Source organism: Geotrypetes seraphini, chromosome 8 (assembly GCF_902459505.1).
Source record: "Geotrypetes seraphini chromosome 8, aGeoSer1.1, whole genome shotgun sequence".
In the NCBI taxonomy this organism is placed as follows: domain Eukaryota; kingdom Metazoa; phylum Chordata; class Amphibia; order Gymnophiona; family Dermophiidae; genus Geotrypetes; species Geotrypetes seraphini.
The window spans coordinates 16,219,865-16,291,953 of record NC_047091.1 but is presented as its reverse complement, the minus strand read 5'-3'; the positions used below and the strand labels follow the sequence as shown (position 1 = coordinate 16,291,953).

At 44.0% G+C, this 72,089-nt stretch overlaps 2 protein-coding genes across 3 annotated transcripts in view; one reads left to right on the top strand and one right to left on the bottom strand.

The window, feature by feature from the left end:
• The window catches only part of LOC117365355 (galectin-4-like), a 38,593-nt gene extending 17,640 nt beyond the window's left edge, over positions 1-20,953 (top strand). The window contains exons 3-9 of one of the 2 annotated variants that reach the window (XM_033955706.1): positions 5,768-5,972; positions 6,383-6,532; positions 6,626-6,643; positions 12,602-12,634; positions 17,081-17,169; positions 18,476-18,641; positions 20,605-20,953. In XM_033955706.1, coding sequence (XP_033811597.1) covers positions 5,768-5,972; positions 6,383-6,532; positions 6,626-6,643; positions 12,602-12,634; positions 17,081-17,169; positions 18,476-18,641; positions 20,605-20,751 — 808 coding nt within the window. In that variant the 3' untranslated portion in view covers positions 20,752-20,953. The remainder of the gene's footprint in view (positions 1-5,767; positions 5,973-6,382; positions 6,533-6,625; positions 6,644-12,601; positions 12,635-17,080; positions 17,170-18,475; positions 18,642-20,604) is intronic. The other variant, XM_033955707.1, reaches the window with a different exon arrangement.
• A 9,337-nt stretch (positions 20,954-30,290) lies between these two features.
• LGALS4 (galectin 4) lies at positions 30,291-67,565 on the bottom strand. Its single transcript, XM_033953608.1, has 11 exons — positions 67,336-67,565; positions 64,310-64,398; positions 59,499-59,703; positions 55,445-55,588; positions 53,975-54,010; positions 50,947-50,988; positions 47,986-48,027; positions 42,482-42,511; positions 37,105-37,193; positions 32,022-32,187; positions 30,291-31,146 (listed from the first exon to the last, which is right to left on the bottom strand). The coding sequence occupies exons 1-11, from the start codon at positions 67,378-67,380 to the stop codon at positions 31,000-31,002; spliced, it is 1,035 nt and encodes a 344-aa protein (XP_033809499.1). The 5' UTR covers positions 67,381-67,565; the 3' UTR covers positions 30,291-30,999.
• Positions 67,566-72,089: the final 4,524 nt, after the last annotated feature.

Below are 72,089 nucleotides of genomic sequence, written 5' to 3'. Positions count from 1 at the left end.
TCTCTCTCTCTCAACGACCACCTCAACTCCTTGACAAAATCATGCTTTTTCAGCCTCCACATGCTAAGGAAAGCAAGACCCTTCTTCTGCCAAAAACATTTTGCCGTCCTTGTCCAATCCATCATCCTCTCCAAACTTGACTATTGTAATGCCATTTACCTATGCTTAACAACAAAAAAGCCTCCAAAGACTCCAGCTTATTCAGAACACGGCAGCCAAGCTGATTTTTGCAAAACGTAAATCTGACCACGTCTCCCCCACTCCTGGCCAATCTTCACTGGCTCCCAGTGATTTCCAGAGTCCAATTCAAATGCTCTTGCCTGGCTTTTAAGATTATTCACGGCATCCTTCCTTCCCTAATCCCACTTTCCTTTAACTCCTCGCGCCCTGACTCCACCAGGACCGCCCATAAATTAAAACTATCCTTCCCCTCCCTACATGGTATTCTCCACGCAGGTAAACTGGGAAAATCACTTCTTTTCAAAATCACAGGTCTCTGGAATGGCCTTACCATCCCGCTGCGGAACCTGAGCTCCCTCCATTTATTCCGCAAGCAACTAAAAACCTGGCTCTTCTCTAACATGTAATTTCTTTTCCCTTACTTTCCCACTCGATTTATAAACTTATGTAAACCTTTTCCTACCCTTTCTCATTTTTAAGTTCTTGTAAACCGTGCTGAGCTCTACTTCCGTGGAGATGATGCGGTATATAAACTTAAGGTTTAGTTTAGTTTAGCCCAATCCAGGGATATGGAGTGCATATATTATGTTATAGGCATCCTCGTTAATTAGAGTTCTAGGTGGGTTACAAGCAACATTGATACATGGAATTCTGTATAGAGGTTTTTGTGTTTTTTTTTAATTCTTTATTGATTTTTAATCAAAAACAGTGTCATACAAATGAAAGAACAGTAGGTATTACATTCATTACATTAATATCTGTACAGGTAACATAAATATCATTCAATAATTTCATTTTCTTGCATATAATAATAGCACAATATAACCTAATATATAATACAAATGAAGAATAAAGTTACCCAAATATCTCTATCAATATTTACTCCCCTCCCTCCACCCCCCCTGGATGTGTAAAGATAAATAAATCAAAGGAAAGATCTGATGAAAATATATTATTATATTTTTACAAATTTAGTCAATGGGCTCCAAATTTTACTGAATACCTCACTAAATCCCCTGCACTCTGCGTTAATTCGTTCATATCTGTATGTAGTGCACACATTCACCCACCAAGTGGGGGAGTAGCCTATGGTGAAGGGACAAAAGCGCGCAAGACAATTGAGCGCCAACAATACGAAGCAGACAATTGCGCGCCGGACTTAAACTCAATTTTAAAGTGCTCTGAGGGTGTGCATGTGTGGGTGGGGAACCCCCGCAGTTAAGTTAGTACTGATGCCGCTGCCGTTGGGGGGGCGTGGGGGAACCCCCCCCATTACAGAGGAAATTGATGTTTTTCCCTAAAAAAATGGAAAAACGCCTCTTCCCTCTTCCCCCAACACCCCCACCCAACGGCAGCGCAAACAGTACTAACTTAACAAACCCCCACTCGGAGCACTTTAGAATGAAGTTTAAGTCCGGCACGCTGATGTCCTGCGCGCGATTGTCTACTCTGTATTGTCAGCGCTCGATTGTCCTGCGCATTTTCGACTATGAACCATAGCCTATATCTTAGGACCGAAAAATAAGTCTCAGTTAAAGGCTCATTACTTTAAAATGGCATTTGACACCACTCTTATAATTTTTTTTTCTTGCTAATAAAAACTTTTCTATTTCCCTTTACTTTTTGTGGTTCCCCATTATTTATTTATTTGATTTAGAACTAAACCAAAATCGTCATAAGCTAGGCATACAAATAACTCTCAGAAATCATATCTACAAACCAAAACCATGTTAATAAAGGTTGTGAATAGTTCGTCAGCTTTGCCAGGGAGGGCAATTATTGACTAGAAAAAGGCGTCTGCAAATAGCTGCGTCTTGAGTACGTAGTTTCCTAAACGTTCCCTTTTCACAAACGTTTCGTATTTGGCCCACAAGGGAGTTCCATATTTTAACTCCTGTGTAGCAGAAAGTTGTTTTACCAGTCTCAACATGCTTTGGGGTCACATTCGTCTTCAGTAAAACTAGATTTTCGGAACGTAATGATCTGTTTGGCGTATAACTGCCATCCAAATGATACACTTTATTTCTTTCTTTTTTCACCAGACCAATAACACACAAACTTCCACAGGAGGTAGTATTAACTGTATATGTATCTAAGCACTTTCATGCTCAATGCTCAGGCATTATAGGGATTTTCAGACATCCACCTCAGTAATATAACTTGTGGTGGCAGAGATCCTCATCACTCCCAACCTGGCATTATATCGTTTTGCCGGGGGGTTTTGTTTTCTTTTTCTCAACTTATGTTTTTTTCTTGTTTTCAACTTATGATTATTTCAATAAATAAATATATTTTCCAGCAACATTAATTAATATGAAGCGGAACTTAGCTTTTGATTTGTGGTTCTTATTCCCTTGCCGACGTGTTTCGCAAATACTTCATCAGGACGGGGAAACCTACAAAAGAACATTAAACAATGTAGCATGACCTCCCATTTTTTAAATTCATACCATAAAAACAGGAGAAACCTCTCACTCTCAAAGAATCATACCTTAATTTATCATTCCTGCTTACTTCTCATAGCCGCTAGCATGTCAAAATGGCCGCGGTGTTCACTACCTCCCTGAAGTACAGAACCTCCCAATGACGCCAACCCAAAAGGAACCAATCACAGCTAACACAACTATTTCCCGCCCCCCCAACCAGCGCTAACTCATACCTAGGGCTGAAAATCAAACAGACCTAAAGTTCAACCTTATCAAAAGGGATTTAATGAGCGGGACTCCTGCAAGAACCCCTCCCCCAATTTTTCATTTTCAATTAAGATCTACCTGGGCCATCCAGTCTGACGTCTCATGTAACCCTGATGGAATCATGGAATTTAAGTAGTACATCCATCTCAATTCATTAATGTTCAAGATCCTCTCTATGTTACCTCCCTCCCACCCGGCGGCAAGGGGAGAAGAACTACAAATCAAAAGCTAAGTTCCACTTCATATTAATTAATGTTGCTGGAAAATATATTTATTATGAACTATTTATTTATTGAGATAATCATAAGTTGAAAAAGAAAACAAGAGAAATATAAGTTGAAAAAAAAGAAAACAAAAAACCCGCCAAAACGATAAAATGCCAGATTGGGAGTAATGAGGATCTTCCATACAAGAATTGATGACGGATCGTTACAGTTTTATATAGGATTCTGAAGGCGACTGGTAGCCAATGCAATTGCTGTAGATATGGCGAAATAATAATAATAATAATTTATTTCTTATATACCGCTATACCATGAAGTTCGAAGCGGTTTACAATAAATGTGATTATCTATTGTAAATCTTTCCTTCCCGTTGTAGCCAAATTATATTTGTTTTGTCATAGTTGATTTACCCTGTTTGTCCTTATTGATTTTATAATTTTTAACCCTTTTTATTGCAGACTGCTGTGGCTTAACAATCGTGTTAACAATGGCGGTATATCAAATACAGTAACTGTAGCTTAATGGATAATGCAGCTCCCTGTGACCCTGGGCAAGTCGCCCAACCCTCCACTGCCCTGGGTACAAAAAAATCTTAGCTTGTGAGTCCACTAGTAATAGAGAAAGGACCTGCGTATGATGTGTACAGTGCTGGGTGCGTCTGGTAGCACTAGATACAGGGGAAAGTCAAATTTTAAAAATAGCATCAGGACAGTAGAAATTTTTCTCCCCTCCCATTGACATTCATCTCATGGAGATCAGTAGCTTTAAAGCTACTGACAGCTGAGTGCGGAATATAATTTTAATATTCAATGCTACGCCATGTATGAGCGTATGTGTTGAATTTCTGGGTCAGCTGCGGACCTGGAAATTATTTGAGCACCATTTAATATTCAATGCTGGCACTTGTGTAGATAAGCAGGCAAAGATCAGACGACCATTTGTGTAGGTCCAACTTTACAAATTAACAAATAAAAATAAAACAAAAGATGGAAAATATGATAACACCATTTTATTGGACTAGTACATTTTTCAATTAGCTTTCAGATGCCAAAACCACCTTCCATAAACTGTCTACCACTTCCATCCAGCCTGTGCTCCCTCTCTTTTTACATGATTCATTCCATTTTTCTCTCTCCTTTCTCTGTAGTCCCCCTCTTCCCATGCTCTGGCATATTGCTCCTCTCCTCTCCTTTCTTTTCTTCCTTCCTCACCCCACCCTACCCTATGGTCTACCATTTCTGTCTCCTTGATCTTCCACTGCAGGTAATTGAGGCCAGCAGCGTGCCAGATTTTAAGAAAAAATGGGATTGGCACGTGGAAGAGGAAGGTAAGGGGTGGGTCATTGGTGTGGGCAGACTAGATGGGCCGTGGCCCTTTTCTGCCGACAGTTTCTATGTTTCTATCTCTCCCTTTTTCATTCTTCCCCCCCCAATGGTTTGGCATCTCTCTCCTCTCCTTTCCTCCCCCCCCCTGAGGTCTGGTATCATAATCTTCCCTTCCATCTTTGTCTCCCACTCTACCATATGGTCTGGTATCTCTTTCCCTCCTCATCCCCCCATGGTTGCATCTTTGTCTCCTTCCCTTCCATATTTCAATGCGAGCACCAGCACTAATCTGCCAGATCGTCCTGATTCTGCCATCAACTGGTCTGGCACTAGATCAGTGTATCGCAAACTGTGTGCCTCCTCAGATTTCAGGTGTGCCGCAGCACACTGAGGAGGAGAGGCGCCAGTGCCAGCTGACTGCCTACAGGATGTGTCTCTCGCGGTGAGAGGCATGTCCTGTAGGCAATCAGCCGGCACTAGCACCTCTCCTTCTCTCCGTCCCTATTCTCTGCCAGCACCCCCTCCCCACACACACACTGGAATCTCAGGGCCCGTCTGAAAGGCCTTTGCACATGAGTGGATGTTGATATGATGATGTCATCACGGTGACGCCCACACACTTCCGCGTACCTCGAGCCGCGGCTCAAGAAAGTTTGTGGGACACTGCCCTAGATGAGTAATGTCTTGACGGTCAGTGGGGATATTCAGACGTACTCTATCAAGTTAAGTGCACTGAAATCCAGGAATGGCCCACTGATCAGGGTTCAAGCCTCTCCTGATCACGATTATGGAACCCAGAATCTCCAAGTGAACCTCCAGATATGTAAGCCACTTCTCACAGCTAAAGCTTCTAATGACTAATCATATCTTAGGGGCGTGCATTCATTTTGTAACGAAAGAGGCTCATTTAGGGCTCCTTTTACTAAAGTGCAGAAGAGCTTTTTACTGCGGGCCGGCAAGGTAGATGCTCTGACGCACATTCAATACCTTTCAGCGTCGGAACATTTATCTCACTGGCCTGTGGTAAGAAGCTCTTCCGTGGTTTAGTAAAACCCAGTGTTAATTTCAAAAGGAACTTTCAATAACATTTCTGGGGTAGAGGTTCATTTTATTTAGGTTTTTTAAAAAAATTATTATTATTGTTGATTAACACATGCTATAAATGAAAATTGAATGAAATGGAAAGAAGGGAATGAAACCAAATGAGATGAAACGCAACCATTGTGCTGATCCCTTTCAAATGCTTTTGTAATTCTGATAATGTCTCCTTTTTGGAAATGTTTTACTAAGAGTTCCTGTTGTAAGTTTGATGTAAAATTGTCCCTCCCTCCTCCGATTTTCACAGATTTTGTGTGGAGTTTGCCACTGGACAGTATGATGGCTCGGACGTTGCCTTTCACATGAACCCTCGCTATGATGGGCTCGATCGGACCATCTTCAACTCTTTCAAGGACAACGAATGGGGTGAAGAAGAGAAGAAGAAGGGAACACCCTTTAAGAGCGGGAGGCAATTTGAGTTGGTTTTTCAGATCACCAAGAACAATTATCAGGTACATAAGGATACAAGAATAGTCTTACTGGGTCAGACCAAAAGTCCATCAATCCCAGTAGCCTGTTCTCACGGTGGTCAATCCAGGTCACTAGTACCTGGCCAAAACCCAAAGAGCCAACTTTTGCATTGGAACACCCCCCCCCCTCCTCTATCCCTACAATCTGGTATCTCTCCTTCCTCACACCCCCAGCTGTAATTTGGTATCTCCCTCTCTTAAGTCTTTCCATCCTGCTTAGGGTTGCCAGCCCAGCTCTCTTCTGTTTCACCAGTTTCCTGTTCACTTGCCTCTGTGCTTGAGTCCCTCCTTTCTATCTGGGCCACAGAGGATGCACAAGTTGTTGCAAACTGGAGTGATTGCGGATTTGGCTCATGAGAGAGGATTTCAGATCTCCCTCTTTACTTTTCTAGGTGATTGTGGACGGTCACCCCTACTATGAATACACTCATCATATACCCATGGAGCGTGTCGCTTGGCTTCGTGTGAAAGGAGACATCAGCCTGCAGGCTGTCAGCATTATGGGTTATGACGCAGGATTGGCTAGCAAAGGTGGATTAGTGGTAAGTTACGTAAGCACTATCGGGTGGTAATGATGATACAAGACACAAACTATATATGTATTTATTTATTTTTTTAAATTTTTATATTTTCAGGGTTTGACATCCCTCCTTGTAAGTATCAAATGAGAGAAGTAAAAAAAAAAAAATAAAGCATGGACAGAAGAAAAATGGGATCTAGATAGGGCAGTAGAGACCTAATATAAGCACATAAGCACATAAGCATTGCCTCTGCAGGGTCAGACCAGCAGTCCGCACCCGCGGCGGCCCCCCAGGTCCGTGACCTGTCATTGGACCTTACCTAAGTCTTTCATCCCCTATTCATTTAATACCTGTACCTATACCCTTCAATCCCCTTATCCTTCAGGAAGTCATCCAATCCCTTTTTGGCAAAAGATTGGAGGCCCGAGGGAAGAGAAGCAAAAAGAAAAATGTACAGGCAGTCCCCGAGTTACAGTCGCCTGACTTAAGTACAACACGTACTTAAGAACGCGATGGTGGCTTCATTTGATTTCACTGAGCGGTATTTCCAGTGGCATGGAGTGGACTCCTACACTTCTGCAACAGATTCAGGAATGATGCCTGGCCACATTAAGATGCACACCTTCTGGCAAATCATATTGAGGGATACAGGTAATCCCGGTCTCCAAAAAGGAGTACCTAAATGGGCCACCACGTGCGCGGATCACCGGACAAGATGGACCTCGGTCTGATCCGGTGAAGGCATTTCTTATGTTCTTAAGAACAGTGTGTGGTTGTGCGTGCTGTACCTTAGAGGGAACACTGATAGGGACAGTTGGCCCTTTTGTCAGCTGGGAGCAGAGATAAGCAGTGTGAATCTTAAAATCTACAGGTTCTGAGTTACCGTATTTTCACGCGTATAACGCGCATACGTGTATAACACGCATACGCGTATAGCACGTGGGAACAAAGCATTGCTGTAAAAAAAAATCTATATAGCACGCACACGCGTATACCGCGCATGCTGCTATAACCTCCTCCCGCCACCCCCGCTTACTCCCTCTTCTGGCCTGCGAACCGGCATCCTTCCCCCCCATGCTCTCATCACCCCCCTCCCCCACAATCCTACATCCCCCCCAGCAAAGACATCGCTTACCCAATTGGGCACCGGCACCAGCACCAATGCACAGGATGTGCCAGTGCCAGTGCCCGAAGATCCTCCCTCGCCTGGGCTGGGCTGGGCTGGGTGATGCTAGGGAGATCCTCCCTCTTCCCTGTGCTGTGCTGGGCTGGGCTTTGAGCATTTGCGCATGCTCAAAGCCTTCTGCTCTCGCTCTCTCCGAGATTCTGAATCTGAGAATCTCGGAGAGAGCGAGACCAGAAGGCTTTGAGCATGCGCAAATGCTCAAAGCCCAGACCAGCCCAGCACAGGGAAGAGGGAGGATCTCCCTCGCACCGCCCAGCCCAGCCCAGGCGAGGGAGGATCTTCGGGCACTGGCACTGGCACATCCTGTGCATTGGTGCTGGTGCCGGTGCCCAATCGGGTAAGCGATGTCTTTGCGGTGCGGGGGGGATATAAGATCGCGGGGGAGGGGAGTGACGCGAGCGGGGGGGAGGATGCCGGTTCGCAGGGGGGATGCCGGATCGCAATGAGAAAAAAAAAAAATTGTATAACGCACTCACACATATAACATGCATGGTTATACTCGGTTTGTAAAATCGTGTATAACGCGCGCGTTATATGCGTGAAAATACGGTACATACAAATCCAACTTAAGAACAGCTTTAAAAAAGGTAACTCGTTCTTAACCCGGGAACTGCCTGTATATGGAATAGTAAGAGTTCAAATAACTGGATTCCATTGTATAAAGCAATTTTTATGTCAGCAGGATTGTTGCTTTGGCTCCACCTCCTGTTTGATTCATTCGTTTATTGGCTGCTGGCATGACTATTTTATTAATAAATCCAGCAGGTTCATCAGATAGCAAATTGGCCAGTTGTTTGGCTGGCTGCCTACTAACTGTTTTCAAAAACAGAAATGTAAAATATGACAGCAGATCCTTTTCATTTTTCATTGCCTTTATTTTTTGTACATGACGTAAATCTAATGGTCCTATGAGGCTTATGATAAAACACAAATAAAACAGAATGACATAACAAATGCATAAATCATTATATAGTAAAACCCACAATTATTTTAAACTAGTTTTTAAGCCCCGTTACGTTAACGAGTGCTAGAATAGATGTATGTGTCTTTCTTTCTTTCTTTCTCTCTCTCTCCTTGGCCGCTTTCTGTTTGTCTGTCTCTCTCTTTCCGCGGCTGTCCACCACCACCCCTTGCCTGCTCCCCCTGTCCAGCAGTAGCTCTTCTCCCTTCCTCTTACCTCTCCTGTGTCCAGCGGCACCCCTTCCCTGCTCCCCCTGTCCAGCAGCAGCCCTTCTCCCTTTATTTTACCTCCTCCCTGTCCAGCAGCACCTCTTCCTTGCTCCCTCTGTCTAGCAGTAGGCCTCCCTTCCTGTTACCTAACCCCCTGTCCAGCAGCACCTCTTCCTTGCTCCCCCTGTCCAGCAGTAGGCCTCCCTTCCTGTTACCTACCCCCCTGTCCAGCAGCACCTCTTCCCTGCTCCCCCTGTCCAGCATCCGGTTCCTGGTCGTTTGCGTCTGCCCTCCTCTTCAAAGCAGCCTGCTGAGATTTGCGACCGGCTGTAGCGAACCTCACATTCCACTCTGCACGTCGGTAGCACGTTCCCTGTGACGCGATCCCGTGCATCAAAGGGAACGTGCTACCGAGGTGCAAAGCGGCCTGCGAGGTTCGCTACAGCCGGCCGCGAACCTCAGCAGACTGCTTTGAAGAGGAGCTGCGGTGACGGCAGCGGTTTGTGAGTGAGGGCGGGGGGGGGGGGGAGAGTCTCCAGCGTGTTCCCTGCCTCTGTGTTCGAAAATGGAATTCGGCATAGACCCAGAGAACATGGTGGCAGGGATCACGCCGTCCTAAGTGCGCATGCGCTCTTAGAGTTTTATTATAGAGGATGACAGATAATGGTAAATCATCAAAATGACTTCAAAGTCACTACTTAAGCATAGCAAAGGTTTGAGAAAACTTTAGGCGGACTTTATAGACTCGGGGCCAAAAGGCTTCTCAGCTGCTTTCTAAATTTGGGGTAGTTGAGTTCCATTAAAATAGCATCTGCTATGCTAAACCGTATGTTATGTTAATCAGGTTTTCTATTCCGCCTTTACCTATTTAGTTCAAGGTTGGATTACATTACAAGAGGTTGGGTCAGTAGCCCAGAAAGTTACAATTGACAGTTTAACATGGACATTCAATAGAGTTGCTAGTACAGGTAGATCAATACATTTACTAATAACAAGTTAGGTATTAGTTACAAATACATAGTTACAAGTTCAAGTAAGTCATCGTTGGCTCATCGTTTTGTCCCAGGAGTTGCATTAGACAGTTTAGAAATGGGCTTTTACAATTACCCTCTCAGTTACTTCAGGGCTGGCTCCCTGTCTTGGTACAGAAATGCTTTCAAAAGCTTTCTGAATCCGAGATAGTGGTCACAAGATCGTAATGTAAGTGGTAGTTGGTTTCAGCATTTTGCTAATTGATATTAGATGGATAAGGTAATTTGCCTGATAACTTTTATATTGTTGCATGCTGGGAATTTTAAGTGGTGGACTATCTGTTAGAGGCACCCTGGAGTAGGATGGCCAACTCTGTTAGGTAGTTTGGGGGCATTGCCCGTCAGGATCTTAAAGGCAGTGATGCTTGCAGTTATCGGCAGCCAAAGTAGTTTCATATAGTTTCAAGTTTATTAGGTTTCTTGATTAATCGCTTAATCATACTTCTAAACGATGTACAGTTTAAAATTTACATTTGTTAGGTGACAATACAATAAATAAAAATATTTTAAAAAAGACAGAATTACACTCAATTTAACATATTCATAACATTAGGTACGGAGGAATGAAATACAAATCTTTAAAGTAAAGAGAGAACATTAAGGGTAAAATACAGAGGGTTAACAAAATAACAAAATATGATAAAAATAGAATGGGGTTGTAGGATAATAAAATTAGTTTGCAAAGGCATCCTTGAAGAGGAATGTTTTTAAGTTACTTTTAAATTTTCCAAATTCCTTCTCTTCCCTTAAAAATATAGGGAGGGCATTCCAAGTCTGTGGTGCAGTAACTGAAAAAATAAATTGTCATCTTGTATTTATAATTTTCAACGAAGAGATAGACAATAGGTTTTGTTCATTAGATCTTAAGATTCTCTTTGCAGAATATGGAATTAATAGTTTAAATAAGAAAGCGGGAGTCTTATTGTAAAGGGTTTTGAAGGTAATTATACAAAGTTTATACGTTATTCTGTGAATAGCTGGAAGCCAGTAAACCTATAGGTGTTCTGATTTCCATAGTGTGTATATGAGTCTTACTGTTGCATTTTGGACTAGTATAAGCATGCTTTACTGGATTTAACTTTGAATTCAGGAGGGACAGTTAATTGATTAGTACCATTAGATCATAAATTCAGTTTAGATTCCCTCACCCTGAGCAAGTGAGGCAGGTAAGCTGGATACCCTTCAAAATGTAAATGGTAGATTATATATCCCATTTTAAACCAGATCCTCTGTTTTAAAGGCAGCTGATGCTTTTGCTCCAAAAACAGAGAATCAGGTTCATTTAAGGGGCATCTTCCAAGTAATCTCAACACCATGTTCTGAAGGGCCTGAAGAGATCTTAACACATTCTTGCATAAACCCAAGTATAAGCTATTACAGTAGTCCATTTTACTTAATACGAATGATTGTAGAATCAAATGGAGATTATCAGAGAGTAGATCTCAAAGCTTGTACAAGAATCACAATTTGATAAAATGATGAGCAAATGGTTGAATCAACCTACTTAAGACCTGAAAGCATACTATTGACCTTAACACCTAAACCAGTGGTCCCTAACCCTGCCCTGGAGGACTACCAGGTATTCAGGATATCCCTAATGAATATGCATGGGGCAGATTTCCATGCTTGTCACCTCCATTACATGCAAATATCTCTCATGCATATTCATTTTGGCTATCCTGAAAACCCGACTGGCTGGTGGGCCTCTAGGATAGGGTTGGAGACCACTGATCTAAACTACAAACTGATCCAGAAATAGGAGTCTCTAACTGATTTCACAGTGGGTGGTACTCTATTTAACCATTCAATGTCAGTCTTTTGTAGATGTAGCACCAGAGGATTTGCTTTCCAGCTTTACTGTACATGCTCACAACTCATTCTTTCATGCTTATCTTACATTATCTTGGGTCTCCTTCCTCTTCCAACTTCACTGGGAAGCCAGTTGGTGTATATAACCATCAATGCTGTGAATAAATATTTCCTTGTTTCTCTTCATGGCTTCTTGCTCGAGCAGAGGGCTACTCAGTTCCAGTCCTCAAGGTCCACAGGGTTTCAGGATTTCCACAAGAGATTTGCATGCCAACGAGGCAGTGAATGCAAATCTCTCTCGCGCATCTTCATTGTGACTATCCTGTGGATCTTGAGGACCGCAATCGAGTAGCCCTGCTCTAATGCCTCCCTCCCACTGCAGCATTTTTTGCCTGCAGAGACAATGTTAGATCATGCTGAGCTCCAGAACAATAATTTGGAAGAAGCCCCATGGTTCAACAGCTGGCTATGCCACCTCCAGCTTCCGACAACGTTTAGGGCCTCTGTGGCACGGTGCTCAGGACTGTTGTCTTGTTTGCATATCCCTAACACCAGCCCTGCTTGTTTGATGAATCATTTTGGTCTGTCAGCTGCTTTGACTAGTTACCTGGGTGTCTGGATCCTTAGTTGTTGTTTTTTTAAGCAGTTGAATGGGTATGCACACAATTGCTTACTGGATATTTGGGTAACTGTCCACTCAATTTCTTAGTTGTTTATTAGTTGGATGGATAAGTTGTTTGTCTGGATGTTTGGTTATTTTATCATTCAATTGTGTTGATGTTTTTCAATTGATTAGCATTCCTACAGCATGCAGTTTTGGACTGTCTTTGATTACCGGTAAACCACTGGATTAATTGTTGTATTTTATTTTATTTACTTTTAAATCTCATTTAGCAGCCAATGACTGGACAACTTTGGTACAATCCGGTAAGTTGAGTATAATGTAAGTGTACGATTCAATACTGGAGAACTGTGTGTTAATTTTTTATTTTTTTTTTTTAAACAGAAGGCCTGCAATAGAACATTCTCCTAGTTCTGATTTTCTAGGTTTGTACAACTGAGGAAGTTTGCACATATCTGTACTCTTGGCCAGTTAAAGGGAACAATTTGAATAGTCCACATAGATCAAGGGTCTCAAAGTCCCTCCTTGAGGGCCGCAATCCAGTCGAGTTTTCAGGATTTCCCCAATGAATATGCATGAGATCTATGTGCATACACTGCTTTCAATGCATATTCATTGGGGAAATCCTGAAAACCCGATTGAATTCCAGCCCTTGAGGACCGGAGTTGCCCATGTCTGCCCTAAGCCCTTACCTGTCCAGCCATCTAATAATTTAGATTGTAAACTCTACTGAGCAGGGACCATCTCTTAAATATTTTGTGGTACAGTGCTGCACATGCCTATCAGCGCTATAGAAATGTTAAATAGTAGTAAATAGTAGTACTTCCCTAACCCTCTAGTCCAGGGATAGGCAATTCCAGTCCTCGAGAGCCAGAGCCAGGTCAGGTTTTCAGGATATCCACAATGACTATGTATGAGATAGATTTGCATGCACTGCCTCCTTGAGATGCAAATCTATCTCATGCATATTTATTGTGGATATCCTGAAAACCTGACCTGGCTCCGGCTCTCGAGGACTGGAATTACCTACCCCTGCCCTAGTCTACTCCTTGTCCTCCACATCCTTTAAGAACTCTCCAGTTGATTGTTCTGCATTGTACATAACTGGCCCAGAAATCCCAACAAGACTTTCTTTGTTAAATGTTAACTTAGGGACCGTGAACAGTGAGAGGCTGTGTGGAAACAGCAACAAGGTAAATAATGAGAGATGTCTCCGCAGTGAGCCACCCCTTCCCCTCTCACCTCTGACTTGGTCATGTGCGCACATGTGGAGGGGTTGAAAAGAATTCCATGAGCTGCGCGCCACGCGCTTTTATCCACTTGTTTATATGAGTGTTTCTCAAGTTGGTGCTGGAGTCTCCCCTTTGCAGGTCAGGTTTTCAGGACATCCATAATGCATATGCATGAGATTGATTTGCATACCCTGCCTCCATTGTATGCAAATTTTTCACGCATGTTCATTATGGATATCCTGAAAACCTGTCTTGCAACGGAGGGTGCTCCAGGACCCACTTGTAAAACACTGGTTCATATTCTATTCTATATTTATATTCTGCACTTTTCACACTATAGATTTTAGGTAGATAAGAATTTTAAAAATATGTCCATACAAAATAATTCATTTAACAATCATTAAAAATAAAAAAATATTTTCTAAACATATAATGAGAAGCTTTTCTTAGTGCAGTCGGTGGCTTAGCAAGAGTGAGTAGTGCCTCTCCCCGCCCTCTTCTCCACCCCCCCACCTCTACTCGCTCCTTCCCCCACACCTTCCACTTCCACACCCTCCTTCCCTGCCCCCTCCTGCGTGCCGCATCCCTTCTTCTGTGCTTCTGTATCATTCCTGGCGGAAGCAGCAATCCCCAAGCTGCTGTCGCGCCAGCGTCAGCTCTTCCTCTGGCGTCACTTCCTAGGCGCAGGTCAAGAGGAAGAGGTGACACTGGTACGACAGCAGCTTGGGGGTTGCTGCTAGTGCCACAAACTTTACAGAGTTATAGGGAAAGGGAAGCAGCACACATGCGTGGCAGCAGAGTGGCAGAGAGGAGGACGGGTGACTGCGCCTTCACCAAGACAGCGCCTGGGGTGGACCGACCCCCCTTCCCACCCCCTTTACTACGCCACCGAGTATAGCTGGAAGATCATTCCAAAGCTTTACAGTGTTCCCCTGTGAATTTGCAGTTCATGAATCGCAGACTCGCTCATTCGCGGTCTGCTCCGACTGCCTCTTCCTGTAGTAAAGTTGGGCTACACCAATTAGGAGCTGCGACTTTACTACAGGAAGAGGCGGTCGGATCAGACCACGAGTGACTTTCTTCACCCGCTGGCACTCCAGCTGTCCTCTCCTGCCTCCCCTGCCTTTTGACAGGTGAAAAACCGCATTTGTGGATTTTTGAAATTCGCGAGGGTTCCTGGAACGGAACCCCCGTGAATTTCAGTGGAGTACTGTATTCCTATAAACTCAAAATATTTGTACTACGCCACCGAGTGCAGCTGGAAGATCATTCCAAAGCTTTATTCCTATACACTCAAAAGATTTGTTCATCAAAGATTTCAAATGACCAATGACTGTTTATACCGGGAGGTAGCTCTATTTATTGGGAAAGTTATATACTGTATTTCATTAAACCTCCTGGTCCCATCTCCTGCAACAATTTATATAGAACAAATTTAATTTATTTATTTTTTTTCTCCATCATCAATCGATGTTTTTGTAGCCGGTTTCCGGGTCTTGCCGCGTCTGTATAGAAAGAACCGATGTTTTGGCCATCATGCTGTGGCTTTCTTCAGGGTATGCCGAGGTCTACATTGTGTGGAAAAGTTCGCCAAAATTTGAATTCAAACTTGGACCTCCAACAAACTTTCTCACCAAAATTCAAATTCATGACCAACAGACTTTCCCTATTCTCAATCAGGTCAGCCCACAAACTTTCCTGCCAAAAATTCAAATTTCTCGACCCACTATATATAAAGGCACACTGTAGAGCTCAGCACACCCTGAAGAAAGACACAGCATGATGGCTGAAATGTCGGTTCTTTCTACACAGATGCAGCAAGACCCGGAAACCTGTTAGTTTCAAATTTGAGGCTTGATATACCGCTTTAACTACCAAATCATGATACCAGTGGCGGAAGCCAAAGAGAAAATTCAACCAATGTAATTGATTCAGAAGAGGAGTAACCCAGTCATACCATTGTCTGCAAACCTTTGAACATGTAGATCAGGGGTTCTCAACTTAGCCATCTATAATAATAAAATGCTAGCTGCGCATGCTCACTCTAAAGCCGTGTTCCCTGATCCGTCGCGGCCATGAGAGTGCGCATGCGTGCTTACCACCGCTGCAGCCAGCCGAGGTCTGGGCTTATGCTCAAGCCGCCGCCACGGCTCCTCTCTCGAACCGCACCGGGCGGGGATCGAGAGAGGAGCTGCGGCGGCGGCTTTGAACTAAAAAATGAAGTTACACAGCTGGGGGGAAGCCGCGAGGCTGCGGCGGCCTTCCTCACCCGGCTCTCACGGTGCGCCTGAGCGCCGGTGGCCGGCGAAACCCTAATGCTGACCGAGGCTGCCTAAAGGAACAAAGTTAGGATAAATGCTAATTTCCTTAACATCGGCTGAGCGATGGCGGCCGGCGATCCCCGTAACGACTCCCCACCCTACAAATCGGCAGGGGTGCAGCTCTACCCAGATAAACCAGCAAACAGGCTGCGGCGGCCTTCCTTTCCTGCCTCTCCCATGGTGCGGCTGAGCGCTGGCGGCTGGCGATCCACCTCTAATGCTCCCTCTCAGCTACTCCCGCTGCCAAATAAAGGCTGTTCATACATGGAGGCACGGAGCCGCGACGACGGGTTTGAACTAAAAAAAAAAATTCTAAAAATAACTAAGGGAGCCGTTAGCCTTTAAGCAGCTCCCTCTTAATTTAAGGTAAGTCTAAAAAAACGTTGCACAGGGAAGTGGGGAGGGGGGAAATGCTGCTGCACAGGGAAATGGAGGGGGAGGGTGGCCAGCTCTCTTAATTCCTTGCCGGCCCCCCCCACCTTCCCTTCTCGCAGTCTCAAAAAATTACAAACTGCTGCACAGGAAAATGGACAGGGGAAGGAATGCTGCTGCAGCTGCTGCACAGGGAAGTGGGGAGGGAGGAAAATGCTGCACAGGGAAGTGGGGAGGGGGGGAAATGCTGCTGCACAGGCAAATGGAGGGGGAGGGAATGCTGATATGGCTACTGTACAGGAAAGTGGAGAGGGGGAGATAAATGCTGCATAGGGGGCAGGAAGAGAGACAAATAGAAAGAAAGACAAATAGGAGGGAGGGAGACAGAAAGAAAAGAAGAAAGATACAAGGGCAGGGAGAGAGACAGAAAGAAAGAAAGACAGACATACATATATTCTAGCACCCGTTAATGTAACGGGCTTAAAGACTAGTCAAGATATAAAGAGACAGTCAGGTTTTCACAATGAATATGCATGGGATAAATGTGCATGTGCTACCTCCACTGTATGTAATCTAGGACATATACATTCCTTGTGGATATCTTGAAAACTGGACTGGCTAAGTATGTTTCAAGAACTGGGTTGAGAACATTGATGAAGACTGAATACTATCTAGAATCAGCCCAGGATCTTTGAAGCAGATAATGTGGTTGTATTTGAACTAGAACAATGTAGACATTGTCAAAAAAAACAAACAAGGCCAGAAGCCATGGATTTCTATGATCAAAGATTACTAGAAAACTGAATATATATGTATTATTTTTCAGCATCTTCCATTTTCTGCTAATATTCCTGGTGGGATGACCCCCAAGAAGACATTTGTTATCAAAGGATTTGTTCCTTCAAGCTCCAAAAGGTACACACAGAGCTGTCACTTTGAGATCTCTGCCCCTTAGGGTTCATACTTTTAATATCAAAGAATGCTAGGTACTTTCCCAGCCTCAGGAATCAATAATTTAATTTAAAGTTTGTCAGTTTGCTAATTTCAGGCATGATTTAATTCAAATCTAGCATATGATCTAGCTGACCTTTCAACCTATCCCCAGATCTTAACGCTTCATCTAATTAACTATCTTGTAATTTCACTAGGTATTCCCAGAACACCTCTTTTGCAATCCGCCTAGAATCGCAAGGTATTGACGGAATAAAAGACACTAATGTAATGTCTCTCAAGGTTAAAATCGAATCTAATTCTTAGTCTTATATACCGAATTGTGTCCTAAAAAGTAGGAGCTCGATTTGGTTTACATGATTAGATCGCAAAGAAAGATCCATTAACATTCATTGGAGCTATTGCTTAAAAAGCGATGAGAAACAGTGGTTTATAAGGTTTTGCGAAAAGATCTGAAGAGATAAATAAGCACGATCCCCTTCACCTTCTCCTTTTCCCCATATCCATTGCTTCAAAGATTAATGATCCATCTCTGGGTTTCAGGTAGGTTTCAGACACTCTCTCCATAGAGTGTAAGTGCCACATCAGCTTTCCTTCACCGCTCATGCTAGAGATGACGGTTAAACTTCCAGGAAGAAGTTGAAAGAGGACAGACTCATAAGAACATAAGAAGTTGCCTCCGCTGAGTCAGACCAGAGGTCCATCCTGCCCAGCGGTCCGCTCCCGCGACGGCCCATCAGGCCTAATTGCCTGAACAGTGTCCCTGACTAATTTTGTAACTGCCTCTGATCCTCTAATTCTATCCCTATTACCTACCTCTACTCCTATCTGTACCCCTCAATCCCTTTGTCCTCCAGGTACCTGTCCAGACCCTCTTTGAAGCCCTGTAGTGTGCTTCTGCTTATCACATCCTCCGGTAGCGCGTTCCATGTATCCACCACCCTCTGAGTGAAAAAGAACTTCCTGGCGTTTGTTCTAAACCTTTCCCCTAAGGAAATAAGGGTGGTAGATGCAGGGAACAGACTCCTAGTGGAGGTATTGGAGGCAAGAACCATATTTCAATTCAAGAAAACATGGGAGAAGATTGACGGGAAGGGCTTGTTGAGTTTAGTAGTTGGTATGGATAGGTAGACTGTGAAGTCTTTATTTGCTGTCACTTTGTATTTCTATCCAAGTTCAGGTTGGCCCTACAAAGCAATCAGGTGACCTTCTGATGAGCTGACTTGGGATCAGTCAGAGGTTCAAGTGTTTTTGCTACTTTTGTTCACAGCTTTTCAATAAACTTCAAGATAGGCTCCACTGGAGACATTCCCGTGCACATTAATCCTCGTCCCAGTAAGAACGTGGTGGCCAGAAATGCCTTTCTGAATGGCGTTTGGGGGGCGGAAGAAAGTGAAGTAGCACTGAATCCCTTCAAAAAGGATGAACATTTTGATGTAAGTACCATTTTTACACTAACTTTACAAATTCCTCTGATGCCGTAACTCAAAGAATGGAGATTCATCAAGAGACACTTTCCTTTTTGGATGACAAGCAGATTGCTTTAAAAAAGCTAATCCTAAGCTATATTAAATTAGTCCAATAAAAAGGTATTTTTATTTTGCCTACGTTTTTGTTTTATTTCTACCTATTACCTCGAAGAGTGGACTAACACGGCCACCACACCATAACTCCTAATGCATATACTGCGGCAAGTGCTATCCCACAACATCCTGTAGATAGGAGAGCTTCCATCTCGCAGTCCTGCAGTCATTTCTGAAAGGACCTGGGTGGTCTCATAGGGTTTTGGGTTTGTTTGTTTTTTATTTTGCAATAAACGTATATTCTTTTGTTGATCCATTGGTCAAATGACTTAGATGCACTTACACTTTCACCTGATGTTGTGGTTGTTGAGTTCTCATGCTTTTTCCCCTTGCACCTGCTACTATGCTATTTTTCTCGGTTCCTCTTGAAACCCCCCTCCCCCCAGATTTTATAGATCATACCAAAATTTGGGTACACTCCAGAGAGAGTTGTGCAAAATAACCGAATAACGAGCTCATAACCTTCATTAATTGGGTGCTAACAACCAATTATTGAAGCTAATTACCACCTATCATGTTTCCTTGAAAATAAGACAGGGTCTTATATTAATTTGGGGTCCAAAAAACGCACTAGGGCTTATTTTCGGGGGATGTCAAATTTTTTTTTATGTACAATGATCATCTCTTCCTTCCTCTTCTCCACCCCAATCTTTATTTCCTTTCTCTCCCCCATATGTGCAGCATCTTTCCTCCCCTCTCCCCATCCCCTTGTGCCTTCCCTCTGCAGTATTTTTCTATCCCTCTCTCCCTCCCATGCCGACCCTCCCATCGTGAGACCGACATACCTCCCTCCAAACAGCAGCGTTGGCAGCACTCTAAACAGGCTGCTTCATGGCCTTCTCCAGCCAGGAGCCTTCCCTGTACCGCGTCGCTGATGACATCATCAGTGATGCGGCAGAGGGTAGGACCCGACGGGAGAAGACCACGAAGCAGCCTGTTTAAAATGCTGCCGACGCTGCTGCTTGGAGGGAGGTATGTCAGTCTCGCGGTGGGAGGGTCGGCGGGGTTTGGATGGGAGGGAGAGATGGAAAGATGCTGTGCAGGGCAATGGGGGGAATGCGTGGACATTCGGGAGGAGCTTTGGGGGCAATCTAACTAGGGCTTATTTTCGGGGTAGGTCTTATTTTAGGGGAAACATGGTATTAGTATTTGCATGTGTGTTTGGCTGCACGCTAGTCTATAAGCAGTGCGCCTAACTCCTGTAGCATGCAACTCAAAAGGGGTCATGGCCATAGGAAGGGCATGGGCAGATCGGGGGCATTCCAAAAAGCTGTGTGCATAGTTAGAGAACCGGGTCAGCACGCCCAACTTGGGTGCCAGCATTTACACCAGGTGTAAGTATGACGCTTAAAGGTCTATTATGGCAATCTGCACTAAGCAGAATTCTATAAACAGCAAGCACCCTATTTTTACCGCTTCGATCCTTATAGGCGGTTACGCGGTCTATAAAGTTCTTAATAAACATAAATCCAGTGCCCCGGCCGGAAGGCACCTGGAAGTGTGCGTATGTCGACGCGATGAGATCACGGGCATGTGTGACATCATTGCGTCGAGGTCTGCGCATGCGTGGAGGCCCATCCAGCCGTGACCCGCTTCGGTGGAAGCATCCGGGAGGTGCGGGGAGAGGAGGAGAGACGCCAGCCAGGAGGAGAGTCGTCTGCACCAGCAGTCAGCCGGCGTGGACGACTCTCCTCCTCACCACACCTGAAATCTCAGGAGGCGCACAGTTTGCGATAACACTGCTTTACAGAATCACACTTGGATCCGGCTCATCTCTGTCTATCATCTTTCTCATGTGTTTTTATTTCCCCCCCAGATGTCCATTCGCAGTGGGGATCAGCGATTTAAGGTGTACGTAAATGGACATCACATCTTCAGCTTTGAACTTCGCTCCAGGAATCTGCAGCAGATCGACACTCTTGAAATACAAGGAGATGTTGTTATTGCCTATGTCTATTGCTAAGTCTGTGCCCTGGTTCCTCATATCGTTTCCCCTTCCCCCCAAACATGTTCTCCTTTGTGTCCCTTGACATTGCTTCTTCTTTTTTCTCATGCCTTTGGCGACCTCACTTTCCACTGAATGGCTTTAAAAATCATGGCTTGAACTCCATGTAAGATTGTGTATTGCATGGGAGAAGGTTCAATAAATTTATATGAAAAAGTTATATTGCTATTTGGGAGGTGTCAAGAAGATACAATATGCAACACAATGACTGTACATTTATTTATTTATATATTTATTTGGATTTATAGCCTGTCCTCCCAGAAGAGCTCAGAATGGGCTAAAGAGTTACATACATGCATAATACAGGTTACAGAGTTATATGCATTATATAGACCAGGATCCAAGTTTCCAAGTCTTATTAAAATTTGTTATCCCGCTTATCTAATTTCTAAGCGGCTTACAATAATAAAATTATAAAATGGGGAGGATATGCAGACATTAGTCATTAATAAAAACCATCCTATTCAAGACATACTTGAAGACAAACTAACTCCGCAAGACTCATCCCAATTCTCTGAAGCAACTTGCTCTACTCTTCAGTTCCTCTGGAAATGGCCAAATAACTTCTTTTGTAATCTGCCATGAACCACAAGTATTGGCGGAATAGAAATCACTAATGTAATGTAATAAGACAACATGAATTTTCATTTGGACATTATAGACTGACTATGGTTACAATAGGTACATACGTGGTTCATTTGCTGGTGCGCTGTTACAGTTGCGTGAGGTTAATATATGGTGCAAGATGCTTTTCTGCTGGTTTCTGAATTTCTGGGCTCGATGTAGGTTCTTGGTTGTGGGTAGTGGTCAGCTGGGGCTAAGTAAACAGATTATTTTTAGGGCCTTCCTGAATTTCAGTAGTGAATCCAGAGACTGGATCGATTGTGGGGTTTGGTTCCAGAGTTTGGGTATAAATTGTGAGTTTCTGCAGGCCTGTTCATGTAACAGTGAGCGGCCAGGTGGGATTGTCTGGTGACTTTCTCCTTGCAATCTGAGCAGAAGACTGGGTGTGTAAACTGGGAGCATGTCTTGCATGTATCTCAGGATTAGGATTTACCAAATGTCTGGGAGAACCCAGACGTCCTCTTAGAGGACTGTCTGGTCTCCCAGACAGACTTTCCAAAACCCGGCATTTGTCCGGGGTTAGGACAGCCCCAACGAGCTCTGGCCGAATCTGAAGGGCTCTGAGCATGTGTGGATGATGTCTCACACATCCGTGCATGCTCCAGGCCCTCCAGATGTGGCTGGAGCTTGTCGGGGAAGAGAGGAGGCTGAGGGCGGGGCAGGGTCATGTGTTTTGCGGATGAAAATATGGTAACCCTACCCAGGATCATGTTATGGACAAAGTTGTAGGCTAAGGTTAGGGCTTTGAATGTGCAGCTTTTGTTTATGGACTGAGGCCAGTGTTAGGGTGATGTGGTCCCATATGCTGTGGTTTTTTAGTAGGTGAACCACTGCATTTTGGATGTGTTTTTCTGGGATAGGATGGGACGTGGGGGCTGGTGCAGGCAGCGAAGATGAATTGCAGCAGCCGCCAAGACACATCTGAGAGGAAGTAGATGTTGGTCTTTGGAGACAGGAAGGACAAAGGAAAGGCTGAGTTAAAGTGGAGGTTTGGCAGGATCCATCCAAAATCATAGCTTTGTCTATGCCACTGCCTGATATTGAAAGAATTTATGTTCTTAACTGTGAGCGTTATGCCTCTTTCAAAATTTACCAGGGCTGAGTGCATGTTTGCTCAAAATTTCACCCAACTCTTAAATTCAGGAGCATAAGAAAGGGTGTGGAAATGGAAGTGGCGTAAGGGCGGGGAAAAGAAGTTAGGAGCTTAGCACCGGTTTTCAGCACTAGGCTCATAAATGTAGGCAAATTTGGATGAAACTAGGGCCCAAATGTAGGAATTCAACATTTTTTTTTAAATCTTGACTCACACGGTCCACTAAAACAGTGTTTATTCAACTTTTTTACACCCATGGACCGGCAGAAATAAAATAATTATTCTGTGGACCGGCATTGGTCTGTGGACTGGCGATTGAAGAACACAAGGCTAAGTCGTGGGCCAGACCCCGCCCATCTCTACCCAATCTCCACCCCAGACCCCGCCCCCATAATAGTACTAATTGCACCTTGTACATTCTGTGCCTCATCTGGAAGCCTTCCCTCTGACGTTGCAACGTCAGATAGAAGGCTTCTGGTTCAGGCGCAGGATGCCCGTAGGAGCCGCTGCCCGTGGCTTTGTGCACTGAATCAGTGAGGAAAAGGGAGCTGGCTCGAAGATAACGCCGCATCGATCGCACCGTGGAACACTGTTTTGGGCCTGATGCACGTGCTGGCCCTGTGGACCAGCAGGAAATTTCTGTGGACTGGCACTGGTCCGTGGACCGGTGGTTGAAGAACATTGCACTAAAAGCTGTTCCCGTGCAAGTGGAATTTTCCGAGTGAGAAATTCCGCAAACACAGCCAGCCACTGAACGGCAGCTAACCTGTCTGATGACAAACAGCACTCCCTGTTGCATGCCTCCACGCCCTGCCAAGCCCTCCATGGCTCTGGTGTTTGAGAGTGTTTCCTGAAAGGGTGCTCCACAACTGAAGTTGGCAAACCTGCTCTGTACATGCCTCGAGCCAAGGGTGTAGCAGCAATAGATGGTGGAGGCTTTTTTTTTTTTTTTGCATTTCGTATCATTAGTATGTTTTTCCTTCCTTTTAAGTTGGTTGGCTTGAAAGGGAGAACGAGACAGGTAAGGAAATACAGAAGATGACTCGCCACAACTCTTCTCCAGTAAAAGGTGCAAATAATTTTTTCTTCGACTAGGGTCTGGTGTAGATTTTCAGCTTTTAGGCAGGGCTTGGGTTTATGCAGTAATAACTATTCACAGTCCTGCACACCTTTTGTATAAAAAGGTCAATTCCCCCCTCCCTCTCTCCACTGCTTACCAACCACCCTACCACACACCTCACCATTTCCCTTAATCCTAAACACATGACTCGCACACAAGAACAAAGAAGAATTCATCATTGATTAATGCATATCAGAATAGATACAGCCTAGTCAATTATCAGTTATGACTAATGTGACCATTTATTTATTTTTCCTCAAAACAGGACGGGACAGGACCCTATTCTCCCCTCCCCCGCCCCCCCCCCCGGGATTCTCACCGAACCACCCCGTTAAATATAGTGCAAAATATAGACAGCAGATATAAATTCTCAAAACTGACACGTTTTGATCACTAAATTGAAAATAAAATCATTTTTCCTACTTTTGTTATCTGGTAAGTCTCTGGTTGCACTTCCTTCTGACTGTGCATTCTTTTTTTCTCTCTGCTCCCCCCCCCCAAGCTGCCGCCACCACCGCTGCCAATTTCTCCAAGCCACCACCACCGACGCAGGAACAGGCCAGGTGCTTGCAACGACTGCACAAGCCTTCCCCTCCCTCCCGGAAAAGAAGTTCCGGGCTAGCCAGGCAGCGATTAGCAGGCCCAGAACTTCCTCTCTGATGTCAGAATTTATGTCGGGGGGGGGGGGGGGAGGGGGAAGGGGAGGCTTGTGCAGTCGCTGCATGCACCTGATCTGTTAATCCCGGGCTCTGCGATCGTCTGTCCCTACGCACTGCTTCGGGACACTTTTTCTGAAAACAGGACATTTCATCCTTCCGAAACTGTACGTGGTGACAATGGGACAGGCGATCAAAATGAGGCGTATGGTCACATTAGTTATGACTCCTGGGCTAACTCTAAGAAGGTATGGAGAACCCTCCCAGTCAGTTTCCTCTTGCTGTACACCAGTCCCAACCCAGTTCACTAAACACACCAAGCCAGTCTGATTTTCAAGACATGCAAAATGCAGTGGTGAAGTAAGGGGGGATGGAGGGGATCGCCCCACGCGCTATCTTGGTAGGGGCACCGGCAGCTATCTTCCTCTCCACCCCTCCCCCACCGAGTGCACACCTTCATTCCCTATACCTCTAGCTCTTCGCCAGCGCGAGCAACAGCTCCAACTTGCTGCCTGTGCCGGCCTATTTCTCCCTCTGACTTCACTTCCTGGTCCTGCGACCAGGAACTGACATCAGAGGGAGAATGAGGCCGGCACAGGCAACAAGTTGTAGATACTGCTCACACCGGGGAAGATAAAGAAATATGGAGAAGGGAAAAGGGGGGTAGAGAAGAGGGTGAGGGGGTATCACTGCCACAGGTGTCTCCTGTGGGAGCTCAGAATGTTTTACATGAATTTATTCAGGTAGTCAAGTATTTTCCTCTGTCTGTCCCGGTAGGCTCACAATCTATCTAATGTACCTGGGGCAAAGGGGGTATTAAGTGACTTTTCCACTGAGCCACTCTAGAAATCAAAATAGAGCAGAAGTGAGCCAAGTATAGGACAGTGAAGCCATTGTGACGTCACTGAGGTTGGCTCTTAGACATTGGTGGAATGAGGTATTATGATGTCACAATACCAGCTCTGGTTATCAGCAGCTGAAACCCTTCACACTATTCATTCAATTTTCTATACTGTTCTCCCAGGGGAGCTCGGAATGTTTTATATGAATTTTTTCAGATACTTAAGCATTTTTCCTGTCTGTCCTGGTGGGCTAACAATCTATCTAATGTACCTGGGGCAATGGGGGATTAAGTGAGTTGCCCAGGGTCCCAAGGAGCAGCATGGATTTGAACCCACAACCTCAGGGTGCTGAGGCTGTAGCTTTAACCACTGTGTCCTCGTCTCTACCACCTGCACTGGATTACTGCTGAGTCTAGGCCATTTCATTTTCATCCTATGCCGCCTCATTCCAGAACACCTTTCAATTGAAAGAGACTTGCCTCCTGTGCATATATGCCTCATAGGTATTTAAACTTCTTCATATATCACCCCATTCCTGCCCTTCTTTCAAAGTGTACACAATGGCGCTCTGCCCCCTCCCCACTTCCACATGCTCCTCCCCACTCCTCCTGCCACATGCGCTGCTTCCCCCCCCCCTACCTCTGTAACGTTCCTTGTGCGAGCAGCAACTCCCAACTGCTGTTGCGTCAGCATTGGCTCTTCCTCAGACGACACATACTAGGCACAGGTCCAGGAAGTGATGTCAAAGGAAGAGCCTACTCTGGTATAACAACAGCTTGGGAGTTGCTGCTCGCACCAGGAACATTACAGAGGCACGGGGGAATGGCAGCAGGGGGCAGAGAGGAGAATGGGTGCCTTCGCCCTCACCGAGACGGTGCCCAGGGCGGACAGCCCCCCCACCCCACCCCACCCCCCTTACAACACCACTGATCTTTAAGTCTGTCCTCATGTGTTTTATGTTGCTAGCTGCTCTCTGACCCGACTCTGTCCTGTTTATGTCTTTTTGAAGGTGTGGCCTCCAGAACTGCGCAGGGTCCCCAAACAAGATCTCACAAGAGATTTACACAGAGACACAATCGCCTCCTCTTTCCTGTTGCGCCCAAACATCCTTCTGGCTTTTGCTGTTGCTTTGGCCACTTTAAAATCGTCAGTTTTCTTTTTTATTCATCAAAGTTTGGCATGGCCTTCCTTCTATAATTAGAGTTCTCGCTCATCTACCCACTTTTCATAAAGTACTGAAGCCGTATTTATTTCAGAAATTCACTAATGATCCTTTTTTTTTTTTTTTTTTCAAATAATCAATCATAAAAGATAAAATTCTGGCCTAAAAGATATAGTTTCTGTTCTAATCTCCTGTATAATTTTATTAATATTTTGTTAACCGAGTAGAGCCCTCCTGTTGGGATGAATTGATATTAAAAAAAAATCAAAAATTAGATTATGATCACCCCCCAGGCCCTGACGCTCTTTTATGCCCAGAAGTACGTCATCTCGATAACATATTTGCTTTGGTTCCATTTTGGGGGTGGTGGTGGGAGTTGTTTATATTTTTTAAAGCTCTTTATGTACCACTTAAACTACAAATAAGATCAAAATGGTTTACAAAAGAATTCAATAAACACAATGAACAGAACTCCATTAAAAACAGGAAAGAAAAAAAGAGAACAAAAACCACATACACACAGGTTAAAATAAACAACATAATCCATACTGTTCCTATATGATTTGTTTACTATGCTACCGTTTTCATTTGTTGGTTGTGTATTAGGGTTTTAAGATTTTTTTTTAAATATTTCTCTTTTATTCTTTCAAACCGAACACAGGTTGGAAAGAAATATATGCAACAGGTTCTCAATGTCTGTCTGTAGGCACAATAACGCCCTGAAATTTTAATGGACTGGGACCACAGTTGGCACATGGGAGAAAACCGACACAAAGACACTTTCATTTTAAAAAATGGGACCGAGGCTTCCATAGAAATGAGACTTATGTGGCAGGCAATATGGACTCCACTTCGCATGTGGAAAGCTAACTTAAAGCAAGACTCAGTTTGCTGGAACTGTTTAAAAGAGGAAGGAACTCTTGATCATATGTTATTTCATTGTACTCTAGTCCGCTCTTTTTGGACCTACGTCTGGAACACCATACAATCTATTACTAACTGCTCAGAAGAAATCTCTATGGACATTGTAATCCTTCACTCTCAACACCCATGTTTCACACAATCAAATTGTCCACCTAAACTCATTGATACCATGTTGGTGACTGCTCTCATGCACATTCTAAAAAATTGGAAATCACCTTCGCTTTTTGGTGGAACTCTCCACCAACTCTCATACTCTCTGAGTATGTATCATAGATTTGAATCCTATGCATATGAGAAAAGAGTTACATTCCGAACCTGCATGAACTTGAAATATAACAAATCTCCATGGTCATTCTTAGATTCCTATGTGCGCTCATCTTCTTAGACACTCCTGTTATCCTTTTTCTTCTCTTCTCTTCTCTCTTTCATTTTTCTTTCCTTTTTCCTTTACTGCTCTCTCTCATCTTTATCTTACATATCCCTTACATGCACCCTCAATAATTGGAGCCTTTGCTCCTCTATAGCTAAACATAGATTTGTATACTCTATATACAGAAAGCTTTATTTTGTTTCTATGTACTTTAAATGATTCTTGTATCCTTTAAAATACTTAATAAAAATTATTGAACTGAAAAAAAAAAGAAATGAGACTTCCAAGAAAAAGACCCCAAAGCATTTCTGTGAGAGGTCGTTCCAGCTTCTGCAGCACTGAGGCTCTGATGCACTGAAACATAGCAATTAGGCAGTGGTTATTCACACCCAGTTCGCAAAACACAGCAATTAAGTGGCGGTTTATTCACGCCCAGGTCTTGAAGGCCACCGATGGGTTAGGTTTTCAGGCTATCATTACTGAATACGCAAGAGAGAGGTCTGATCCCAGTGGAGAAAGTACTGTTGATGCGTACTATCTCATACTTTGTGTGTGTATGTGTTATCCCTAATAAACACACACACTGCTGCCACCACCCATGTTTAATTTTATTCAATTTTCTATACTGTTATCCCAAAAGAGCTCAGAACGGTTTACATGAGTTTATTCAGGTACTCAAGCATTTTCCCCTGTCTGTCCCCATAGGCTCACAATCTCTCTAATGTACCTGGGGCAATGGGGGGATTAAGTGACTTGACCAGGGCAACAAGGAGCAGCGTGGGTTTGAACCCACAACCTCGGGGTGCTGAGGCTGTAGCTTTAACCACTGCGCCACTCTAGAAGTCAAAATGTAGCAGAAGTGAACCAATGAAGCCATTGTGACATCACTGATGAGGTTGGCTCTTAGGCATTGGTGGAATGCGGCATTATGACATCACAATACCAGCTCTGGTTAGCAGAGGCTGAAACTCTTCACACTATTCATTAAATTTTCTATACTGTTCTCCCAGGGAAGCTCGGAATGTTTTATATGAATTTATTTAGATACTTAAACATTTTTCCTGTCTGTCCTGGTGGGCTCACAATCTCTCCACTGTACCCGGGGCAATGGGGGGGGATTAAGTGACTTGCCCGGGGTCACAAGGAGTAGTGTAGGTTTGAACCCACAACCCGAGGGTGCTGAGGCTATAGTTTTAGCCATGATGGGTGGCCTCTGCTTTGCTTCATAGTAAGTTTATACAGAGACTGTTAGCGATTTTTATAGATTCACACAGGCTATTGTTTTTTTTTTTTGTTTGCAGTTTAATTTGATACCTTGTCAACCTGTGACCCCTGATAAAGGCGTGTTAACCGAAACACGGACCATGTCGGGTCCCTTGGTTGTAAAATAGTGCTAACATTAAGGGTCTTTTAATCAAGGTGCGGTAAACCACCTGCCGCGCTAGTCGCTAACGCCTCCATTGACCAGGCATTAGTTTTTTTGCTTGCCGCAGGGGTTAGCGCGTGATGAAATGTCCAATGCGCTAAGCCCGCATTGATAAGGCTCCCAATCTCCTACAGAATTGCATATAAAATACTACTCGCGTTTAAGTCTTTAGCCACCAACGCCCCAGAATTCATTAATAGACTTCAGTCACAATCTCAAAAACTTGTAGGGCTCCTTTTACAAAGGCACGCTAGCGGTTTTAGCGTGTGCTTAGCGTGCGCTAAAAGGCCACGCACGCTAGCCACTACCAACTCCTTTTTATGTAGGCGGTAATTTTTCGGCTAGCGCTTGCTAATCTTGTGCGTGCGCTAAAAACCCTAGCGCACCTTAGTAAAAGGAGCCCTTAGTGATTCCATCACTACGCCAAATAAATTACGATTCCATCCGATCTTCTATGTTCTCTGTAACTGCAGCCCTCACTCTGGAACTCTAACCCAACCTACATCCGGGAAGAATCTCGACTCTAACGTTTCAAGTTGAAACGAAAATCCTTTTTATTCAAAGACGCCTATGATATATGAATCTTTTCTCTAATGGATTATCTCAGCCAAGATTACCATTTCCTACTGTTCTAACCTCTCAATTTAATGGAGTTCTCCCTCTACCCTCTCATTTCTTGTACCTCCATTGATTATAATTGTACGTGTGACCCTATTTTTATGAAGTCTGTACACCGCTTAGAATTATGATAAGCGGTATAATAAATTTTTAAATAAACTTGGAAACTTGCATTAGTGACTTTTATTCCACCTTAACCTCGAAATTCTAGGCGGACTACAAGAGGTAAGCTGGACATTTCCAGGAGAATTACAGGTTCGGGTCGTACTTGGACACGACTATGACATTGTCCGAATTACGGGATACTTGGTAAGGCATTAACTTGTCTTTACAAAATTCTTGAACAGCAGGGTCTTTATTTCCATTTGGAGGGTTTTGTAGTATTTAATTTTCTTTGTTGTTGCAGATTTTATTGTGAGCGAGCCAAATAGCTTTCTTAAAGGCTGCTACGTGTGCTGTCAACTAATACTGCAATTAGACAGTGGCATCTTTTGGTTAAACTATAAAATCCATCCTTTCAAATCCATTGGTGGTAACATCTAATGGTTTTATATAAAAAAATGGACTTTACATCATAATTGGATTCATGTTATTCTTTCCAAATACACAAAACATTTTAATTCGGCTCTGTTTAAGTCCAACTTCCTCCCATCCCACCCCCACCCCCGATAGAAAGAAGTCTATGAGCCGTGCTTTGCATGTCTTCCACACTTGATTTCATTTCATCAGATTTGTTCCATTTCCAAGGCCAATTTAGTTAAGAATGCTTTGGTTTTGCACACAAAACAAATAAAGCTGAATGACATCAATCTCCGGTTAAACTTTTAACAGCCGGCCCAGACTGTTTCTCAACCTTCTCTCTTCACTGGTTAAATTTTGGCCGGATATTTTTGTCCGGCCAAAATATAAGCCAATGGCATACCCAAATTTTTTTTAAACAAATTATTTACCCAATAGCTCCCCCAATTAACCAGAAAAATGGTTTTTATCAATTCTATGTGCTTAATGTTGTCTTTTTAAATTGCTCTTTGATCAATCTTTTCCATTTCTATTAATTCATAGACAACTGTTGGGCTGTGAGGGGGGTGGTGGAAGGAAATAGTTTGAGGTTCTAAACCCAACACCCACCTGGATTAATCAACCACCTTTAGAAAAGTGTCCTTAACATTATAGTTTTTATTTTGATCTTCTTAAAGAATGGGGTAAAGATGGTAGGTACAATTAAGGCTGCCCTCACAAGAGTGAGGCAAAGCCATATAGGATTGAAGTGAGTATCTTGCTGGAAGAAGAAACAGATATACTTGGACTTTCTTGTTCAGAACTGGTGGTGGAAGACGGATAAGGGGAGCATGCCTTAGAAGACAAGAAGATTTAAAACTGAACAAATGAGAGGACAACATCTCCGTCCACCTCAATGCTGTCTATCTGCTGGACATTGTGGAAGCGATGGTCAAAGTTGAAGAGGGGCTCTCCATTCACAAATACCTTGAAGCGATGATTGCCAGAGCGCACAGACAGCTGGAAATTGAAGGTAGATCATGAAAATGAAGATATTTTGTTACATGTCTTTACTCTTGGGACAATAAAGATATTACAAAAAAAAAAAAAAAGATTGGAGCTCAGCACTGCCGGCTGTGGCTCGATGACCATCTTAAGCACTTTCATTTGGATAAGCAGACTCAAGACACTTTAGTTAGATGATTTTCAGCCTTCAACTTAGGAGTCTAAATATGTCTGAAATTTTATCTATAAGATCTTAATAATAGATGGAGAAAGAATACAGATAATATAAGACAGGCAGGCTGGGTAGCCCAAATAATCATTTTTAAAAATTTTTTTACCTCATCTATCTATAAAACTTGCAAAGTTTTATGTTTAAAAATAGGATTTCTTCAGATTAATCAATAATCAGAAAGCTAGAGCCAATGGAAAATGAAAGATTCTCACAATTATAGAAGGAGAGCAGAAAGAGAGAAGGAACTTGTGAGAGGAGATAAGAGAGATATACAGTAGAGTGGAAGAAGAAAGATTGACACAGGGAGAAAAGAGATAATTATACAAGTCACAGGATAAACTACAGATGTATGATAGAAACGTTCAGTTTGTTTGGTTTTCCATCTACATCACATACATGATTTTATTTTATTTAGGTTTTGAGCATTTTAATTTTTTAATTTTTTTTTTTATTTCAGGGGGCTAATGTCATCAATAGAGCACACTTTTGATGACACTGGCGAAACCTGAAATTTAAGCCCTTTTCCTGTCATTTCAGGGCAAAAACAATACAAAACAACATAGAAAACATTATTGAAATTTCCCGTGTTGCTTCAAACAAATGAGAATCTCTAATGATTACTTGTATATTTTCAACAATTTAAGAAAGAGACTCTTACTTCGAAGTACTCGCCAGGCCTGAAGGGATTGTGAGCCAAGTCTCTTTCTTCACGACCCCATCCTCCATTGAGGAAGCTGTTCCTCACTACACAGCATTCAGTCATCCGAGGGTTAATGTGTAGAGCAATCTCGTTGGAGAAGCCCACCTTGAAGTTGACATGGAAACTAGAAACAATAGAATAATAAACCTAAAAAAAATATTATGAGGAGGAGGAAAAGCAGAAACGTTGATGCTTATAAATTTAAGATTTATCTGGGCAGCCTCATGAGTTACTGAAACAGATCTTCTGAAATTCCTCTACTTTGGACAAGTTACATTTTGTCTAACCAACTTGTTAGCTAAACAAAATGTGGGTACTGGCAGATGGAGTGTCTGAGGCTTTCTGGATACCTATCCGTACTGTTGAACCAGTGGCTTAGCGAAGGTAGGAGGTGCCCCTCCTTCCTCTCCACCCCCAACTCCTTCTGTGCCCCTCATGCCCCCCTCGTACACTCCCTTCCACGGACCTCTTTAAATCTTTGCCAACGTGAGCAGCTTCTCTGGCCTGCTGCTTGCACCAGCGTTGCCTTTCCCTCTGATGTCACTTCTTGGCTTTGCAACCATCCCATATTCTCCTATTGTGAAGTGGTGGCAAAGCCAGATAACAGTGTCTTGGATGGGCCTTTCCACATCTCCCTGCCCCACCTCCCAGAGAAAGTAAAAAAAATAATACAGGTTTTGTATACCCATCCAAGATCTTTCCCCTCTCTCATTCGTGGTGTCGCAGCACCTGCCTTCCTATCTCTCAACCCCCATCCCTCCCTGGTATACGTTGTATGCGTCCCAGCATCTGCAGCGCTTTATTTCTGCTGTTGGCGTTGATGCCAAAGGCTTCCTTTTCCTGAAGCTCACCAGACAGGAAACAGGAAGTGATCTTAGCAAGGACAGGATACAGCAGAGGGAAGTCTTCGAGACTGGCACCAGCAACAGAAATAAATCGCTGCAGGTGCTGGAACATATGCAAGGTATACCGGGGAGGTACGGGGTTGAGAGATAGAAGGGCAGATGCTGGCAGTGGAGTAGCGAGGGTGAGAGGTGGCCAGGGCAGTGGCGTTCCTTCCTCTCCTCTGCTCTCATCTCCACCCTCCACTCCTTACCTGATCCCACCTGCTGCTCACGCTCATCCCCTTTCTCCTTACCTCTAGTTGAAGTTGTTGCTCACGGCGGTCAACAATGTGCTCCTCGCGACCTATGTGCGACACCCAGAAGTGACATCAGTGGGAGAGCCGATGGGGTTACAAAGAGCACGTTGTTGACTGCTGTGGACAGCAACTTCAACTAGAGGTATGGAGGAAGAGAAGGGGGGCATGTGGAGGAGGAGGAAAGAGAAGAGGTGGGGGACAGAGGGGTGGCAGCACCCCACCAACTTGGCGCCTAGGGCACAACTGCCCCCTATCCCCCCTTACTATGCCACTGGATGGCGGGACTCTGAAGACGGGAGAGGTCAGTGTGGTGCCGCCATTGTTGTGAAGACTATGTTATTGTTGCATTGTAATATTCTTCTTATCTTGATGTACACCTGTTGCATGATTTTGATATTTTGTTACATGTCTTTACTCTTGGGACAATAAAGATATTACAAAAAAAAAAAAAAAAAAGATTGGCGCTCAGCACTGCCGGCTGTGGCTCGATGACCATCTTAAGCACTTTCATTTGGCTAAGCAGACTCGGACACTTAAGTTAGATGATTTTCAGCCTTCAATTTGGGAGCCTAAATATGACTGAAATTTTATCTATAAGATCTTAATAACAGATGGAGGAAGAATACAGATCATATAAGACCTGACAGACAGGCAGGCTGGGTAGCCCAAATAATATATTTTTTTTTCATCCTCTGTCTATAAAAATTGCAAAATTTTATGTTTAAAAATAGGATTTCTTCAGATTAATTAATATTTGTCATTCAGTTATTGTCAGAGAGGAGGCTTACACATTCTCTGAAAAAATGATATACCAACTACTAAGTTCTACAAGCCATGTGGCCAGAGCCGGCATTAAAGGGGGGGGGAAGGGACAAACAGGGCAGTTGCCCTGGGCCCCACAGCTACAAGGGGCCCCTGACAACCTGGATTTCAACTCACTTGCTGTTCTCTCTCCCGCAGCCTGTAAATAAATTTAACACATGCTGCAGGACTCTCTGCGCATGCTGCTGCTGGCTTCCCTCCTCCTCCATTAATGAAATGGGAAGTTACGTCATGAGAGGACATCCTACCTCACCTCTCCAGGCCGTCGGAGGGCTGCTTGTAGCTGTGGGGCTCAGGAGGAAGAGATGAAGATAATTTGACAATGGGGTGAGGGGAAGAGAGATGGGACCCCCCATCCGCTGGGGTCTTGCCGAGCGCTCCTCGAGCTTCGGGGCTAGCGGTGGGACATGCTAGTAGCAGCCCATTCACTTCACTCCAATAGCGACAGCTTTCTTCCTCTACCAGCAGAACTACTGGGATACAGATGGGGAGGCAACTGGAACCCAGACCACAAAGACACATGAGAGGGGAGAAGCTGACTCAGGAGGGAGAGAGTTAATGAATATGCATGAGATGTGAATTGGTCTCATGCATATGCATTGAGTTTACTCCAAAATACCAGCCCACTTGGGTGGGCCCTGCAGAGGATGCCACATGCCTGGGTCATGATGGGAAAGGAAAAAAGGGTGGGATAGGAGTATTGGGAAAGAGACAGTTGATGTTGAATGTGGAGGGGAGGAGAGGAAGGAAAGACAGACAGGGTAATGCTGAGGATGAGAGATAAAATGGCATTGTAGATGGGGAAAGAAATAAAGAAGATGTTGGATTGTAGGGGAGTATGAGAGGGAGAGACGGAGGAGATCCTGGATGCCTGTACTGGAGAAGGGGGAGAGAGGAGATTCTGGAGGAAATGGGAGGAAAAGGGACAACACTGAATCGAAGAGGAGAGAGGAAACTGGAGGGAAGGGGAGACTCTGGTTGGAAGGAAGGGAGAGAGAGAGAGAGAGAGAGAGAGAAGAAGGAGACACTGGATGGAATAGGAGGACAGAGTTAGTGAAATTCTGAGAAATATGAGGAAGAGGAAGGGGAGGTCCAGAGTGAGGGAAAGAGATGGAGATGTTTTTTAGGTAGATGTAGTAAAAACAGAGAAATTTAAAGATTGTGTAGTAGTAATTAAATCTAGACAGAGGCAGAAAAATAAATGGAAAAAACTGAAAGGAAAAGATAGTGCTGGTGATAGATGTAATGGAGGAAGTGAAGAATTTAGGAGAAGAGAGAATGACAAATGGACAGGAACCCCTGGCAAGAGAGAGTTAAGAGAAGACAGAGGAAGGCAGAAACTGGAGACTGGAATCAACACGATTAGAAAAATTAAATTACTAGACCAGGATAAAGCAGTGTCATAGCTGTGCTATTCTGCTCTAAAGGTTAATAGATAAAAACACAACATACCGTATATACTTGAATATAAACCAGGATTTTGGGGCCAAAAAAATTGGAGCCAAAAAACTGGCCCAAAAATGGGAGTCCCGGTTTATATTTGGGTCATCCCCCAGTGACCACCCGAAACCCTCCTAGACTTCCTGCAGGCCTGGCTTAGGCCGGGACAGGAGGGATCCCTCCCGTCTCCTACGTCGGCCAACACTAATAATTACCACCTCCCTCCTTCCCTCCCTTGCGTACCTGTTTCCTGGTGGTCCAGCGTGTATCTCATGCTGAAATCCTCCTGAAGATTGTAAATGTAGTAGCTAGCGGCGCACCTGGGCCGGCAACAGGACTGAGCTTTTTGTGCTGCTGGCCAACCTTGCACCACTCCTTGATAGGCTGCCGCAAGTTCTCACGGGATTCGTGGTTCTCGTGGCAGCCTATCAAGGAGTGGTGCAAGGTTGGCCAGCAGCACAAAAAGCTCAGTCCTGTTGCCGGCCCAGGTGCGCCGCTGGCTACTACCTTTACAAAGGAGGATTTCAGGTGGGAGGGAAGGAGGGAGAGTGGTAATTATTAGTATCGGCCGGGGCAGGAGACGGGAGGGATCCCTTCTGTCCCGGCCTACCACTAGGTGGTTTAAGTTAAGGGGAAGGGTTAATCTGCTGGTTGGGTTAGAGGGCAGAGGGGAGTATGGGACAATTAAGCCATTGTGACATCACTGATGAGGTTGACTTTTTTTAGGGGGAAGAGGGTACAGGAAAGGAAGGTGGGACAGTGTTCAGAGCCTGGCAGAGAGGGGAGCTTGGTTCACAGCCTGGTAGGGAATGGGACTGAGTGCAGGGAGGAAAGGGGGCTGGGTGCAGAACTTGGCAGGGAGGGGGGCTGAGTGCAGAACCTGACAGGGCAGGACGCTTGAATATTAAGCCGCCCGACTTATATTCGAGTCAACCATTTTTCCTCCTTTTTGGGGGAAATGGGGGGTCTCGACTTATATTCGAGTATATACAGTATATGGACAAAAATTACATGGAACCCTTAAGAAGCCAGACCCTGCACACAATGCAACACCATAGAAAGAGAAACGGTCACTTGTTTCTTCATGTACTGTAGAAAATATAAAAATAGCAGGTATAAATTGTAAAAACTGACACATTACAAACTGTACATTATAAATTAAATAGAAATACAAAATAGAAAATGGAAAATAAGGCGATAGCTTTCAATTAGATTAAGTTACTGCATTTTTAGAGACAATAGAAGGGTCCTTCCCTGTTATGTTCAATAATGACCCTATTGTTCCTTTACTGTTGATGTAGTTGTTGTCTCCCCCCACCATGCAGAATTAAACTAAAGTTGTATTATGTATGATAGTAATGGTGGGAAGATCACGGGGGGGGGGGGGGGCCCTTCTTAATTTCTGCTCTGGCCCCACAATGTTTAAAACCGGCCCTTCATATGGCTCCATGTAGAGCTGGTTCCTGGACTAGGTATTACCTTATACTTTAGAAATCAAAGTTTTTAGCAATCTTATTTCCATGTTTAACTCTTATTGTTTTAGTTCCTAAATCCTGAAAACTTTCAGCATAATTTACAAAATGGGATAGAAATGCTACAGCAATCTGAACCAGAAATTAAACCAAGCAATGTCTGTACTTGTTGGCGCCCTGAGGAATAAACCCTCGTATGATGACAGTCCGCTTGGAGAACATCCCACCAGAGAGGTTGGCACGGTACGGTACAGGCTGAAAAGCAGAAAGTGAGATAGTATTAGGGCCCATGTTCTTTTCTACACAGAATAACAAATATTAAGGATTCTTCACACTTGGACAGCTACGAAACTAAAAAAAAGTCCCTCCCTGGGTATATTCATCAACAACAGAATATACAAAATTTTAAGAGATTGCTTAAATGGCATTCTTTTGCCTAATGAAACCCAGGGTATGAGATTGAATGAACAAGGAGGAATAGAGATTGCTGACAGGAAGGTGCTAGTCACCAATGTTTTATTGTCTGGAATTTTGGGTTTTTTTTGTATTTTAGATGGGTTTTTTTTTCCAATTCTTTATTCATTTTTATATCTCATAACAAGTATACAATAAACATTCAATATTCATACAATTCACTTGTATAATTCATATAATATTACATCCTACATTATCCCCTCTCCCCTTCCCTTCCACACATATAAACATTTTATTGAATCTCACACATTATACCCTCCCAATCCCATATCATACTATTCTTCTATAAAAAGGTGTCTAATCATTCGAATATTCAATCAATGGCCCCCAAATTTTTTTAAACTTATTATAATTTCCTTTTTGCATAGCAAGAACTTGTTCCATTTTATAAACATAACATATAGAATTCCACCAAAAAGTATAGTTAAGTCTTGTATAATCTTTCCAATTTCTAGTTATATTCTGAATGGCAACCCCTGTCATAATCATTAGCAATTTATTATTATTTGCTGAAATTTGGCTCTTTGCTCTCATCATTGTTCCAAACAAAATTGTATCAAATGACAGAACAACTGGATTTTCTAGAAAATAATTAATTTGAGACCAAATTGACTTCCAGAAGGTGTTAATACAAGGACAATAAAAAATTAGATGATCCAAAGTCCCTGCTTCTAGATTACAGTGCCAACATTTATTAGATCTAGAGCTATCAAACTTTTGTAAACGTACTGGGGTCAAAAGAGCTCTATGCAACAAAAAGAACCAAGTCTGTCTCATAGATGCCGACACTGTACATCTAATTCTCCAAGACCAAATTCGTGGCCATTGTTAAGCAGAAATTTGATGCTTAATCTCAATGCTCCAAATGTCTCTTAGACCCGTTTTTTGTATTTTATTTGTAAAACCATATATCAATTTATACCACTTAGCGGCTTGGTGACCCAAGAAACCCGCCTGGAAACATAGGATTTCCAAACTATATTGAGTATCAAGATCTTTCCATTCAGGGAACCCCTCCTGAATAGCCTGCTTCAGCTGCAACCATTTAAAACTTTGTGACTTAGTAAAACCATATTTATGTTGCAGCTGTGAAAAACTAAGCAGTTCACCATTTGAAATAACATCATTTAAAGTTCTTATTCCTGCAATGATCCATTGTTTCCAGAGAATTTTATGACCGCCTATTTTAATCTTGGAGTTTAGCCAAATGGATTGATTTAATGATTTAAAAATTGGAATAGGTGATAATTTAGTGACATATCTCAAAATCTTCCAAGTATCAATCAAGATTCTATTCTCTTTGTACCTATTAGGCATTGGTATACTCAGAAGATGAACCAAATGTATAGGAAACATGAGTCGCCATTCTAGGTACAACCAGTCTAGATTCTATTGTGGACAGATGGGTCTCTTGGATCCTTCTCCCTCTCCAGTAGCAGCTATCCCTTTTTTCCCTTGCCCAGCAGCTTCCCAGATTCCTTTCCCTCCTCCCCTCCCAGAAGCATCTCTCCTTCTCCCTCTCCAGTAGCAGCTGTCCCTTTTTTTCCCATGCCCAGCAGCTTCTGATAGTGGCTTTCTCCCCTGCCAGCAGCTCTTCTTACTTCCCAGCGCAGCGATTCACGAAGGCAGCCTCGGGTCCTTTGTTGGGTCGGGCCGCCTCTGAGGAAAGAGGAAGTTGCATCATCAGAGGCAGCCGCGACTCAGCAAAAGCCCCGAGGCTGCCTTTGTGTATCGCTGCGCTGGGAAGTAAAGGAGAGCTGCAGAGAGGGGAGAAAGGCACTGTCGGAGGCTCCCCAAGATCTCTCCGGCCCAGCGCAGACTTCAGATGCTGATCTTGCCGGCCCTGCGCGGACCGGCAGGAAGTTAAAGTAAGTCAATCTTGCCGGTCCTGCGCGGGCCGGCAAAAATTTCCTGCGGACCGGCACCGGTCCACGGACCGGCGGTTGAAGAACTGTGCATTACAGCATTGAAATCTCCAGCCACCACTAAATTAGAAGCAGCCAGTGGTAGTAAAATTTGTTGTAGGTTCTTAAAAAACTCCATCTGATTCGTATTAGGAGCGTAGATGTTAAATAAGTCCAGGGTATTATTTTCCATGCTCATTTCAATATGTACCCACCTTCCTAATGGATCCATTGCTACCATTTTAAAATCAGCTGTACATTTTTTATTAATTAAAAAGGCCACTCCAGCCTTTTTCCCATTTGCTGGAGCAAAAAATACTTTTGAAATCCAGCCCCCTTCCAGCTTTCTAGATTCTATTGTGGACAGATGGGTCTCTTGGATGAAATATACATCTGCTTGTTGCTTTTTAAGGAAATTTAACATTTTTTCTTTTTAATTTGGTGATTCAGGCCATTGACATTTAGAGAATAAAACTTAGTCTCCATCGTACAATTCACTAAAATTCCAGCATTGACATTCCGACTTATATAAATAAAATTGATTAGACACCATCACTCCCATAATATCCATAAAATGAAAGAGTATTAAATATTTCCCCTCATCAAACAAATTCTCCTTCCCCTTACTCTTAACTAACTAACACATAATTGATACTAATTGACATAAATTCAGTTACGCAACACAACTTGACGTATTCTATAAAGTGCTGCACCCCAGTTCTAGTGCATGAATCTGAAAAAAGGGGCACAGCCAGGGCAGGAGCATTGGTGGATCGTGGGCATTCCTAAAATGTGTGTGCACTGTTATAAAATACGTTGGATGCGTGCACAAGTTAGACCTGGTTTTCTTTGGCCTAAATGGGTGTGCCTAAAGTTAAGACATGCACTGGCACCTGGTGCAATTCTATAAGGTGTGTGTACCTTTTATAGAATCACGCTATGTGTCATTCTAGTTGGCCCTGCATGGGTGATCTGACCATGCCCCTCCTCCACATTCATGTCCCTTTTGCAATTACTAATGCTGCCCGATTCACCTATTCACTTTGGCGAATCGATTCGAATCAATTCATTGACTGAAAAAATCAGACTCACCAATTCAGCGACCAACATTCACTCCCCACTCTCCCCTCTCCCCAGTGAGTCCTGACATACCTCCGGGTCTCCTGAAGCATCACTAATGATGCGGCAGAGGGAAGCCCTGTGTGGGGCAGGCCATAATCAGCTTATTCAAAGCGCTGCCTCTTCGAGGCCGGCCACTGCCATGCTGCTGCTGCCTTGGGAGGCCCAGAGGTATGTCAGGTCTTGCTGTGGGAGGGTCAGTGGGGTGCCGCTGCACAGGAGGATGGGAGGGAGGGATGGAAAGCTGCTGCACAGGCGGATGGGAGGGAGGGATGAAAAGCTGCTGCACATGGTGGAAGAGAGGAGAGAGGAAGAATTGTTGGGGTGGAAGAGAGGAAGGGAGAGATGTTAAACAGGTAGAAAGGGGTGAGAGGGAGAAATCCTGCATATGGTGGAGGGGAGGGAGACATGCATGGAGAGAAGAGAGGGAGAAAGGAACAAATGTTGGATATGGCAGTGGAAGGTAGAGATAAAAATAATTTTATTTTCTATTTTGTGATTATAATATGTCAGATTTGAAATGTGTTTCCTGCCAGAGCTGGTGTTAGACAGCGAGCGTGAGCTAGGACCTAACAGAGGAAAAGTCTTTTTTGTTTATTTTGTTTACACCACAGCACCAGTGTGAAAAATGAATCAAAACGAAAAAAATTGATTCAATAGGCCGAATCGAATCAAAAAACTTTTCCCTGAATTGCGCAGCATTAGCCATTACAAGCTAAAGAACGTAGGTGCTAACTTATAGAATAACACCCTAAGTGCAATTAGGTAGCTAACTGCCATTATACCCCCATTTTGAGCACTAAATTTAGAACTTAACTTGTGGGTCACTGTGACGGGATATAAATCGAACTAAATACATAACTAAATAAATAAATATATGCAATTGTCCTGTTAGTGCGCCCTAGTGCCAGAATTAACTGTTACCATGGCTGGAGCTCGGTCATATAACAGTGCCATAAGCACCCAAAAACAGGCAGCACCTGGTCACCCTCCCTAAATCTGGGTCTACGCGAGATGTTACATTTTGAGGAGTCCTGGTAATGAAGGGTCAGTTCTCCCAAGCTGCTTGTCAAAGGATATGGCGATACTCGAGAGGGTTCAGAAAAGAGCGATACGACTGATAAAAGGGATGGAAAACTTTTCATATGATGAAAGATTAGAGAAACTGGGGCTATTTTCCCTGGAAAAACGGAGGCTTAGAGGGGACATGATAGAGACTCACAAGATCATGAAGGGCATAGAGAAAGTGGAGAGGGACAGGTTCTTCAAACCTTCGAAAACTACAAGAACAAGAGGGCATTTGGAAAAATTAAGAGGGGACAGATTCAGAATCAATGCTAGGAAGTTCTTCTTCACCCACAGGGTGGTGGATGCCTGGAATGCGCTTCCAGAGGGTGTGATAGAACAGGGTACGGTATTGGGGTTCAAGAAGGGATTGGATGAATTCCTGAAGAAAAAAGGGATATAAGGGTATAGAGAGAGGATCACTATACAGGTCCTGGACCTGATGGGCCGCCGCATGAGTGGACTGCTGGGCAAGATGGACCTCTGGTCTGACCCAGCAGAGGCACTGCTTATGTTCTTATGATATGCAACAAACAACAATGTGCTGTGATAAGGATAGCCTAGGGTTTACCAGATTTTCGGGAACGAAAATCTGGACCCATGGCCCCGCCCCATTCTGCCCGAGTCACGCCCTGTTCTGCCCCCCCCTGCCACGCCTCCAGCCCCACCCCCTCAACCTGGTCACTTGTGGGTAGGGCATCTGTGCACGTGCTGGCGTGACAGGATGTACTTGCATTCGTGCGCGTGACACCACCGTGTTGCATGCGCAGATGCCGTCCCGACGTTGCCACTACCTGGAAAGCTTTTCAAAATGCAGACAAAGTGCTGGGTTTTGTAGAGCCGCCTGGACCCCCCGGACATGTCCTGGATTAGCCTGAACTAAGCTGTTCCTTTTGGTGGTACAGAGCCGCCTTTTCACATAGTCATGTCAGAACTGCACCGAACACACAATTCAGATGTGTTAAAGGGAATGGAACTCACCGGATTATAGGAAGCTGGCCCATTCATCATCTATATGTAAAAAAAAAAGACAGCAGTCACTCAACAAGTCTCCATGAAAATCGCTTTAAAGCGGTATTTTTTTTTTAAGTTCCAAAATTTTATTACATTTTATATATTATTTTTATTTGAAATTCTGTTTATTAAATGCAAAAACAACAGACAAGGTACAACCAAGAAAAACAATTCAAAATAGAGAGAACTTGATACCACCCCTCCCCCCCATCCCAGACCCCACCTACCAAACCCCCCACTCCCCTATGAGGATTCCAGCAGCCAGGAGCACCCTAGATAACAAACGGGAAACTGCACATCATAAAGTGTTCAAAATGTGACTACGGCCCCTCGGACTCAAAAATCTGCAAAAAAAAGGTGTCCACACTTGAAGGAAAGTTCGCTTCCTGTCTCAGCAGTTCATGCAGTTTATTCCTCCACAATCAAATGCAAGGAGGTTGGTCCAAGAGCCAATGGATCAAGATACATTTTTTCCCCCACGCTATAACATTTACTAAGGAATAGACGTACCCTAGCCGGATACATATTGAACAAAGTAAAGTGGCAAAACAGCATAGCAGGCGCTGAAAGACAGACCGGAATGTGCAAAAGAGAGCCCAAAAACAAAGCCATCTTGTCGCCAAAACCCCTGAACCAAAGGACACACCCATAGCCCATGGACATAGAAATTTACTGCTACGTGGCATTTGAAACAAAGCTGCGTGGATACACTCCCAAATTTTATATATTAAACATACATTTAAGCAGGTGAGAATATAAATTCTAACAAATTTCTTCACAAACAATATCGTCACAATGCAAAGGATATTCTTAAAACTTCTAAGAAAACTATCCCCAAACCCACCCATCCCACCCCATTTGCAGAGAGTGAAAAACCATACATCATAAGAACATAAGAACATAAGAAATGCCATCTCCGGATCAGACCTTCGGTCCATCAAGTCCGGCGATCCGCACACGCGGAGGCCCTGCCAGGTGTACACCTGTCGTAATTTATAGTCCACCATATCCTTATATGCCTCTCTTAAGGAGATATGCATCTAGTTTGCTCTTGAAGCCTAGGACGGTCGATTCCGCAATAATCTCCTCTGGGAGGGCATTCCAGGTGTCAACCACTCTCTGAGTGAAGCAGAACTTCCTGACATTAGTCCTGAACCTGTCCCCCCTTAGCTTCATTACACGTCCTCTAGTCCGTGTCAAATTGGACAATGTAAATAATCTTCTCTGCTCTATTTTGTCGATTCCTTTCAGTATTTTGAAGGTCTCGATCATACCTGTACGTACATATCCATTCTTCAAGTTTCAAGTTTTATTTAAAATTTTAATTATTGCTTAATCATACTTCTAAGCGATGAACATGGCTAAAATAATTTACAACATTCAGAGAAACACTACATGCGACGTAGACTTGACGTACAGGACATACAGTACAATTAGGAAAAAAGGGTCTGAAATACAATAATTGATAGAAAATGAGACAAATAAGGGATAAGACAAAAGGAAGGGTTAAGCGAGACGGGTTCTTTTATAACACTCAACCATTTTATACATACTCTTGTATAAGTGAACCCTTTGAACCTTTTGAATTTAGCTTTCTTGCCTCTCTTTTCCAATATGGCTGCCTCGTATTTTCCAATTAAGCAAACTGAGTTCCACCAAAACTGAAAAGATAATAAAGAAGCCTCTTTCCATGCTTTCAAAATAGTTTGGATCGCAACAGCAGTATTATTACTAACCTCCTGTGATCATTAGTCAAGAACATAAGAACATAAGAACTGCCATCTCCGGATCAGACCCATGGTCCATCAAGTCCGGCGATCCGCACACGCGGAGGCCCAGTCAGGTATACACCTGATGTAGTTTTAGTCACCCATATCCCTCTATGCCTCTCATAAGGAGATGTGCATCTAATTTGCCTTTGAATCCCAGCACAGTGGATTCCTTGATAACCTCCTTTGGGAGAGCATTCCAGGCGTCTACCACTCGCTGCGTAAAACAGAACTTCCTGACATTTGTCCTGGACTTGTCCCCCCTTAGCTTCAAACCATGTCCTCTTGTCCGTGTCACGTTGGACAATGTAAATAATTTATTTTCCTGCTCTATTTTATCGATGCCTTTCAGCATTTTGAACGTCTCGATCATGTCCCCCTCGCAGCCTTCTCTTCTCAAGGGAGAACAGTCCTAGTTTCTTGAGTCGTTCCTCATATTCCAAGTTCTCCATACCTCTTATTAACTTCGTTGCTCGTCTCTGCACCCTCTCTAACAGTTTTATATCCTTCTTTAGGTTGGGAGACCAATGTTGGACACAGTATTCCAAGTGTGGTCTGACCATTACTCTATAAAGCGGTATTATGACTTTCTCCGATCTACTCGTGATTCCTTTCTTTATCATGCCTAACATTCTGTTTGCTTTCTTTGCCGCTGCCGCTTCAATGGAAGCATCAAAGATATTGAAAATTGCTCCCGCATATGTTAAGGAAACATCCATCATAATTGCACTTGACTCCAAACTTGCTGCCAAAAGTCATGAACCATAGGGCAATAAAATAACATATGGTCTATAATGGGCCTTTTTCATGACTACAAGACCAGCACAAAGGAGAATATTCAGAGTTTAAACTTGTTTAATTTAACCGGAGTCCATACAACGGGCCTAATTACAAAAAATAGAGTCTGTTTCATAGAGGCTGATTGGCAACATCTAAGGCGCTTGAGGAATATGAAATCTCCATTGATCATCAGATATAGACACAGATAATTCTCGCAACCCACATCTTCGCCTTAGCTTTTCCTTCAGAAATATCTTCATTATTTCATGGTCAGTCCTTTGGCATTCTATCAGCTATCATTAGTCGTGTTTTCACTGTCCTGGCTTGCTATATACCTTCCTACCCTCCCTGTGTCCGTTTCTTTCTTTCTCTCTCTCTCCTTTTTCTTTCTTTTAACCGCTTTTTTCTTTCTCTCTTCTTTCTCTTTTTTCCTTGCTTTCTCTCCTTTTTCTCTTTCTTTCTCTCTTCTTTCTCTTTCTTTCTTTTTTCTTTCTTTTAACCCCTTTTTCTTTCTCTCTTCTTTCTCTTTTTTCCTTGCTTTCTCTCCTTTTTCTCTTTCTTTCTCTCTTCTTTCTCTTTCTTTCTTTTTTCTTTCTTTTAACCGCCTTTTTCTTTCTCTCTTCTTTCTCTTTTTTCCTTTCTTTCTCTCTTTCTCTCCTTTTTCTCTTTCTTTCTCTTTTCTTTCTCTCTTCTTTCTTTCTATTAACCACCTTTATGAAGAAATCCATCCAAGGCGGTATACAACAAGTACAATTTAACATAAAACTTACAATTTTGTTAACAGCATAACAATAGTAAAAAGACCAAATATTAACAACTTATATGAGTAACAGAATACTCTGGGAGGTGTATAAGGAGAGAGAAGCGAGGAGAGATATTGAGAGGCAGAATGAATACACTTGTAAGGTCAGCAATAAGATGTGATGGCAGATAGGGAGCCAGTGAAGTGACTTAAGGAGAGGGGGTGACATGAGCGTAGCAAGGTTGGTAGAAGATGACTAAGCCCAGAATGTAGCACTCCTTAGTAAAGGGGTCCCTTAAAGTGTAAACCCTCCAGAGACAGGAGAATATCTACTATACTTAAGTATATGTCACCTAGAACCACAAAGAAAGACATGAGCTGAATTCAGCTCCCCATAATTCATCCCCCATCCCAATTTCTAGGGTTGCCAGATTTCCTTTCTAAAAAAAAAAGAGGACACCTGACTCTGCCCCGTTCTACCCTCAGCCCCATCCCATTATGCATCCAGTTCCGCCCCAGCCCCGCCGCCAGCTGAACTTCCTGTCTAATTCCCTGAGGTCTGGAGGGCCTCTGCGCGTGCGTAGATGTTGACACAATGACATCACGCGCATGTGTATGACATCATCGCGTCGCCATCCACAGATGCGTCCTCCAGACGTGGCCCCAAGCTCGAGGACTTCCAAAAACCCAGAAAAACTGATGGGTTTTGGAAATCCCTCCAGGCACCTGAACAATCCTCTAAAAAGAGGACAGGTCTAGGTTTTCCCGGATGTCGGGTGACCCTACCAATTCCACTATAGTAGCTTCAGGTGCAGAGAAATGACTCTTTTATTTTTGAGATAATGGTGTGTAAGGTTCACTCACTCGTTATACTTCCCTCCTCTCCTTCCAAATGCTCCCAGTCCAAGTCTAAGTTCCCTCTAAGCTGAGCACATACATTCTAAGTGCATCACTCAGATTTTACATGGTTGTTCACGAAAATACTTGCAAATCCGGAAAATTGATTTTTAGAACTTGTTGCTCACAAGAGAAAAATTTGCATGCACCCATCCTAGGGTTACCAGATTTTCCTTTGGGAAAATCCGGACCCCATGGTCACACCCCCAGGACCGCCCAGTTCTGCCTCTGTCACGCCTTGTTCTGCCCCCCCCAGCCCCGCCCCCAGACGGCATCCACGCATGCACATATGACATCACCGATGCGATTTTGTCAGGAAGCTTTTCAAAACCCGCACAAAGTGCCGGGTTTTGAAAAGCCGTCCGGACATGTCCTCAAAAAGATGGTATATCTGGGGAAATCCGGACGTCTGGAATAAGGCTCTCGAGGACCAGAGTTCCCTACCCCTGATCCAAACCCTTTCCCCTCCCTAGCTGTGTCTTTCATAGGGAGGGACAGAACCAAAAGGAAGAGGGGTCCAACCTTGTCTGCAGTGAGAAAACCAACCAGGAACAAACAAACCAAAACTGCAGATATGTACAACGATGTAGGCTAAATTTATTGTGACAACCAAAGTATATTAAAACCTTTTTACCAAACAAGGGACCCAACACGGTCCGTGTTTCAGACAACCTTCATCAGGGGTCCATAGTTGAAAAAGGAAAAAACATATGTCACAGATAATGTGTCGCGCCGGAAGTCACGAATTTTACAGTTCTTAGTGACTTCCGGTGCGACACATTATCTGTTTGTTTCTATTGATTGTTCAACATTTTTTGTGACATATGTTTTTTCCTTTTACAACTATGGACCCCTGATGAAGGTTGTCCGAAACACGGACCATGTTGGGTCCCTTGTTTGGTAAAAAGGTTTGAATATACTTTGGTTGTCACAATAAATTTCGTCTTTCATAGGGAGATCATACAGCTTCCAATCCAAGGGACAGGCAGAGAAGCAGTCCAGGTTTTGCCACATAGCATGCATGCACATGTCATCCTACTCGTCTCAGAGACATCAGAGTTCTCTAGACTCACTTGGAACAAACCAAACCAGAAACAGCTGAAATCGTCCCTTGCGACTGGAGGCTGCATGCTTAGTCATGCTGGTTTCCGTCAGCAAGCTAAGCATGTGCTGGCACCAAATGCTTTTATAATCCCATCTATTGCAAAACCTAACCCTGAACTATTGTACATATTGTATAGAAGGAAAGCCACTGCCTTTTTTTTGCTGATAACAGTACTTACAGGGAGGTTTCCAGATGGGTAGTTTTGGCCCGGCATTGCAGCCTAGGAAAACATACAAGTAGAACATTATTAGAGCAGAACTTTCAAAAGCCGTTTCTCTAGGTATTTATTTATTAGGATTTTGGTAAATCAGTTTAGCTTAGGGATCTCAAAGTCCCTCCTTGAGGGCCGCAATCCAGTCGGGTTTTCAGGATTTCCCTAATGAATATGCATTGAAAGCAGTGCATGCACATAGATTTCATGCATATTCACTGGGGAAATCCTGAAAACCCGACTGGATTGCGGCCCTCAAGGAGGGACTTTGAGACCCCTGGTTTAGCTGAAACCTGTCCCCTCTCTGGGGTTCCAAAGCATGCAAATCTTTAGCCGGATGATAAAGACGCATTTGAACATATTTAGGATGGGAAGGAGGTGGAAAAGAAAATAAATCAGCGTATGGGATCTTGGCCCACCCTTAGTCGATCATCAAATTGTTGGTCAAGGTATGTGGGTGCTGTGGTTCCTATACCTTAGACCAGATCATTTTCAAACACTATCTCTCTAATTTAATGAACTTGAGCATGTTATTTTACATTTTAGTAAATTATAGAATGGCTAGGGTTACCAGATTTTCCAAACGGAAAATCTGGACCCATGGCCCCGCTCCCCCGTTCCAGCCAGCCACACCCTGTTCTGCCCCAGTCCCGCCCTATGTTCTGCCCCTCGACCTGCACGAGCAATGCGCAGCTGGGCTTCAACGCTAAGAAGTGTAAGGTCATGCATCTCGGCAGCAGAAATCCATGCAGAACATACACCTTGAATGGAGAAACACTAGCTAGGACTTCAGAGGAACGGGACTTGGGAGTGATCATCAGTGCAGACATGAAGGCTGCCAAACAAGTGGAGAAGGCCTCATCCAAGGCGAGGCAAATGATGGGATGTATCAATAGAAGCTTCGTCAGCCGCAAACCTGAAGTCATAATGCCACTGTATAGAACCATGGTGAGACCTCATCTAGAGTACTGTGTGCAATTCTGGAGGCCACATTACCGTAAAGATGTGCTTCGAGCTGAGTCGGTCCTGCGAATGGCCACTAGGAAGGTCTCTGGACTCAAGGGTCTCTCATACGAGGAAAGACTGGGCAAATTGCAGCTGTACTCTCTAGAGGAGCGCAGGGAAAGGGGTGACATGATTGAGACTTTTAAGTACGTCACAGGTCGTGTCGAGGTAGAAAACGATATATTCCTTCCCATGGGACCCTCGGTCACAAGGGGGCACCCGCTCAAACTCAGGGGAGGGAAATTTAGAGGTGACATCAGGAAGTATTTCTTCACAGAAAGAGTGGTAGATCACTGGAACAAACATCTGACGCAGGTAATCAAGGCCACAAGCGTGCTCGACTTTAAGAATAAATGGGACATCCACGTGGGATCCCTACGTGGGTCGAGCAGCACTCAGACTTAATGGGGTGGGTCAGTAGAGTGGGCAGACTTGATGGGCAGTAGCCCTTTTCTGCCGTCACCTTTCTATGTTTCTAATGTCAGATGGCATTCATGCACGCACCGGTGCGATGCGATGACATGACATCACGTGCCTGCGCGAATGCCGTCCCGATGTCACTCATTGCCAGAAGCTTTTCGAAACCCAAAGTGCCATCATTTTAAAGCTTCCGGCAGCCACCGCACGATGTCGCTGCAGAATGAAGGCTTCTGGGGCAGCCCTGCTTGGGGGTTGCTGCTCGCGCCGGGAACGTTAAAGAGGTAAGGGGGAAAGGGAAAGGGCACATTGCAGGAGGGGGGCGATGAAGGAGAGGGTGGGGGAGGGGCGCCATTGCCCTTGGTTGGGAAGAAAGAGGGTATGCACGGAAAAAGCAGGTGCATCTCTCTGTGGGTACTTTAAACCCAAGGCAATTCTTAAAAGACACAGGTTTTATGGATATCCGCAATAAACATGCATGAGAGAGTCCTGTAGGACTTTTCAAGTACGCCTGTGCTTTTGAAAACTGCCACCTTGGGGGTTACTTTTTTTCAATTATAAATCTTTATTAATTTTCAATTCGAGAACAGTGCATTAAATATATACATACAATTAACGTCATAGACAGCACTTACATTCGATCAATGAATACTATAAAATATATTACCCCCCCCCTCCCACCCTCCCTGGATGTGCAAATCAAATAGGAAGGCATAATCCAACTAATCAGAGTTAACAAAATGTGTCAATAGAAAACATAGAAACATAGAAAGATGACGGCAGAAAAGGGCCACAGCCCATCAAGTCTGCCCACTGTAAAGACCCACCCCATTAAGTCTGAGTGCTAATGACCTAGTTCCTTAACTCGACCCTCGTAGGGATCCCACGTGGATGTCCCATCTATTCTTAAAGTCGAGCACGCTGGTGGCCTTGACCACCTGCACCGGAAGTCTGTTCCAGTGATCCACCACCCTTTCTGTGAAGAAGTACTTCCTGGTGTCACCACTAAATTTCCCTCCTCTGAGTTGGAGCGGGTGCCCCCTTGTGACCGAGGGGCACCCATATTAATTTAATGGACCCCCATGTTAATTTAAATAGTTTATTATGACACGATATAACTGAGCACTTATCAAAAACTCCAGAAAGACCTCGTTTATAAAGGATACAAGCTCACTAGTGAAAACACCCAAAAACTCACAAAATTCAGAGTGTGCCAAACTCACACACGTCACTTAGAAAAAAAAAAAAAATTGTAGCTCTATTAAATTTTAACTTAGCATAGTCAACTCCAGAGCTTTTCTGTAAGTATGAGTAATGCAGTAAAACCCAGACTAGATCCACTTTTCTCTTTTGCCTTGTAGGGTCACGCCAGTCTTCCGTCACCTAGCTTAGCGTCCAGAGTCTGAGTGAGCTAGCACGGAATCCATTTACAGTTTCATTCACAGCAAGCATCTGACATTGAAATAAACTCATACAACAGTCCCTTCCTCTTTTCCAGAAACTTACAGGGAAATTTCCAGATGGGTAGTTGGGTGTAGGCATCATGCCCTAGAAAACAAACAGAATAAATGCTGGACGCAACTGGAAGCTTAGTTGGTTCTCAATCCAGTTTTATATGAACAGGGAGATATAATATAAACACTTCAACATCTTGCAGACTTGAGAAAAGTATCAGAAGGAAGCAATTTCCGTGGAATGATAATTCAAGGACAAAGGATTATCCCATGAGTAAAAGGGTTCTCAACCTTGTCCTCGGGACACATCAGGTCAGTTGGCTTTTCAGGATATCCACAATGTATATGCATGAGATAGGTTTGCATTTAATGGGGGCAGTGCCTGTAAAACTCTCTCATGCATATTCATTGTGGATATCCTGCAAACCTGACTGGATTGGTGTGTCATATGGACTGAGTTGAGAACCCCTGCCTGAAAGGCAGAAAGTTGAGAAAGAGTATGAGAAAATTCTCTTTCCTAGACAGAAATATTGCGTAAGTTTATAACAGCCACCTAAAAAAGTCAAAAGCATGTCTATTTTATAAAGGAAATAAGAACATAAGAATAGCCTTACTGCAGGGGTGTCAAAGTCCCTCCTCGAGGGCCGCAATCCAGTCGGGTTTTCAGGATTTCCCCAATGAATATGCATGAGATCTATTTGCATGCACTGCTTTCATTGAATGCTAATAGATCTCATGCATATTCACTGGGGAAATCCTGAAAACTCGACTGGATTGCGGCCCTCGAGGAGGGACTTTGACATCCCTGCCTTACTGGGTCAGACCAATGGTCCATCAAGCCCAGTAGCCTGTGCTCACGGTCCAATCCAGGTCACTAGTACCTGGCCAAAACATGGGTGTAAATCTCAAAAGGTCCATCTAAAGCTGACTTTAGGTGTTGAAATTCATCACTTAACTGGCCAGATTAACCACATAAATATGTACAGAGATGCCCAGTTGCCCAGTTCCAGTCTGGAGATTTTAGGTCACTCTGGGATAGGGTTGCCAGATTTTACATTCATAAAATTTAAACCCCCTAGAACCGCGCTTGAGGAATATATTCACCCATGCTGGGCATGGGTTGCAATATCCACAAAACTTGCGAAGAGACCTTTAGAAACCCCTGAGGAAGACCATTTTGGTCGAAACACAGACGATGTTGGGTCCTCTTCATCAACCATAACTGTGGATGTACTTCATTTTTTTAAATTTTTTAAATTGACTATTTTTGTTCTAATAAAAGCCTACATCAGCAACATTGGATTCCACAGTCTTTTTAGTTTTGAACTTCTTAAACGCATCACAACCAGTGGAGGCGCGTTTTGCATTTAAGCTGGGCTATTTCTATTATAAAGTCGCCACTGGTCAAGCTCCACAACATTTGACCGATTCATTTGTCTTTTCAACTCAGAAAAATCCAAGAAAAACTCACGGCTTTATTTGTTTTCCCTTCAGTTAGTGGATGCAAGTACAAAAAAATTTCATGAGCGACAACTTTCTTTTCACGTTGCATTGCACGATAGTGATTTTAAGAATCGGTTCCTAAGCTCTTACTCTTATCTTCAATTTAAGATCCTGGCACATTATCTCATGCTTTTTGGTTGTGTCCTTTGATCAACTCATTTTGGTCTGCCATCCTATTATTTTTGGGTTCTTTATGGGGTAATTTGATAGTGGGTTGTCCTAGGGGAATCATTTTTGGTAAAGCATCAGCTTGTGGGGTTTTTGGCCAACTAAAATGTCTTTTATTTCAGAAAGCCTGTATGTTTGGGCATAAATGTATTATGCAATTTTGGTTGCAGAAAGAATCTCCAAGTTTTGGGCATTGGAGGAATCAATTACATCGCTTAATTTTATTTGAGAGTTGGGAGGTTCGAGGTTCGCCTAAAAAAACTCATCTTTTTATGGACGTTTGGGATCCTTATATTCAGAATCTGTCACCAAAAATACGAAGTTTGGTTATCAATGATTTATTATGAAAATTAGGTTTAATAATTACATTCCAGTTATTTATTTTAATGCTTTATTTTTGTCAACTTTCATCCAGGGTGAGGGATTTCATTTAGGGGAACATAGTGGGTAGGGGATGGAATTAAGGGGGGTATAGATAAGATTGAATTAATTCATATGGAAATTAAATTTGAAAGAATGATTTAAATTTGTATGAAATATTATTGTAATTCTTATTGTATTGAATGTATTTTTGTATTATCCTATTGTACTGATTATTTGATTCTTTCAATAAAAATTGTTATACATATAGAAAGCAGTTGAAAACTCATCTTTTCAAAAAAATTCATAGGCAACTAATTCTTTAACTATTTCATCCTGTATGTATTACTAATCTTTTGTAAACCGCATTGAACTACCTGGTTTTGCGGTCTAGAAATTGATTTATTGCAGGGGTCTCAAAGTCCCTCCTTGAGGGCCGGAATCCAGTTGGGTTTTCAGGATTTTCCCAATGAATGTGCATGAGATCTATGTGCATGCACTGCTTTCAATCCATATTCATTGGGGAAATCCTGAAAACCCAACTGGATTGCGGCCCTCAAGGAGGGACTTTGAGATCCCTGATTTATTGTATTGTATCATTGTATATATTACATAAAACAGCCCTGAATTTAGCAGAGGTATGGGCAAATGATAAGAGCAACGGGATGAAAACTAGGGAAGCCAAATTTCAAATCCCACTTCTTTCACCTTAGACCAGACATGGGCAACTCCAGTCCTCGAGGGCTGAAATCCAATAGGGTTTTCAGGATTTCCCCAATGAATATGTATTGAAAGCAGTGCATGCAAACAGATCTCGTGCATATTCGTTGGGGAAATCCTGAAAACCCGATTGGATTCCGGCCCTCGAAGACCAGAGTTGCCCATGCCTGCCTTAGACACTTCACTATCCTTTTCTTCAGATATAAACTTAGATATCAAGCCCTTTTGGGACAAAACTTACCTACTGTAACTTTATCACCAGTCTTAGATGATAAGTAATTACATCCAAACCCTTATGACAACTGTGTTTAGTCTTTGGTGTTACTTACGGGCATGCCTGGGTAGGAAGGTGTTTGCATCGGAGCCTGCGACAAATTAAACATATCGTATTAAGTCTTCATGCTTTTAAACCATGATTGAAGAAACTATTTAAATATCACTTTCTAGGTTTTAAACTGGTAACCAAATACTGTTGTACTAAATTTGGTTGATACTACAGATTTTGGACTTCTGGAACATTTGTAGCACTTAAGTTTGTAACCTGTGTTTTATGTTTTGATGTTTACTGTTTTGTGATTACTGGTTGTCATCAATAAATATTGTTTGAACATAAACTGGTAACCACCTATTATAAATATAATGGTGGGTGGTAGACAAAACCCCCTCCCGGTAATATCCAGTCTCTTCAAACTTCAGTGGGTAAATCACACCTGAATGACTCACTTTTACACAATCACCTTTGCCACAATGCAGAGCAGTGAGGAAATCGAACAAACCTCTGACTCCCAATGATCTAAACAGGGAGCACATGGCAAAATATATACCATTATGTACTCAGCTGACTAATTTATGAGTTTTACACCCAGTCCAAAGCCCAAAACACACAAGTGGGAGCAAAGTTCAATGATCTATCCAAGGAGTAGGCAATTCCGGTCCTCGAGAGCCACAGGCAGGTCAGATTTTCAGGATATCCACAATGAATATGTATGAGATGGATTTGCATGCACTGCCTCCTTGAGTTGCAAATCTATCTCATGCATATTTATTGTGGATATCCTGAAAACCTGACTCTGCCTGTGGCTCTCGAGGACCGGAATTGCCTCCCCCTGCATTAAGCTCCCCGAAACAGACACAGCTGTATCAATATACCTGTTTCCTGCCCCCTAGCACTTCCTGCTATTACAGTACTAAAATCCTATCACACAGCTCTGCCAATGTGTTAGGATCCATCAGCGCTATAAATCTCTTCGAGGTCTGTCAGAGCCAGAGACTAGTGCTGGAGCGGCAGAGCAGAAGCCAAGAGAGCGGGGACATAGGTTTTGGACGTGCGTTATGGAAAAGAAGTCTCTAAACTCCAGCACGAGTCTCTGGCTCTGACAGACCTGGAAGAGATTTGTAGCGCCGACGGATCCTAACACTTTTCCCTCCCTATGCTGAGACGGATCCGTCAGTGCAAAAATTTCATCAAGGTCTGTCAGCAACAGCAATTACAAACACCACGGACACAGACCGACACGGACCTCAGATTTTTAAGGCCGTACGGGTTTAGATCCGCGAGGTCCGTCAGGTCCGTGAGGTCCGCGTTTTACCCCTTCCCCACAGCACCGTCTAAAAACAGAGAGACATGCACACAACTCTGCTGATACTCTTTTCACCGCTGTCCGGTCAGTCTCTGGCCCCCTGACACTTTATGATCTTGTTGCAGCATCAGAGAAGAAATGGCAGGCAGCTCTTTGCACACCTTATTCTGAGAGACGTTAATTTAGAATGGGGTGGAAGGAAATGGTCTGGTGACTTACTCCTCCCATTCCGCCTTGGAATCCTCCGCCACCCATAATATTGACAGACTGAAGGGTGAGATCTCCGGCAACCTGTAGGCACTCCACACGCTCCAAAGGGACACGATGTGTGAACTCATAAAACAGAGACCCGTTCACGTTCACCTGGAAGGAGAAACGATGTGAGAGGCAGGCGGGAAATGTCAAATTCAACATTTAACAGGTATTACAACCACACACACACACAAAAAAAATCCAGCACATGAGGAAAATACTATTGAACCCGTTAACATTCAAATGGTGTAGTGCAGACCACAATCTACCAAGAAGGGGCCGCAAACAATTTTACCTGTAACTATTTATTTACCTGGATAAATTCAGCAGGTGAATACTGTACCCCCTTCACCGAGTATGTAGCTTTATAGTAGGGATAATAATCAGCGCTAGTTAACCAGGTAGGAGATATCAGAGTGGCCTGGGGGGTGGAGTCAGGGTGGAGCCAGGAGTAACTAAAACTTAATTGCCCCAGGTACAAAATAAGTACCTGTCTAAAATATGCAAACTGCTTTGATTTTAACCACACAGAAAAAACAGTATATCAAGTCCTTTACAATCAAGTTTTTGTGACATCATTGATGAGTTTGACTCTTATTGGTGGAATGAGGCATTATGACATCACAGTCTCAGCTCTGGTTAGCAGAGACTGAAATTCTTCACACTAAGGGGGGAAATTAGCAACATAGGTCACTGGGAGTGGAGGAATGGCTAGAGCAACTGCTTCAGCACCCTAAGGTTGTGAGTTCAACTCCCACTGCAGCTCCTTATGACTCTGGGCAAGTCACTTGACTAACTTCATTGCTCCAGGTACAAAATAAGTACCTGTCTAAAATATATAAACCACACAGAAAAGTCCCCTTTATCCTTTAACTCAGATACAACCAATATTTGGCAAAAAGGCGATTATCCTAAGTTAACCCAATGTACAGCTATACGATGGGAGGGAGGGTACTGGGGGAAGGCAACCTAGAAAAAGACCTGGGGGTATTGGTGGACAAATCAATGAAGCCGGCGGAGCAATGTGCAGCGGCCTCAAAGAAAGCAAACAGAATGTTGGGCATTATCAAAAAAGGTATCACTACCAGAACAAAGGAAGTCATCCTGCCACTGTATTGAGCAATGGTGTGCCCACATCTGGAATACTGCATCCAATACTGGTCGCCATACCTTAAGAAGGACATAGCAATACTCGAGATGGTCCAGAGGAGAGCAACAAGGATGATAAAGGGCATGGAGAATCTTTCATATACCGAACGGTTGGACAAGCTGGGACTCTTTACCCTGGAAAAGCGGAGACTGAGAGGGGACATGATAGAGACTTATAAAATCATGAAAGGCATAGAGAAGGTGGAGAGGGACAGATTCTTCAGACTAGCAGGGGCAACTAAAACAAGAGGTCACTCAGAAAAACTGAGAGGAGACAGATTCAAAACGAATGCAAGGAAGTTCTTCACTCAACGGGTGGTGGACACCTGGAACTCGCTTTCAGGAGAGGTGATAAGTACAATAATGGGGTTCAAAAAGGGACTGGATGACTTCCTGGAAGCAAAGGAGATAGCAGGGTACAGATAGAGGGTTACTTCACTGGACATTAGGTGAAAAGGGTATGGAAGTTGTAGAGCACTTACAGGTCATGGACCTGGGGGGACGCCGTGGGAGCGGACTGCCGGGCAATATGGACCCCTGGTCTGACCCGGCAGGGGCAATGCTTATATTCTTAACCATGTAGCTGTTTGAGTACCACTGCTGAATATCATCAATGGTGACTGGGTAACTCCTGGCAGCCACTCCAAACCTGGATATTCAGGGCTGGTGCCTGGATACAGGCCAGCAACGGCCATCTAATTTAACCAGCAGCAGCCACTGCCAATACACTGGAAAGGGCAGGGGTCAACAATCAACGTTTGGGGATTTTATTTAAATCCTCACAAGTGATTTGTGGCCTCAATTTTGCGGTTATGAAGGTGAAAAATGTGTAGGTTCAGAAGTCTCGACAGTGCTGCCCCTCCTCCCCCTTCCAAATTTTCACAGGCCCAACTTTGTTGATTTCTCTTTGAAAGTTTGCTTGCAGACCCACGAGTAGAAAGTAGTGACAGTCCTGTGGGCAACAGAGATTTTGAAAAGTGCCCCACTATATTTTTATAGTATCGGTGTTATTTTTGATGGATTGTCCTAGTTTGGCTTTACAGGAATGTCCAGTTCTGCATTGTGAATGTCAGTTTATAGTCTATTTTTTTTTTTCCAGAGTAAATATTTTAAATGAATATCACTCATCAAAATCTTTAAACAAAATGACACTGTACTCCTTTTCTCCAACGAGCTCTGAGACAACTGAGCCAAACATCAGGCCCAAGTACTATATTTGGAAGAGATTTTATAACAGACCGGCAGGAGAAATGCCCACTCCCTCCTGCCAGGACCCCCAAACCCCCCTCCGAATGTTCATGGCAGGAGGAGTGCCCAATTCCTCCTGCTGCTGCTCCTCAAGACATTCCCCGGCAGGAGGGATGCCCACTCCCTCCTGCCGCTGGTCTCATCATCCCCCAAAGCCCCCCAAACACTCCCCGATTCCACCCCAACTCCACCCCTGACACTCCCAGACACCCCAAGATTCCCCTAACATGCCCCGAATACCCCCCTGACACCTACAAGATCCCCCAGTGGTACTCAACCTCTGAGTACCATCCCCGAACCTTTGTCTGATGGCCAGTAAGAGGAATGCAGACTCCCTCCTGCCGGCAGACCCGTCACTGCAAAGTAGTGGGCCTTCCCCTTCCTGGTACATTCTAGGATGCACTGGGAGTGGCCTAAGATTCCAATTGGCCAGATCCCTAAGGCCCCTCCTATGGGAGGGGCCGATCCAATCAGGTGGAGATTTGGGGGTTCCAACAGGAGGGAGTGGGCATCCCTCCTGCCGGCCAACTTCGTGGCGGGGAGAGGTTCCCTGCTGCAGTCGTTAAACTGATTGCGGCAGGGAGTTTTCCTTGCCGAAACTGGCTCAGCGGCTGCGTCTTTTTGAAATGTAGACTTGTTGGCCTACACTTCAGGCGCCTATTGCAGCCCTAGGGAGATGCCACGGTCACTTCCAAGTGAAACCATGCCCCCGCCTAGCCTTGGGTGAGCTTAAGTGGCCCTATGTGCCTCCTTGGGCTCGCAAAAAAGCCTACAATGTAGGCAGCCTGTCTCCTACCACCACCTATATTTGGGACATCTTTTATAGAATTTGCCCCTAAAGAATGACGAAGTTATCTGTGAGGATGGGGACAAATTCTATCCCCGTGTCATTACAGTGGACATTAAAGAGATAGAAGACCTCCAACACAGAAACTGCGGATCCGTATTTATGATTTGTATTATTGTATGACATCACACATTATTTTATTGACTGAATAAACGTCTGCATCACGTACATCTTTTCTGGCAATTTCCTCCTTGTGCCTGGTTTTATCACTTTTATTGTTGTTGGGTTTCCTTTTTGAGGTATCACCACTGAATGACTGCTCTGAGCAAAGTTCTCTCCACATGGCAATGAATGGCGACATGTCAAAACCCCCGGAGGACAACAGCGCGCCGACAATCCCACGCTGACATTTGCATGCAGGACTAAATGCGCGCTGCTGCTTCTGCTGCTTTGAGACCTTCCATTTTGCACTCTAAGAGGAGGGTGTAGGGGGGACCCCCCCCCACTATACTTAGAAGTCCTCACGCTCCTGTTGGGGAGGTGTGTGTGTGTGTGGGGAATCCCCCATTACACTGAAAACTCCCGAAGGGAAGGAGAACAGGAGTTTTCAGTGTACTGGGGGGTCCCCCCAACCTCCCCCAATGGGAGTGTGAAGAATTCTAACTGTAGTCGGGGGGGGGGGGATAAAATGGAAGGCCTCATAGCGGCGGAAGCAACGGAACGCTTTTGTCCTGCGCTCAACTGTCGGCACGCCATTGTCCTCCACGCTTTTGACGGTGTACCCAATGAATAGCACTGTCATGAGCCAACAGGATGACACCCCACACCCCTTCTTACCTGATAGCAATGGCTATTAATGATGAAAACTAGTTCAAAATGCTTTCCTTTGTGAAAGGGCATATCCTTCTTATGTTCTTCTGAGCGCCAAGAGCCCCCTTCAAAACTGTTGACGACCACCTTGTCACGTCCCTCAAAACGAGGGTTAAAATGGAAAGCGATGTCTGATCCTTCATGCTGCCCACAGGTAAAATTCACGTGAAATCTATTTTTAAAACATGAAGAAATTGAGACTAGTAAAGAAGCATTGCTAAGGACTCCATGTCTAGGGTCATAATGGTAGCCTCTCCCAATGTCAAAAATCAACAACACACCTGCGGGTTTCCTGTCACAATGCATTTTTGTTTGGTTTTATCCACAATTGACATTTTATAATTTTACGTTTTACTATTTTTTGAAGCAACCGAGGAAGGAAGTTTCATTTAAACTCACCTCTTATATCTTTTGGACGGGTTTTTTTTAACATTATACTATTTGGACCTTAATCGGTTATGAACTGGATTAAAGGGGTTTCTGCTCCTGAAGAAGACAACAAAACAGAGCTGTGTCGGTCAGAAATGGATGTTCTTTATACTCGGATAAGTCTAATGTTTGAATTGCAATTTTGCTATATATTATAGTAGCTCACAGAAATTGAAGACAGCATTTGTCAAAATTAGGAGAACACACAACATATACATAAAATGTTTGTTTGTTTTTTCCACTTTATTTAATTTTCACTTATTAGTTGTTCCGTGAAGGGGAAGACATTGTGATGTACGGGGCAAACTCATTTAGACTATAGGTTTTATAATTTTTTGGTCAGTGTTTATGTAGAAAGGCACGCTAATGATAATTTTCAAAGAGAAAATTCCTTTGAAAATCTTCCAGCCGCTGTAAGGATTCTACATACCGTGTACTTTGGAGTGCAAAGGGTAAGCTGGAGATCATAGAAGCATAGAAAATGACGGCAGAAAAGAGCTATAGCCCATCAAGTATGCCCACTCTGCTTACCCACCCCCTGTCTATGCCCTAATGACCCAATTTCCTTATCTTGACCCTCATAGGGATCCCACATGGGTATCCCATTTATTCTTAAAGTCTGGCACGCTGTCTGCCTCGATCACCTGCACTGGAAGCTTGTTCCAATGATCAACCACTCTCTCTGTGAAGAAATACTTTCTGGTGTCGCCATGAAATTTTCCGCCCCTGAGTTTGAGCGGGTGCCCTCTTGTGGCCGAGGGTCCCTTGAGAAAGAAAATATCATCTTCCACTTCGACACGTCCCGTGAGGTACTTAAATGTTTCGATCATGTCTCCCCTCTCCCTACGTTCCTCGAGAGTGTAGAGCTGCAATTTGTTCAGTCTCTCTTCGTACGAGAGACCCTTGAGCCCCTAGATCATCCTGGTGGCCGTCCGCTGAACCGATTCAATTCTGCGCACATCTTTACTGTAATGTGGCCTCCAGAATTGCACACAGTACTCCAGATGAGGTCTCACCATGGCCCTGTACAACGGCATTATGACTTCAGGGATTACAAAATTGCCCCTCTACTAGCACCACCTCCACGGCTTATGCAAGGGTATCACAAACTCTAGATAAACCTTCCAAAGTCACCCTGAGATACAGTTGCCACTGACCATGCTGCTCCCCTGGTATACACCATATCCACCCCCCATATCCCGTCCCTAATAACAGCGAGGGTGGCCGTGCAGTCTTCATCTCCTGCCAGACAAATCAGTGGAGGGTACAAGAAGTTGCTCTGTTCAGCCCTCTTCTCAGCTCCCCAACACATTCTGACACATTTGATAGGGCTGGCGGGAATCCCCAAGCCCTGCCAGGTCCTCCAGCAGCCGGTATAGCTTATTCTGCTACTCGCTGCAGCTGGTGGCACGGTCCACATGTTTCTGCCACACTGACCCTCCCCCCCTCCCCCGCACATGCTTAGATTTCATGCATGAGCATCTGTGGGATGGGAGAGGCTGGCGCAGCTGCACCATGTAGATAATGCTGCCAGCCTCATTATAAATAAAAGAATGAGCAGTTCTGGCCGTCAGAGGACCTCTTCCAGAGGACGGGGCCTGGGCATCCCCAGCAGCTCGGATATTTATTTGTTGGGGATCACTGGTGCAGGAGCAGGGGTGGAGGGGAATTACATGCCCACCCACTTTGGCCTCAATCCACCCAAAATATCATGTCTGGTTAAGCCACTGATGCCCCCCATACATACAATCCATTCCCCCAGATCCTTCAGTAGCATGCAGTTAGGACCTTCAAGGGATTCGGTGAATCCCCAGCCCTGCTGTTGACTATCTTTTTTTTCCCATTTCTCTACCATCTGCAGTGTTTTCCTCTCTTTCTTTCCCTCTTCCACAGTAGAGCAGGAATGGGGGCAAAGGGGGTACAGAGGGGAGGGGTTGGTTATATAGATGGGAGAATTTAGGTGGCAAGAAGGAAAGAGGGATGAGTCAGGGCTGGTGCAGAATAAAAAGAAAGAAGAAAGATTGGGTTAAAAGGAGGGGTGGTGGGCAAAGTGAGGAAAGCTCAGAGAACAAAGAGGGAAGAGCAAAGGGATAAGGACAGATATGAGGACGTGGGGTGGGGTTAGGATAGAAAGGCAAAAGGAGGGGAAGAGAAGGTAGAGGGAGTGAGAGAGTGTGTGAAGAGCAGGATAAGGGGTGTGTGTGTGTGGGGGGGGGGGGGGTGAAGGGATGGGAGATAACATGACAACATAAGAATAGCCTTACTGGATCAGACCAATGGTCCATCAAGCCCGGTAGCCCGTTCTCACGGTGGCCAATCCAGGTCCCTAGTGCATGGCCAAAACCCAAGGAGTAGCAACATTCCATCCAAAATCCTAAAGAACAGCAAGATTCCGGAATCCCAAAGAGTAACAAAAGATTCCGGAATCTGAAGTAGTTAACAACATTCTATACTCCCGATCCAGAGCAAGCTGTGGCTTCCCCCATGTCTTTCCCAATGACAGACTATGGACTTTTCCTCCAGGAACTTGTCCAAACCTTTCTTAAAACTAGCTACGTTATCTGCTCTTACCACATCCTCTGGCAACGCATTCCAGAGCTTAATTATTCTCTGAGTGAAAAAAAATTTCCTCCTATCGGTGTTAAGAGTATTTCCCTGTAACTTCATCGAGTCTGTAATTTTTGACGGAGTGAAAAATCAATCCACTTGTACCCATTCTACTCCACTCAGGATTTTGCAGACTTCAGTCATATCTCGCCTCAGCCCTCTCTTTTCCAAACTGAAGAGCCCTAACCGTTTTATTCTTTCCTCATATGAGAGGAGTTCCATCCCCTTTAAAATCTTGGTCGCTCTTCTTTGAACCTTTTCTAGCGCCATTATATCTTTCTTGAGATAGATTGTGAGGGGAAGTGCAAGGGGTATAAGAGACAGGGAGAGAAAGAAGCTGTTGGGGACAGATTACATCAGAAAAGAGGACTGGGAAGCGATGCAGATAGTGTGCTGTTGGGGGTCACCGAGTCGCAACCTCTCTGCTGGGAGTGGGAACTGTTATGGTGGTAGGAAGTACTATGTAACGGCTGCCAAGCCCCTGTTCTTGTTTGGCACATTCACTGAATCCCCTATTGTAAAAGTCACCGCATGCCACTGTCCCATATAATACTGATTCTCCAAACAAACACAATACTTCCATAATACTGTGCAAATGTGTGCGTAGAAGGAACCCCCCCCCCCCACCTCACTTCCCTCCCCTGGAAACAGGAAGTTTGCATCAAAGGGGACAGCAGGACACAGCAGAGCCTTCAGCACACACACAAGCTAAAGGCCCTATACTTAGGAACTTCACTGCATGATTCCTAGTCCTAGTATTTTTGAGAACAGTAAACATGCAATTCACATTTACCATCTTGGCACAATATTTATAGTGCTGGGGTAGGTTTTTTTTTTTTGGGGGGGGAGCTTAAGGAGAGTTAGAAGTTATTTGGTTTGCAGCAATATTCAGTCCACCAATCAGATTAACTATCTATCTGGATAAAGTTAGACAGAAAAAAGGCTGTAATTTTGAATATTCAGCAGAGCTAGTGTTCGGATAGCAGCTCTGAATATCCTGATTTACATCAACCACAATGGCTGGCATCTAAAAATCATGCCACCTGCATAGGTCAAATATTGGCCAATGAGAAGAATTAAGAGTCTGAAAGTTATCTGAGCGGGGTCAAAGGTATAGAGTTGCCAAGGGCACTTAATTCCCTTCCACCGGCTCTGTTATTCTTTATCACAAGTCTGACTTTCACGTGGCTGCAATCCTCGCCAACCTGATCCCACAGAAAGGGCCATGGATTCAAGTGGGACGAACAGACCCAATAGGAGGAAAAGAGAAGCAGGGCTTGTTGACAAAGGCAGAGACTGACATAACTGCTAAGGCAGGGGTGTCAAAGTCCCTCCTCGAGGGCCGCAATCCAGTCGGGTTTTCAGGATTTCCCCAATGAATATGCATGAGATCTATTTGCATGCGTTGCTTTCATTGTACGCTAATAGATCTCATGCATATTCATTGGGGAAATCCTGAAAACCCGACTGGATTGCGGCCCTCGAGGAGGGACTTTGACACCCCTGTGCTAAGGTGTGTTTAGTTGCTACAGATATGACCATAGATCTAGAATTATTCATACCCTACAGAGAAGGATGTATTCTCCAGCTGTTGCGAAGAGAAAACTGTTTCTTGCCGCTATGAATTTGTAACACGTGACTACAGAAGAAGGCTCTCTCAGGGTGAGCTGGAGGGACCTTTCCTTAGACAGAGGAGCTGCATGAAACGGGAAACACCCTACAGAAATGTAAGTTGTTCTTACCCTTTGACATGGTGTGCAAGGGTGCCCTGGATATACACAGACATCCCAGGTCGTAGACCGCCATAGATTGGGTTATGGAAAGGGACAGCCTGAAAGCAAAAGAGAGAGAGACATTCAGAGTTAGATGCAATACAAGCTTTCTGTTCTACTTTGGAGTTAATTTTATAAAGGATCTCTGCACATAAACTGTAGCTGTATAACAGGTCTCATAAAATTACCCCACCCATAAAATTGCATGCAGCGACAAGAAGGTGGGCACTTTAATGTGACCCAAGGGTAAGCGAGTTCAAGAGAGGAATGTGGGAGGAAGATGGGTGAAGGCCTGAAGCATGCACAGGGGTTATAAAATACCTACTGTATGCACACTTCACTCATGTATATTTACGGCCGTTCCAGAGCTGGGGTAAATGTATGCAGTCACATCCTGTTTATGCGATTTCAGTAGGTTTTGTGAAACTACTGTATAAAGATACATTGGGACTTACACATCTTTATAAACTAGCCTTCAAATAAGTAGCCACTAAAGAATGACACGGTGAGAAAATTCATCACCATTCCCGTCCCCGCGGTTAACCGCAGGAAACCATCTCCATGTCATTACTTAAGGAGAGAGGGAAGAATCAGAGTATGACTGGGCAGAGCCACTGACCCTCAAAGCTTTGCATTGAAGAATGCTGATGTTGAAAGACTGAGGTTGAGATAGATACTGGTATCCAGAGCTGATACTGTGATGTCATAATGCTTCATTCTACCAATAAGAGCCAACCTCATCAGTGATGTCACAATGGGTTCATTATCCTTTACTTGGTTCACATAAGAATCAGAGTATGAATGGGCTCAGCCACTGACCCTCAAGCCTTGCACTGAAGAATGGTGGTGTAGAAGGACTGAGGTTGAGATAAACACTAAAGAACGACACAGAGCTGTTTCCCGCGGTTATCTGCGGGGGACAAGAATGGTGATGAATTTTGTCACCGTGCCGTTTTCTGATCATAGGCCCTATAAATCACCCTCTTCGAGAGCAAGACTATAATTTGATCTTTTCTATTACGGAATATAGGCGCCCAAGTTCCGTTATAGAATGCTATCAGTGCACCCAACATTTAGGTGCCCACTGCCATAGATCTGGCCTAAGTGCGAGTGGCTAAATGCGGTAAGGATGCACTTATGTAAGAAGATCACATGCCTAAGACCACCCCTGCAAATACATAGAACCCAGAGGTATGTGCATGCATACACACAAGACACACACCACATACTATACACACCACACACACACTGTACACACCACACACCACACATACTGTACACACCACACACACTGTACACACCACACACCACACATACTGTACACACCACACACACTGTACACACCACACACCACACTACACCCCCAAACCACACACCACACACCACACACTACACCCCCAAACCACACACCACACACCACACATAACACAATACACAGACACACACACCACACCACACACAAACATACACACACAAACACATATGTTCTAATATTCTAAACCAGTGGTTCCCAACCTTGTCCTGGAAGACCACCAGCCAATCAGGTTTTCAGGATGGCCCTAACAAATATGCATGGGGCAGATTTGCATACCTGTCACCTTCATTATATGCAAATCTCTCTCATGCATATTCGTTAGCGTTATCCCAAAAACCCGACTGGCTGGTGGTCCTCCAGGACAGGGTTGGGAACCATTGTTCTAAACATTTACTTGCATAGAGGGGCATAATGAAAAAATACGTCTAAGTCTGATTGGGATGTAAAGCACTTGACTAGACGCCCAAAGTCGTCAGTGGGAAAATGCCCATTCTCGAAAAATACGTCTAAAATTTTTTTTATTAAAAATCGTCTATCTGAACGTCCAGGCTATTGCTTGTCCTCCAGACCGCCAACACGTCTATCTTTATACCACATTCTCGACCAAAATTTTATCCAAGTCCCAAATGACCAGAACAAGACCATTTGGACGTAGAAGGGACCATCAATGTGATGGACTGGCCACCCAGACATGGCAACAGAGCAGTGGGACACCTTACAGTGGGGCACTGCTGTGAACTTCACCAGAACTCCCTTATAGGTTATGCTGAGCCCCCCCCGAACACCCCAAAACCCACTATACCCATATCGATATGTATCACATTAGAATAAAAACTTATATTGATAAATCTTGCACTGTAAATGTCAAATTTATCCAGTACTGTAATTACATATTATGTATATTGGTATTAGATCCCAAGTATATGTCAAGTAAGGATAAAACTTTTATTGAAAAACCTTGCACTGGAACTACGGCAAATTGTGGTGACGGGACAAAAGCGCTCGAGACATCAATGCGCTGACATTGGAGCGCAGACAATTCGGCTCATGACACCAGCGCGCCGAGGAAAAGCTTACCTTTAAAGAGCTCTGACAAGGGGGTGGGGGAACCCCCCCACTTTACTTTATACTCTTTGCGCTGCCTTTGGGGGGGGTGCAACCACCACATTATAGAGAAAACAACTTTTTCCTAAAAAAATCAGAAAAAGTTCAGTTTTCTCTATAATGTGGGGGTTTGCACCCCCCACACCACCCCAACGGCAGCGCGAAGAGTATGAAGTAAACTTGGGGGGGGAGTTCCCCACTCATACCCCGCGTCGGAGCTCTTCAAAAGTAAGTTTTCCTGCGGCGCGCTAGTGTCTTGAGCCGAATTGTCTGCGCTCCAAGGTCGGCGCGCTGATGTCTCGCGTGCGAATGACTATGAATCCAAATTGTAACCTGTAAACGATATATTATGTATGTCGACCTGTAATCCGTTCTGAGCTCTTTGGGGAGAATAGGATAGAAAATGAATTAATTACATAAATAAATAAAATTTGCTCTCCTTCAGTATAAACTCCATAATGGAACCTTGAAATCAATCCCTAGAGAAAACTCTGGCATCAGAAACCTCAATTTGACAGTGGATCTCCCCCCCCCCCTTGGTTTTATTAATTGGAAAGTTGAGTTAATTCATACTTACTGGGTTATACATGGGTTGGTATCCCGGGGCTGGAACAAACATCATCCTTCTTGATTACTGGTATCACAGTGGAGGAGACTGCTGCCAAATGCTGGAGACTGCTGAAGAGTGAAAGGTTACTTATATACCCAGAGAGGAGGGGCATTTTTTTTATCTTGCCACAGCTGACTTTTCACCCTCCTCAGCTGATCCCTCAGTCTTAAGACTGAATGTCACCTGCAGTCCACTCAAAAATTCACATTTCATTTGGAATTTCATTATGAGTCATTACATCAGGCTCTGCCCCTAGCAGCATTCAAATCCAAGCTAAAAAAAAAACCCACTTTATCGAAGCTACTTTCGAGTCCTAACTCCCACTCATACTGATGTCTATGCTACCATTCTCTCTGCAAGAAACTCCTCAACCCCTATACAATATGTCCTGCAAGAACAAAAATCGTTCTCTGCTCTACCACCTCCCCCGGAAGCGCATTCCAGGTATCCACCACCCGCTGGCTGAAGAAGAACTTCCTAGCATTTGTTCTGAATCTGTCTCCCTTCAGTTTTCTTGCGTGCCCTCTTGTTTTTGTTTCCCCCGCCAGTCTGAAGAATCTGCCCCTCTCCACCCTCTCTATACCCTTCATGATCTTGTAAGTTTCTATCATGTCCCCTCTAAGTCTCCGTTTTTCCAGAAACTGGGGCTCTTTTCTCTGGAAAAACGGAGACTTAGAGGGGACATGATAGAAACTTACAAGATCATGAAGGGTATAGAGAGGGTGGAGAGGGGCAGATTCTTCAGACTGGCGGGGGAAACAAAAACAAGAGGGCACGCAAGAAAACTGAAGGGAGACAGATTCAGAACAAATGCTAGGAAGTTCTTCTTCAGCCAGCGGGTGGTGGATGCCTGGAATGCGCTTCCGGGGGAGGTGGTAGAGCAGAGTACGATTCTGGGTTTCAAAAAGGGATTGGACATGTTCCTAAAGGAAAAGGGGATTGATGGGTATAGCTAGAGGGGTACTATAAAGGATAAAATGTCTTAAGTGAAAGAACACTACAGGTCATGGACCTGGGGGGGCCGCCGCGGGTGCGGACTGCTGGGCACGATGGACCTATGGTCTGACTCAGCAGAGGCGATGCTTATGTTCTTATGTTCTTTAACGCATGAAACATAGCAAGAAGTACGTGGCAGCAGTCCATTCACTGTCCAGCAAGGTGGGAGAGTTAAATCCGGTAGGCTGCATAGGTTCTACATCTTCATGATTATACTTAATCTCTCTCTCCCTGGCAATTTCGTAGAAGACTGCTCGGCCCCGGTCCTATTGCCAAACTACTGGAGTTGCCATCAAAGCCTACTCCAGTCCTGATCCTGAACTGTTTTTTTTTTTTTTTTGCCCAGACCCAGACCGTAGAAATCTGCCCAGCACTGGAACGTAAGACCAATCTCTGAAGCTGCCATCAATGCTCACCCCTTCTGAGGTCATTTAAACTTAGCTTTAATTGGATTCCATCCTTTTTATGTACACTTCTCCCTCCATATTCGTGGTTTCAGCAATAGCAGTTTTGATTATTCGTGGTTTTTAGCTTGCTGGCTCCTCCGTCCAAATTAAATCAGCTTGCATAGAGAAATGGCCGATTCCAAGCGTTTACTGAGAAAATTGCCGATTCCCAGCACTTTCTTCACCATGTTGTGCCTCGCCTTCAGGAACAGGCCAGGTCTCCCACCATGTTATTCGTGGGTTTCGCCATATTCACGATGGTTTTTAAAAGAAAACAACGAATAACATATGAAAAAGTTATTCCCCTTTTTTTTTTTGTATTTGCGGGTCCGTTAATCCCTTATCACAGCGAATATGGAGGGAGAAGTGTATAGTCTTCCTCTGCGTTCATCCCATGCGTTCTTGAATTCCGTCACTGGTTTTGTCTTCACAGTCTCTCATGGGAAGGCATCCACCACGCCTTTCTGTGAAAAAGCATTTTCTGATTTGTAACAGTGGTCTGTAAGTTACCCGTGTAACTGGGCGTCCTGCCATGTCCTCATCCCCTTGCAGCTGTTAATTTTTTTTTACCACATTTCTATTCCGCACAATTAGTTAGTTTCTAGTTGTGTGCTATAGTAATTACAGGTACCTATAGAATAGCTTCTAGGACACTTAAGAATAGCCTTACTGGGTTAGACCAATGGTTCATTTAGCCCAGTATCCCATCTTCGCGGAGGCCAACCCAAGTCACAAATATCAGGTAAAAACCCAAATAAATAGCAGCATTCCATGCTACCGTCCCATGTCTGATTCAACATCAGACTATGGACTTTTTCTCCAGGAATTTGTCCAAACCTTTTTTAAAACCAGCTACATTACTTGCTCTTACCATATCCTCTGGCAAAACATTCCAGAGCTTAACTATTCTCTGAGTGAAAAATATTTCCTCTTATTGGTTTTAAAAGTATTACCCTGTAACTTCATCGTGTGTCCCCTAGTCTTTGTAAATCTTGATGCAGTAAAAAACAAAAACCATCCATTCTACACCACTCAGGATTTTGTAGACTTCAATCATATCTTCTCTTAGCCACTACTTTTCTCTGCCCTTGTGCACCTGCGACGGCCTAGTTGTAGAACCGCTCTCATCTAGGGCCATCATTCAACAGAGCTTATACAGATAGCAGTAATTGCTATGCTATGTCTTCATTCAGTGGCACTAACCAGACAGTACCAGGGAGGTCTGTGGGTGGAAATGACCCTTATTCAAATAGTGGCAATTTTCAGCATCAATATGCATAACTTTGCACTTTATGCATAACTTTGCATAAAAAAGGCAATCCTAAATATATGTGGATTGGCTATCCAGATAATGGAAGCAGTGACTGCAAACTCCAGATATTCAGTGTCAGCCATAAGCCGCATACTGCCACTGGATTTTTTTTTTTCTTAACCTATGGTGGTCAGCTCAGGCTCAATATTACCCTCTAACTCAGTGCATCACAAACTGTGTGCCTCCTGAGATTTCAGGTGTGCCGCAACACACTGGCGAGGAGTCATCCACATCGGCTGACTGCGAAATGCACGTCCTGGAGGAAGTACATAAGAACGTAAGAAGTTGCCTCCACTGGGTCAGACCAGAGGTCCATCGTGCCCAGTGGTCCGCTCCCGCGGCGGCCCATCAAGTCCACGACCTGTGAAGTGGTTTCTGACTATTTGTGTAACCTACCTCCACTTCTATCTGTACCCCTCAATCCCCTTTTCTTTCAGGAACCTATCCAGACCCTCCTTGAACCCCGGCGCAGATGACTCTCCTCCTGGCCAGCGTCTCTCCTTCTCTCCCTGCACCTCCCGGATCCCTCCACCGAAGTTGGTCATGGCCAGATGGGCCTCTGCACATGTGCAGACGTCAATGCAATGATGTCACACATGTGTGGTGTCATCGTGTCGACATCCGCGCACTTCTGGGTGCCTTCCGCTAGGGGCATTGGATTTAGTGTGCCGCCGGCCGGAAAGTTTGCGAGAGCAGGTGTAATTTTCTGCACGTATTTTCCAAATGCAGTAGGGATGAAAAAAGTCTTCCATTGGAACGGTATTAATCCAAAGTTTATTGTCATTAATTTTAGAATATCAAAACAGGAATATAAAAAATATCTTTAATAAACCCCAAAAGTAACAGCGATGTCAAAACAACATCTTGGACAGATCCAACAAAACCCCTGTTTCGGTGCCACATTTGTCTACATAAGTGGTGTATCAAATGTTGTATCTATAACAAGGTCAAGCTGTGAGCGTTCAATCTGGCTTTGCATAACAAAATCAAATAACTCCTTTCTCTTTAGGGGCAATCTTCACCAAATCCTTTAACTGAAAAACATCCATTATTTCAAAAAGAATTTCCATCATACAAGATCTCTGCTCTTCAACACATGTCCAGGGTCACAAGGAACGCTACAAGAAGGTATTTGTTGCCCCAGGTACGTTAGATAGATTGCGAACCCGCTGGGACAGATAGGGACAAATGCTCGAGTACCTGAATGTAAACCACTTAGATAACTATCGTTGATAGGCAGTATATAAATAACTAAAATAAAATGTCCTTTCTTATTGACAACATGGGCATACTTTCCCTTAGAAAATTAGTATAATTTACAGTAAAACCTTGGTTTGCGAGCCTAATTTGTTTTGGAAGCATACTCGTAATCCAAAGCGAATTTCCACAGAGGAAATAATGGAAACTCAGACGATTCGTTCCACAATCCAAAAACTTTAATACAAAATAAGAACATAAGAACATAAGCAATGCCTCCGCTGGGTCAGACCCGAGGTCCATCGTGCCCAGCAGTCTGCTCACGCGGCAGCCCAACAGGTCCAGGACCTGTGCAGTAATCCTCTATCTATACCCCTCTATCCCCTTTTCCAGCAGGAAATTGTCCAATCCTTTCTTGAACCCCAGTACCGTACTCTGCCCTATTACGCCCTCTGGAAGCGCATTCCAGGTGTCCACCACACGTTGGGTAAAGAAGAACTTCCCAGCATTCGTTTTGAATCTGTCCCCTTTCAACTTTTCCGAATGCCCTCTTGTTCTTTTATTTTTCGAAAGTTTGAAGAGTCTGTCCCTCTCCACTCTCTCTATGCCCTTCATGATCTTGTAAGTCTCTATCATATCCCCTCATATCATACTGTAAGCTGTGAGCGCTTGAGCTATGTGTAAATTAGGTGTGATGCGTCTATTATGTTCAGCCGCGCACGGCGTAAGATGCGCGCATGTCATGCGTGCTTGGACTGTGGGTAAATTGG

Coding starts and splice junctions, on each gene's coding strand:
- LGALS4 (XM_033953608.1), bottom strand. CDS start 67,380: ATGATGTTTGTTCCAGCCCCGGGATACCAACCCATGTATAACCCA. Junction 55,589..59,498: donor TTAATAGCCATTGCTATCAG/GTAAGAAGGGGT, acceptor TTCTCCTTCCAG/GTGAACGTGAACGGGTCTCT. Junction 54,011..55,444: donor TCCAAGGCGGAATGGGAGGA/GTAAGTCACCAG, acceptor AATTTGTCGCAG/GCTCCGATGCAAACACCTTC.